This window comes from Mus musculus, chromosome Y (genome assembly GCF_000001635.26).
Source record: "Mus musculus strain C57BL/6J chromosome Y, GRCm38.p6 C57BL/6J".
Classification (NCBI taxonomy): domain Eukaryota; kingdom Metazoa; phylum Chordata; class Mammalia; order Rodentia; family Muridae; genus Mus; species Mus musculus.
This window is the reverse complement of record NC_000087.7, coordinates 27,108,131-27,180,219: the sequence shown is the minus strand read 5'-3', so window position 1 is coordinate 27,180,219 and position 72,089 is coordinate 27,108,131.

Here is a 72,089-nt window from a genome sequence, read left to right as displayed (position 1 = left end):
GCACTGTTCACAGCCTGCGTTGCAACTTTCATCTTCCTTTGATGTTCTTTCTACCATAGTCCATCTCTTCCAACAAAGTGTTCACTAAAAGCATGTCATGTCACACGTATTAATTTTTAGAACAAAACAAATTTTATTGACAAAGATACTGAGGTTGTCAAAGACCCATAGGTACCCAACACAGGAAAACAAACATTTTTTTTCAATCCTATAAGTTTACATTTCTGTACTTTGTGATTTTTTTCAATTTAAGTGATATTAAACACCAGAGTATAGACATAGATATGGAGGTCACCGAGAAATTTGATAAAGTACACAGTAGGATTGGCTAGAACTTTGTAAACAACCTTTCCGAACTTTTTGGATCCATCATCTCTGGTGTACTGCACCCAGGAACCTATTAAGAAGTCATTGTCATCACCTGATCTCGCCTCAGCCAGAGGGGTCTCTGGAATGATGTGGAGGTTACCTTCCTTGTAGTCATCCAGGAGCTGATAGACGTAGAGGACCGGATCCTTCTTGTAGGAAATGTAAAAATAGTCCTGTAAGAATGGCACCTGGGCTAGCACCATCCCACTCCAGTTGTCCTCAGAGCCATCTTTCCCCTCAAATTTGTGTTGTACCTCTCTGCCAACCAGTGCGCCTGCGAGGTGGACATCCCTCACCTGAGGAAAAACTACTTTGTGAGGCAAGACCTTAAGATTTAAAATCCTCTCATCGCTGTGGAGCTCCTGTCCGTAGACACTGTCAATTCCGTCATACTTCACCAAATAAAGAGAAGGGTTTGTTGGCAGTTGACCTAGAATGATGGCCTTCCAATGGGTGACAGGCTCATTACCTTCCTTCCACCCGTGAGAAATTCTGCAGCCAACAATATTCCCCAGGGCCTGGGAAGAAGGCTTCCTCCTACTCTTCTTCTTGAGTGATGTCATGCTCAGACTCTTCAGAGGTATTGTCTTCTACCTGGCTGTAGACCTGTTGTGCTAGATCACACTGTCTAAGTGGCTTCCATTCTCTTCAAATATCATACTTGCCCATTGCCTGGGACTGAAGATCTTGCCCGTTTACGCCAGACACAATGCTGTTGCCTCTGTCATATATATGAATTCCTGATGGGCAATGGTTATGGGTTGGGAGTGAATGCTGGACCAAGACTCTTCTCTACGAGAACTTCTGAGCATGTGAAGAAGACTATGCTAAACAGATTTGAGCTCCTAAAATTAATTTTATAAAAATAAGAAGTTAATAAGTCAGCCATGGTGGTACACGCATTTAATCCCAGAACTCAGAAGGCAAGGACAGGCAGATTTCTAAATTAGAGACCAGCCTGGTCTACAAAGTGAGTTCCAGGGCAGTCAGTGCTATAGAGAGGAACCCTGTCTCAACAACAAACAACAACAACAACATCAAGTAAAAGAAAACAAACGAAAATCAAACGAAAAACAAACAAAACAGAAATACAAACAAAAAATAACAAAACAAACAATCAAATGGAGAAGTTAATAGGAAGTGGTAGTGACCCATAACTTTAATCATAGTACTCAAGAGGCAGAGTGAGGCAGACCTTAGTGAGAGAAAGACAAGTCTGGTCTACACAGTGAGTTTCCTGACAGCCAAATCTAAACATACAGAAACTCAAATAAAATTAACCAAGCAAGCAAACAAACAAACAAAGAAACAAGGGAAACAAGGAAATAAAAATAGTGTAATTAACAAGTAATTCTCTAGAGCTCAGAATAACATACTCAGATCAACATTTATTTCTTCAGACCTGAGTAAATTTGTCTCTGATGAGGATCCTCTCCTTGAATTTCTATGTCAATTTAGGTGGTGCTATGACAATTACCCCCAATGATCAAGAAGAAGAGAAAAAAAAAAAAGGCCAGAGGGGTCACCATGATTCTCTTGTACGCGTAAGCTCTGAGCTAAGTTCTTGCATTCACAAATATCTTCCCAGGGACACAGCACACCACTGTCCTTCTTTATTGTTTCTCCTGACCCAGCTTCAGAATTATTCGATGAAGCCATTGCATCACTGAACTCAAGAACAACTCAAAAAGTCGAGGCAATATCAGCCTTTTAGAACTAATAACTTCTAACATGCACATGGACAAACAGGAGCTTTGGCATTTTAGTGGAATTGTGATCTAGATATGGTTAGCAAGGATAATAAATTCAGGAGATAAACTAACCTAGACCATTCATCTCCCTTGCTAATAAACATGGGGAAAGTAGAATGTACAGTAACTCACTGTAGGAGAGAAAATTTTTAGCTTTCTGTAGCTATGAGGGTCCCAATTATTTCATAAATGTACTTACCCATAGAAAAATATCCTAGTCGTCAAGATCTCCTGATAGAGACCAGGCACCAAAAGCCTGTGGGAAAAAATGACCTGGCTTTGACACACCACTGTGAAGATAGTGAACTCACCTTGAATGGATTCTAGCGCCTCCAAGTGGAATAGATGCGCAACCTCCAGCCAGTGCTCTGTGACATCACCCTAGTTCAGCTTACATCATAGAACCCCTCTCAGGCTGGTTCCTTCCCTAGTTACACTCAGAAACATTCAGCATCTCGAATTTACCTTTTCATATGGCCTCCTAGAAATAATAAATGAAATCCCAACTGAAAGGCCTGATGATCTGAGTAATATTCTGCCAAAGAATTACACCCTTGCATGGTTTTTATTGTTTGGTTGTTGAATTTTTATTTATTTGTTTGGTTTGTGTTTTGTTTTGTTTCATTTTTGTTTTTATTTTCGTTCTGAGAAAGTCTTCGGTTTCTGCCTTGACAACATCCATGGTGGTTATTTTTCATGTTCCAACCTTTCCCTTGGTTATCTTTAAGCTGTGCTTCTTATCATAAATATTGCCAGATTCTTTGAGGCAGCACACTGGATAGCACACCAATTTTCACTTTATGAAAACCCACAGTTAGAGGAGGACTATTTTTATGCAAACAAACCTGGAATTTGACAGGGATAAATGACATGTATTGAAACCAATGGCAATCATGAATTATGGATTCTTTGGAAAGTAAGAGGACAACATAGATCTTGGGCATGCTTACAAAGTTGTGATAAAATTAAAAAAAAAACCTGATATCTCCCAGTCATATTTTAAAGGTTTTTAAAATTTACCAGCACTTCTGATTATAAGTAATTTCATAGATTAAATGCAGTAAAACAGGATGAAATAGATGAGGTAATTTTAGTTTTGAAATATGTGTAGACAGAATACTGGACACAGGTATGTATAAAATTTACTTACAAATTAGAGGACACTTTAATTTTTCATGGCACATAGATCTTCAGTTCTTCAAAAAAAATCCTTTTCAGTACCTTCCACGGTCCCCACCGTACCCTGTACATCATCTTCATAGGATATGACACTATCCATAGAGAGCTAGATCCTTCAACAACAGTCATCAAAAAAAAATCATTCCTTAAGGTGTGGCCACAGGCCAATGTGATGGAGGATCTTTATCTGAGATTCTATCTTCCCAGGTTGATTTAAGTTCACAAAAAAAAAAAAAATCTAAGAAGGACCACTACATATCCATATCATCAATATTGATTGCCTCACTGTATGAAACATACGTGCTATGGAGTGATTTAAGATGTCAACTACTGGATGAATGCCTTAAAAATGAGAGACAGAAGGAGAGAGAGAGAGAGAGAGAGAGAGAGAGAGAGAGAAATATATTTCTCATCTATGTGTATTAGTGCAGCGCTTTGTTTTCAAAAAATGGATGGAATGGTTAAATACTATATATTAGGTTAGACAAGTAAAACTCAAAATGACTATTGTAAAAATATAAATTTAATAAGGGACATTAAAAAATAGGAGGTATTTTGGAAGAGTAAGCGCAGCAGGAGGGGGGAGATCTGATAGCAATGGAGGATAGTGGGGAGGATGAAGATGGTAAAAGGACACTGTAAACCTGTGCAAAGGGTCACAGAAAAGGCCTGCGACTTGTACACTTAAAAAAAAACACTGGTATAAAGTAACAGAGTCCAAATAATATTTTGATTAATTTGGGGATTATAGCTTCAAGACACTAAAAAATATATTTGTATTTTTCAACTCACTTGTGGTTCTTGCTATGTTGAACATGATATGGGTGACAGGATATGGTAAGGTGCTTCAAAGTTTGTGTATCATTTATCATCAAATGCACATGTCACTCAGTGAGCTGCAAGGCTATCACAGGGAAGGAGGTATCTAAAGATCTTAAGTGTACATGACGTAGGGAGAATAATGCCCCCACACTACTATAGATGTTGAAATAATCACATGTTTTTCCCAAAAATAATTTTCTGAAGATTAATCCCCAGGTGTGAATTTTAAATAACTGCCCTAAAGTCTGGATTTAAGATTCCTTGAGAATCTTCCAAAACAAAAGGAAATGAAGAATCTTGGTGCTGTAATTGGAGAAACAAGAGAAAAGCAAACAAGAATTCATCACATAAAAACAGACAGAAGAAGTAGGAATAAAGACATATTTAGGCAAGATGAATAGTGAAGTAGAGATTAGAGCAAGCAGAAAGGACTGAGGAGATAGCTCACTGCTTAGGCCCACTGATTGCTTTTGCACAGGACCAGGGTTCAATTTCTAACACCCACATGGTTGTTCACAACCACCTGCAATTCTAGTTCTAGACGATCTGATGACCTCTTTGGACAACACACACACACGCACACACACATATACTCACCCACAGAGAAAAAAAAATATTTTAGAAAACAATTATACAAACAAAAAGGAGTCAAGTATAGTTTTATTCCCCTTTAATACCAGCACTCAGAATCAGGCTAAACTCTGTAAGTTGAATGACTGCCTAGCTAATAGGTGTGTTTTCAGAATTTTATTTTTCTCTTCTTTTTCTTTTTTTTCTTTTTCTTTTTTTTTTTTTTTTTTGTATTTTAGGACTATTTCAGTATTTGTTTAAAGATTCTAGATTTTTTTTTCTTTTGATTTACTTTTTCTAATGTTTTAGGCTTTTTTCGGGCTTTTTAGTATTTTACAGTTTTCAGGTTTTTTTTTTTTTAGAGGGGGGGGTGTGCGGGAGGGTAAAGCCCTTTGTGTTATTTAGAGTTTTAGGGTTTTAATGGTTTTAAATTTGGTAGGTTTTTTGTCCTTATAAGTTTTTTGTTTGCTTGTTTGTTTGTTTGTTTTGGGTAGGGTTGAGGTTTATTTTTATTTTATTTATTTATTTATTTATTCATTTATTTATTTATTTATTTAAGGTATTTCAGGGTTTTAGGGCTTTTTAGTGTTTATAAATAATTTTAGGAGAATTGTAGTTTTTTGTGTGATTTTGTTCTTCTTGTTGTTGTGTTTTGTTTTGTTTTTGTTTCTTTTTATACTTTTAGTGTTTTATAGGGTTTTAGGATTTTGTAAGGGTTTTTTGTTTTCTTGTGTGTGTGTTTGCTTTTTTTTATAGGCTTAGGATTATTTTTTTATCTTAGGATTTTAGTTAATGTTTCAGGGTTTTGTAGGTATTTTGGGGGAGGGTAGGATTGATTTTATAGTCTCAGGATTTTACTTAGGGTTTCAGGGTATTGTAGGTTTTTTGTTGTTGTTGTTTGTTTGTTTGTATGTTTGTTTTTTTGTTTTGCTTTTTAAAGCGGGTTTTCAAGGATTTTATTTTGAGTTTCAGAGTTTTGATGTGTTTTTAGAACTTTTTAAAGGAACTTTTTTTTAGGGTTTTACAGTTCTTGTGGGTCTTTTTACTGTTGTTGAGTGAGTTGCCAGGTCACTGCATTGCAATGTAAGCCTGGTCCCAGCAACTTTTCTCATAACACTTGTACAGTACTGCTTTTCAACTTGGCTTTGTTACAAGGTTTAATGAGTGTCTTGGTCTGAATAAGACAACCTCACGTAGGCTTATATGCTTGACTGCTTGATTCCCTGGTTAATGGAAGTGTTTGGGAAGGATTAGGAGGTGTGGCCTTGTTGGAACAGGTGTGATCACTCCTAGTAAGGAGTGATCTTTAAGGTTTCAAAGTCCATACCAGGACTTTGAAACTATGTCTCTGTCTCTGTCTCTGTCTCTGTTTCTCTCTGTCTCTCTCTCTCTCTGTCTCTCTCTCTCTCTCTCTGTCTGTCTCTCTCTCTCTCTGTCTCTCTCTGTCTCTCCCCCTCACTCTCTCTCCTGGCTGCTTTCAGATCAGGATTCGAAGCTCTCAGCTACCTCTCCTCCACCATGCCTGTCTGCTTCCCACCATGATGATAATGGACTAACCCTTTCAAACTGTGAGCAAGCCCCCAAATAAATGTTTTCTTTTATAAAAAAAAAAGAATTTTAGGGTATTTCTTTATTTTTTAGTTTTGTTTTGTTTTTTAATTTATTTAAGGAATTTTTAAAAATTGTTTTAAGCATTTTTTTTAATAAGGTTTGGAAAATGATTTTCTTTTCCAGTGTTTTTGGCGATTTTTTAAGGCAGAAGAATTTGTAGTTGTTGGGGTGGTGGTTTTGTATCTTTTCATTTTCTTTTTTTTTTTAATTGCTTTTTTATTGTCTCATTAGGGATCTAGACTTGTAGAGTTTTTGGATTTTTTTTTTTAGGGTTTTATAATTTTTTAGGGTCTTTTTAGAGTTCTTGTGTTTTCTTATTTATAGAATTTTAGGGTTTTAAAAATGTTAATTAAGAATTTAAAAAATAGCTTTTTTGGGTCATTTAGTGTTTGTTTAATAATTTTAGGGTTTTTTAGGGTTTTAGGTTTTGCTTTATTGTTTTAGGGTTTTTTTTTACGGTTTTTAAATGATTTTAGGGTTGTTCTCAGTGTATTTGGCAAGATTTTTTTTAAGGCTTAGTGTGGCTATTGTTCTTTCCTTGTTTGTTTGTTTGTGGTAATTATTTTATGGTTTTTTGGGTCTTTGTAGAGATCTAGAATTTTTTTGTTGATTTTTTTTGTTTGTTTGTTTTTCTTTAGGGTTTTAGGTTCTTTTAGTTTTATTTTTTCAAAAATTTTATGTTTTTTTTTGTTTGTTTGTTTGTTTTAGGGTTTTTATTGTTTATTTAAAGCTTCAAGTTTATTTTCTTTTCTCTTCTTTTTTCTTTTTTCTTTTTTAGAGTTTTTAGGGTCTTTAAGGTTCTGTCTCTAAGAACATAGAAACTGAACCTATTGCTTTTAGATTATTTATAAAATGTATTCCATTCTGAAAACAAGAAACACTATAAAGTCATGTTTGTTCATTTGCGTGTATGTCCCCAGGAGCTATAGATTATGTGTGCCTAATACAGAGCTCTAAATATGTCCTGATCATGCAGATTTAATTGTCACATCATGAAAGTTCAAGAACTATACTATAAAGCTATATCTATGTATCCTAGTTTATTCATCTTTCAAACAAATATAGTAGATATGTCACAGAGAGCAGAATTTATTGATCATGATTTCGAAAAAGGACCTCAAAAGTCATTAAATCAAGTATCTTATACTAGCCAAACTCTACCCATCTATCCAGTTCACTCCTGTAAGAATAATTGCACCTGGGTTTTGGTTAATTCTTATTAAATTCTCCAGTTAAAAAGGGTCTTTATTAGCCCCCTTCCAGCTTAGTGAAAAACTCCATTCACTCTCCTTCTGAAAGCAAAAGCATTTTTCTTTCACAGACTATGTTAATTTTACAACATTTGCCCCTGGATGGTTTCCATTTCCACAGTTGTGTTTGCCATGACTCAATATTTCATCTCTCTTCAGACAACTCCTCTCATATACCACAGGATAATACACAAAGGCTCATTTGTGAGTCATGCCAAGAAAGCGGAATGAACTTGGGGGATACAGAAGAGGGAAAGACACAAGAGCAACAGAAGTATCATTAAGCTGGATACTACTCTAGAATACTGCATGCTATTCATGTATCCTGGGGATCCAGAAATTCATCTAGACTGGACCCTATTTATCCATTGGTAGGATGTAGTCTGAAGCTTAGCCTATTAACTGGCAGCTCCCAAAGCTTTGAACTGATCCAATGATTGTTATCTTCCACACAATACCCAGTAGTATCCAAGCTACATTCCCTGTCACAGGCAAAAGCCCGGAAAAAGAAAAGAAAGCACTGTACTGTGTGCTAGGGTAGTGCTCATAGTGTCAATCTGCACTGAATCTATTACCACAACTGCAAAGGTATATGGCACAGGCAATCCAAGGATCACCATGCTTCCCATTTTATCTCTCCAGTCTATATATCCTCTCCCAACTCTACACACTATGCTCCTATTCCTAGGGATCATTTAGAGGTCTCATAAATACCACCATGTATAACCCCGGAAGATGAGAGATGTTTGAAGCACATCAATAGATTTTAAGTCTGACAATTGTTGATGTCATCAAAACAATTTTCTGAGGTGTGCTGTGCTTTTGTCAAACGATGGGGCTAGAATGGCCCTGCCAAGATCTAAAGCAGAAATACTAGTTTTTTGTTTGTTTGTTTGTTTTTCTATTATTATATTGGAACATGTCATCATCAATTGCACTTCCTCAGTCTAAAATAACAGGTGATACTTATAGTTATTTGCTGCCATCTCTAAAGTCTGGGCAAGGCAACTCCTGTGATTCTCCAAGCCTTGCTTCTTACCAGTTCTGGGCTATATGCTGTCAGGATAATGTTCTAAACAGGGAACTCTATGGATATCCAGATTTCAATAGTTTTCCCTTCAAAATTATAGTAAAAAAATTCCAATTGTACATTTATTTTAGTATTTCTGGTCAACAATTTCCTACTGAAGTGACAGCAATATTTACTATTTTTATATCTTTATACTAACATTATATTTCTGTTTGATTTGTAGGGGACAGGTTTATTTGAGACAGTCCTACATTACTCATGCTGACCTCAAACTTGCTATATAGCTATGGACAGTCAAAGGCCTTGATCCTCTTGCATTCAACTGCCAAGTGCTGGGATTACAGATTACAGTATCATAGCTATTAAAAGATTTTCTATGACTGATAAAAGAGGTGAGGATTTGACTTTAGGATTTCAGTTTTTTTCTAATTGTAGTCATAGTTTACATTGAATAGAGTCATTATGTGAAAGGCAACAGAGATTCTGGTCTTTCAGATTTCTACTCATTAGTAGATCAGTTAATACATTTAAATATCTGCTAAAAATGTCATGGCCTACAGGAGAACAGTAGTTTAAGATCTTGCCTAGCGAGGTTTCTGATTTTAAGAGATTCAGAAAATAGGAGTAGATTTATGAGTTTAACATGAATGAGCATGTCTTATCTAATTTGCCAATGTTATACATAATAATACAAAACATGCATTTTAAGTTTTTAGAATTATTTTCCTAAAAACATATATATTTATGACCAAATGAGCTAGAATTACTCATAACAAATATTTAATATTATAAAAAGCCTAAATTTTTTTGAAATAAAATGAAACTGATTCTCTTGAATTTATTGTAGTCTGTTATTTTGATAAGTTTTTCTGAGGTTTTTAGAGATCTAAAGACAAAATATTCAGTGTATGTTTTTATGATAATTTTCAAGTAAGTTAGTATACTGAGACTAGGATGGTAAGCCCAATGCCAACACTACAAAGAGGTTCTAGCTTTTGGTATGTAAATGACTACAGTGTTTTTTGCCATGCTATGAAAGGTTTAAAAATTGCCTTCATTTGGAGTATTTATTTATTTTTTATCTTTAGTCCCTATCTGTTTCCTGAACTGACTCAAAATGGCAGCTCCCTCCACGTTGTTCTCATGCAGGAAATGATCTCCTGTTTATTTCAAATTGAATACCCCCCAAACAATTAACCAACCAAAAAAAAATGGTTAATATGGTAATTGCCTCAGATCTTACTTGGAAACCATTTGATGACTACAATGATTGTTACATTAACGGGGAGACGATCTAAAATAGTTTGGTGATATTATTACACAGGATTATTTTGCCATGGTTGTTAGGAAAGTTGTTTCCATACACTTTTTTTTTTTTTTTTTTTTTTTTTTTTTTTTTTTACTAAATAGGGACTAAGTTTAGGATTTTAAAACTACTTTGCTAGTTTGATTTGGTTTTCTAAAATTAACGACAGAGTCCAGATGACAACAGTAAGTAATCTTTCTCTATCTTTCAACTATACCTGAGGCTGACATATTGTAAAAACTGGTAATCCTCTCTTCATCTCTCAGAAAATGTCTGTCTCTTGGAAATTTATGATCTCGTCTCCATTAAAATTCTTAGTGGTTTTCATTGGTATAGTATGTGACCATACCTCTCTGATTTACAATTCAGTAGGTCTTGAACAGAACCAAGGATAGTTAGATAATGAGACTTAATTTAGTTTCAAGTGTCGAACACAAGGTTAGTTTCTCCATTCCTAATTGATACATAGGTATACGAGGTTAATTATAAAGTTACTTACTATACCAACCACTTGTTTTTCTTGTTCTTTATCGAATTTCTCTACACCCACATACAACTTCTGAAACATATTTTTATACTGCTCATATAATTTGTTGTTGATCATGACCCTGTAAAGCAAAGTAATGAAAGCAGTCAAATTTATACAAATAGGAAAAGAACGCTCAAAAAAATTAAATTGTTCTTTTCATACTATAAAAAGAAAAATAGCAGTAAAAAATCATCTAATGGGAAGTAATTGCAGATTTTTTTTCTAAGAGATTATCAGAGAAGTTTTATTTTATGTTTTAGATTTTCAAAATTAAAGTTTACAGACAGACAGATAGATAGATAGATAGATGATAGATAGATAGAAAATAGAGAGGTAGATAGATGATAGATAGATAGATAGATAGATAGATAGATAGATAGATAGATAGATAGATAGATAGGTAATCTTTTTTAGTAAATTAATTGTATTTCAAAGTAGGGTTTTATTCTGTTCTACCAAATAGAAAGTCTAATTTTTTTTCCTATATTGACTCAGTTAAGACTTAGTGTAAAACATAATTCAATTAAAATATACAAATTGCCTGATTATGTAACTGATTTTTTCTATGCTGTTAAACATAATAAACCATAAAGTACATTTCTAAAACTTTGTGCAATACTTCCGTATTTCCACAACAAATGTAAATCAAAATTTAAAGTCTCATTAACATTTACTTAAAGTAGAAAATACTTTTCTGTTACTCGCACCAAGCAAGTGAAAGATCTGTGTGACAAGAACTTCAAGTCTCTGAAGAAAGAAATTGAAAATCTCAGAAAATGGAAAGACCTACCATGCTCATAGATTGGCACGATTAATTCAGTAAAAATGGTGATCTTACCAAAAGCAATCTATAAATTCAGTGAAATCACAATCAAAATTCAAGCTCAATTATTCATAAAGATAGAAAGAACAATTTACAAAATCATCTGAAATAAAAAAAAATCCAGGATATTGAAAAACTATTCTCAACAATAAAAGAAGTACAGGGGGAAACATCCTCGACCTCAAGCTGTAGAATAGAGCAATAGAGATAAAAATATATGCAAATGATACAAAGACAATGACTTTATTAAATACACAGGCAAATGGAAGGATATAAAATATATCATCCTGTGTGAGGTAACCCAATCCCAAAATTACAAACATGGTACACACTCACTGATAAAGGGATACTATTCTAAAAATTCAGAATATCCAAAATGTAATTCACAGACCACATGAAGCTCAAGCAGAAGGAAGATGAGAGTGTGGGTGTTTCAATCCCTCTTAGAATGGGGAACAAAATACTCCTTGGAAAAAAATATGGAGACAAAGTGCAGAGCAGAGACTGAAGGAATAACTATCCATTGTTTGCCCAACCTGTGGATCCATCCCATATACAGACACCAAACCCAGTCACTATTGTGGATACCAACACTTGCTTGCTGACAGGAGCCAAATATGGCTATCTCCTGAGAAGCTCAGCCATTTCTTGGCAAGAAAAGAGGCTGATGCTCACAGACAATTATCAGACTGATCATGGGGTTCCCAGTAGACAAGATACAGGAAGAACTGAAGGAGCTGAATGGGTTTGCAACCTTATAGGAATAACAACAATATGAACCAACCAGACTGTCCAGAGCACCCAGGGACTAAGCACCAACCCATGGTTCCAGCTGCATATATAGCAGAGTATGACCTTGTCAGACATCTGTGGGAGGAGAGGTTCTTGGTCCTGTGAAGGCTTGATTCCCCAGTGTAGGCATGTACCAGGGTGGGGAGGGTAAAATTGAAAGATGGAGGAGACCCTCATAAAAACACAGAGAGGGTAAATGGAATAGGGATTATCTGGGGTGAAACAAAGAAATGACTAATATTTGAAATGTAAAGAAACATAATATCTAGTAAAAATAAATAAATAGATAGATAGATAAATAAATAAAAATAAAAATATTTACAAAATACTACATATAAAAAGAATAATTCACTATGATGTCATACAGTATATTAACTAATATTTCCTAATATAGAAATTATGCTAATACTATATAGTTTAAAAAATTATATATCCAAAAATGTACCTTCAAATTTTCCCTGAAGATTTTGTACTGGAAATCTATAAAGAAATTAATGTTTTAAAAAGTACAGATGCAGATCTTAGAGTTTGATGGCTCAGCTTTTGACATACAGGCATGACAATGAGAGTTTGACCCACAACACTATACCCTCCAAGAAAACCATTAAAATTAAAGATTAATCATACAGAATTATTGTTTGGAATATACATCATATACAAAATGTTAACATAGATTACTTGCTATACAATCAATTATACTTTCATTGAAATACTTACACTAAGAAGGAAATAATAAGTTTGAACATAATACACTGTATCTCCAATTACTTCTTCAGAATTTGCATTTTAATTATCATTAGTTACTGAAGATTCTGTTCTTGTTTGGTAATACAACAAGATATATAAACAATTATTATTATTATTATTTTTTTGCAAATATTAATGAAATACTTTTCGCCTGACTGGACTTATATTTTAATGCTACACAAAGAAGCTCTGGATTCAATCTTCAACAATGAAAAAATAAATAAATAAAAAATAAAATTTAAGTATAAAAAATATAGAAGACATGTTTCCTTAGGCCCCAGTAAATTTGTAAGGCTGAGTACTTCATTTTCAAGGCCAGTCCAAACTGCACATGTGCTAAGATAATACTGAGATACAGAGTTAGAGCTTACCTTCCTATACCAAAACAACACATACATAAACACAGCCTTCCCTGAATCATGTCTGAAGTACCAGCTCTTCTGAGGTTGAGAGGAGCCTCTGGATTTGGAAGCACTTTGGCGCCTATATACGCAAATTTTGGAAATCTGGCCTTTCAAAACCAGGTAAAGGAAAATGAAGACTGGTCTTCAGTTTGTTTTTTGAATTCCTGGTGGGCAGCAGCAGTACAGAAAAGGATCTAGTCTGTTTCCACCAGTAACTGACCGCCAGTTTACTCACAACTCACATCCCCAGGCCCCAAGAATACTTTTAGGGTCTCCAATTCCCTAGCCTTCCTGGTTTCAGCTAGGTGATAATTTGTTCAATCTCCTGCCCATAGCGAAAAAGTTCTCTGTTTTTCTTGGGTAAAGTGGATTGTGAACCCAGAAGCATTAACCACAGGAGTCCAGTGAGGGTCACCTGCTCTCCTTTCTCCTTTAGTAACACCTCCATCCCTCCACCATCATCCCACTGGGACCCCCAGCTGAACCAGGATTAACCATCTTTCAACAGTTCACTGACTCCCTCCACAGAGACTTCTGCCTACCATGCTTCCTCCAGAACTTTACTTCCTCAGGAACTCAGCTTCCTGGCCACCACAAAGCATACTGAGTAACAGGGTTTGGACAGCAGGAAAACAATCTTAGCCAAACCCATTGCTGATTGTTCCTTTTTACACATTCCTACAAAGAGTGAGAGAGGATTTATCAGTCATCTGTCATCACAGTAGCAAAAAGGTGGTTGTATTTTAGCTTCCACTTCTACTCTGAGTTTTTCCATTTTTCAAGTTTGCAATAAAGTTACTATTATTCTGAGATGAATGCTTTTGAAAAAAACATCACATCCAATGAAACTGAATTCTATCATCAACTAACGTCTGTGACTCTCTCGAAGCAGAACAATTCTTCATTGAAACTGTTGATCAATGACATCATGGATAGACCATCTTAATAAACACCCATTCCTTAAGTGAATGTACCCTGTTACCTGTGGCCTGAGAATGACAACAATCACTCAAATCAAATAGCTTTGTACATAGCAGGAAATTAGTATCCAAAAATAATGCCTACAGTTCATTCCTTGCTGCAGCAGATATGTCAACTCTTCCCTTAGCTACTATGGAGGTAAAATACTTTGGTGATGTGAGGGACATTCAAGTACAGCCTTATTACAATGAAATCCAGTGTCCATAAACTGTTCTTCTTTTTTTCTTTTTTTTTTGTATCACAGTAAGCCAAGATTTTATATTAATTTTATATTTATTAGATACTTTCTTCATTTACATTCCAAAAGTCCCCTCCCGCCTCCCCTCTCCCCCCTCCTTGATCCCCAAAATACCTATTCCCACCTCCAGGCCCTAGTAGTACCTTGAGCTGAGGCATATAACCTTCACAAAACCATAGGCCTCTCCCCCCACACATGGCCTACCAGGCCATCCCCTGCTACACATTCAACTAGAGACATGAGCTCTGGAGGTACTGGTTAGTTAATATTGTTGTTCTTATTTAGGGTTTCAAACAACCTCAGTTCCTAGGGTACTTTCTCTAGCTCCTCCATTGGGGGTCCTGTGTTCCATCCAATAGATGATTGTGAGCATCCACTTCTGTATTTGCCAGTCACTGGACTATCCTCACACAAGACAACTTCAGGGTCCTGTTAGCATAATCTGTAAGTCAAGAATTTTAAGATCTCCTAAAAACAAAACAAACAAACAACAAACAAACCAAAAGACTATTTATGTTCACCAAAAAAACTAATAGTGATATATTATTTTAATATATCATACAGTTAATATATTTGGAGTTATTTAAAATTTATGAGAGAAATGTATTTTCAGTATTGCTGCAGACAAACATATCAATAAGACTATTCAATTGATTGTTTTATATCAAACAACTTTTTTAATATTCATTTTTATTGTTAAATATTTTATAAATATTAAGGAACATGATAAAAATGAAAGGTTTGATAGGTTTTGAGTGGGCATCAGCTGGAGGAGTTGGGGTACAAAATAAAAAGAAGAATGTGATGTAAGTCTGTTTACTCAAAATATGTTTTTAGTTGTTAACAAATTCAGATAAATTGAAATTATGTATATTTTCTTATCATAATGCAATAAAAATTAAATCAAAACATATTTCTAGAACTGGTGGGATTGCTTAGCAGTTATGAGAAGGGGCTGTTATTTTACAGTTGCTGATTTCAATTCCCAGCAATAACATGGTGGCTTACTACCATATATAAAGTGATCTGATGTCCCCTTCTTTCATGAAGGTGAACCCATAAACAGAGCACTCATACATTTTAAAAATGATAGACTTAAACACATTAAAATGTTTCTATTATTATTATTATTATTATTATTATTATTATTATTATTATTATTATTATTATTATTATTAAAGTGCCTAACTACTTCCTTTCATTTCTTTTCACCAAACCAGCCTTGAAAATCTAATGCACAAGTAGGAAAACACTGCAAGTAAATGGGTGGAATGCTCTAGGATACATGAAATACACACTAGACTAGTTGAAAAAATGGAAAAACTAGCTGTTAAGAGCAACTGTTGGTTGGGCAGTGGTGGTTCATGCCTTCAATCACAGCACTTGGGAAGCAGAGGACAAGGATTTTTGAGTTCAAAGCCAGCCTGGTGTAAGTTCCAGGAAAGACAGTGCTACACTGAGAATCCCTGTCTTGAAATTTAATAATAATAATAACAACAACAACAATAATAATAATAATAATAATAATAATAATAATAATAATAAAAACAAAAAAGAAAAGAAAAGCACCTGTTCTATGTAGAGGACCAGGCACAAAGCACTCACATTGTGGCTCATAACATATGCACAGTCACAGTTTCAGAGAATCAGTGCTCTCTTGCGGCATAAGTGAGAGAGAGGGGCTTCTCAGCCTAGCACATAAGTGAGAGAGGTGACCTGGGCAGCTAGCACATAAGTGAGAGAGAGGCCCTGCCCAGCCTAGCACATAAGTGAGAAAGAGGGCCTGCAAGGACTAACATCTAAGTGAGAGAGAGGTCCTGGGAAGCCTAGCATATAAGAGAGAGAGGGGCCCTGGGCAGTCTAGCACATAAGAGAGAGAGAGAGGACATGTGCAGCCTAGCACTTAAGTGAGAGAGAGTGAGAGAGAGAGAGAGAGAGAGAGAGAGAGAGAGAGAGAGAGAGACAGAGACAGAGACAGAGACAGAGACAGAGACAGAGAGACAAAGAGACAAAGAGACAAAGAGAGAGACAGAGAGAGAGACAGAGAGAGACAGAGAGAGAAAGAGAGAGACAGAGAGTGCCTGCCCAGCCTAATGCCTAAGTGAGAGAGTGGGCCTGAGTGGCCAAGCACATAAGTGAGAGAGAGAGGGCCTGCACTGCATAGCACACTCTTCTAATCAAGCTGAGGACTAGGAAAGTAGAGACAGGAGAGTACCAGGGGTTGAAGGAAATGTGTATGCTCCCTTCTGAACTCTTAGGGCAGCATAGACTCTTCTGGTGTGCGTGTGTACATGCAGAAGTCCACATTATTAAATGTTTATGCACATAAATAAATAAAAAACCAAAAATGCGTACAAGAGCCTCTACAGCTGAAATTAAGTAGAGCCATTTGCTGTATTTCATATGTTTCATATTTGTTCTGGATTTTCAAGTTTGTAAGCAATTATCAACCAACAAACTGGAAATCATTTGCCTTAAAGCCAGTGGCTTATTCCCACCTTCTAAAATCTCCCTTTAAAGTGTTGGTACTTGGTATTCCATGAACGCATGTGCAGGGGGTATTTAGCCAATCAGCACAGTCCTTTGGTGAGACCTGTTTGCTCCAGCTGGCATCACAAAGGATCCTCTTAGGCTTCTGTCCGGGTCTGGCTCCTGACAACTTTTTTTTTTTTTTTTTGCCATTGAGGAGCTAAGCACAGAAGGGTGCAGTTGTGAAGGTGTTCTCCTCATACATGACCTGTAAGTGATAATCTGCCCTGATCAGGGTTGTTGTACAGTTAATCGAGGTGAGACAGGGTGGGGAATCTCAGGCCCAGGAGGCCACTAAGTGAGGAAAAGCCTCCTGATCGCCATTTCCTGTGGAATCTGAGGGTGAATGGAAGGTGGAGGACCGTATTCATGGAAGAGGATTGAACAGGTCAGGGCCATAGAGAATTCGGAACCCTTGGAAGAGAAAAGCTTTGGGCCTGGAGATAGGATCAGAGAACCAGCTGCAGGACTGTGGGTCAGGGAACAGGGAGCCATGGATGAGATGCCTTGGCGCTTGTCCTGTGTGCTGTACAGGATCCCTTAGAAACACACTGAGGATTCGTCCCTCCTCATTGTCTTCTCTATGGTGTGTTCCTTTGGTATAGCCTGTATGAACATTGCAGACAGTAGAATGGCATAGGAAGATGAATGAAAAGAAGAAGAGGAGATATTGTAAGAGATTGATAAGTCATTGGGGATGGATTCTGACCACAGATCCTTCTGTCCCAATCTCCCATGTATTGGGATTAAAGACTTGCACCACCAAGTTCAGCTTTTTCTCTCAGTTTAGGTTCTGTAGGATGGGATCTATCTTTGTAGTTTCAGCTGGCCCAGCTTGGTCTGGCCTTTAACTTACAATCTTCAGATGTTTGAAATCCTCGGCTTCCCCAAATCCCTAATTTCTCCAATATAAGGTCTTTCTGTGTGGGTGGTGGTGGTAGTTCATGTTTTTTTGTAGACTTAGTGGTGGATCTTTTTGATATGAATATACAGTTACCATGTTCTTTATCTTTCTGGATAGAACTGTGAGTATACCTTAGACTGAGATAAACTGTTAAACAGAATTGCTGATGTTTTGTTTAAAAAGAATCTGTGGGAGATAGGACCAAAATTCAGATGCCTCAAAGGTTAAAGGATGTTGCTCATTGTTTATTGGGAGGAGGGGAGGACTCACATGTTGAAGGTTGGCCAGTTTTTGTTTTGTTTTTTTTTTTTAAACTGAGAAATGGCAGATTGATAACTTTGGTTCTAAAGGAGGTTTTTAAAGAAGTGAGTTAAAGAAGTTTTTAAAACAAGTTGTGAGGGAGAGGGACATGATAAATGGGATACATGGAGAAAATGGTACGGGTAAGTATATACATATGCATCACCATATTGAATATGTATACAGAACTCTCTGATAAAGGCAATTGATTAAAAATATACATGTTAAGTAACAAAAGAAATTATCTTTCATTGAGCTAAAATAATTATTTGATGTTTTGTTATTTTTAATTATTTAAATGATAATTTTTAGTCAGGTAACTAAGTTCTTTTTTTTCCTTTTTATTTTAATTGTTTGTTTTTTAACTAAGACTACTGAGTTCTTAAGAGAAGAATGGCACTTAAGAAATTGATGGTGATACCAAAGGAAGGTTACTTATTACACTTGGACTTTGATGATGAGCACGATGACATAAAAGTTTCAGAGGAGGCTCTTTTGGAAGGTATAGCATTTCCAGTGTCAGGTATTAATTGTGTCCTGCAGTTCATTAGATTTTACCTAGTCACCTGAAATGGAGGAAGTCTTGTTAAGTTTACATATACTTCATTTCTAATTTTACCTATATTTATCTATTCTTATATACAAGGTTTAGCAGCACATATACCTACTCTTGGAACTATATCACCATATTTTGAGAAAGAAGAACTTTTTTGATTTTGCCTCAACAAAAGACCTGAACATTGTTCGTATAATATGTTTGCCAAACATGAATTTATCTCATAAAACCTTCAAATAAATTATTTCCTTTCTTTTTCTATTGTATATTTTCCTTATTTACATTTCAAATATTATCCCCGTTTCTAGTTTACACTCCAAAAATCTCCTGTCCTCTCCCTTCTCCCCCATCTCCCCAACACACCATCTAACAATTCCAGCCCAGGTATTCCCCCATACTGGGGCATAGGATCTTTACAGGAAAAAGTGTCTCTCCTCTCATTGATGCCTGACTAGTCCATCCTCTGCTACATAGAAAGCTGGAATCATATGTCCCATTGTTTGTTTTCATTGATTGGTGGTTTAGTCCCAGGGAATTGTGGGGTACTTATACACACTTTGGTCTATCTTCTTCAGTTTCATGGGTTTTGCATATTTTACCTTGGTTATTCTGAGCTTCAGGGATAATATCCACTCACCAATGAGTGAATATCATGTGTGATTTTTGTGATTGGGTTATCTCACTTAGAAAGATATCATACAGATCCATCCATTTGTATAAAAATTTCATGAATTCATTGTTTTTAATAGCTGTGTAGTAATTCATTAAATAAATGTACCATATTTTCTATATACATTCCTCTAAAGAGAGTCATCAGGGTTCATTTCAGCTTCTTGTTATTATACATAAGGACATAGTGAAGCATGTATCCTTATTACAAGTTTGAACTTCTGGGTATAATCTTATCAATTTTATGAGGTCCCATTTGTCCATTTTTAATCTTATAGCACAAGATATTGCTGGTATTTTTTTTCAAGAATATTCCCCCTTTGCCCATGTATTCCAGGCTATTCCCCACTTTCTCTTCTATAAGTTTCAGTGTCTCTGGTTTTATGTGCAGTTCCTTGATCGACTTAGACTTGAGCATTGTACAGGGGATGAGAATAGATCAATTTACATTCTACTACATGCTAACTGCCAATTAAGCCAGCACCATTTGTTGAAAATGCTGTCTTCTTTCCACTAGATGGTTTTAGCTCCTTTGTCAAAGATCAAGTGACTATAGGTGTGTGGGTTTATTTTTCTGACTTCAGTTCTATTTCATTTATATACCTGCCTACCACTAAACCTGTACCATGTAGTTTTTATCACAATTGCTTTGTAGTGCAGCTTGAGTTCAGGCATGGTGATTCCACAAGAGGTTCTTTTATTGTTGGGAATAGTTTTCTTATACTAGGTTTTTTTTGTTGTTGTTGTTGTTGGGTTTTTTTTTAAATTCCAGTTGAATTTGTAAATTGCCTTTTCTAACTCAGTAAAGAATTGAGTTGGAATTTTGATGGGGATTGCATTGAATCTTTAAACTACTTTTGGCAGAACACACATTTTTACTATATTAATCCTTGCAATCCATGATCATGGGAGATCTTTCCATGTTCTGAGATCTTGTTTCATTTCTTTCTTCAGAGACTTGAAGTTTTTATCATATGTATCTTTCACTTTCTAAGTTAGAATCACACAAAGCTTTTTTATATTATTTGTGAGTATTGTGAAGGGTGTTTTTTCCCTAATTTCTTTCTCATCCTCCTTTTCCTTTGTGTAGGGAAAGCCCACTGATATGTTTGAGTTAATTTTATATTCACCTACTGCACTGAAGTCGTATATAAGGTTTATGATTTCTCTTTTTTGCATTTTTGGGTCACTGATACATACTATCATATATTCTGGAAATAGTGATATTTTGACTTCTTCCTTTCCAATTTGTATTCATTTGTTTTCCTTTTGTTGTCTAATTGCTCTGGTTAGGACTTCAACTACTATATTCAATAGGTATGAAGAAAGTGGGCAGTCTTGTCTCGTCCCTGATTTTAATGCGATTGTTTCTTTTAGTTTAATGTTTCCTACTGGTTTGCTGACTTTTTTTTTTTATATATTAGGTATGGGCCTTGAATTCCTGACCTTTCCTGGACTTTTATTATGAATGGGTGTTGTATTTTGTCAAATACTTTCTCAGCATCTAATGAGGTGATCATGTTGTTTTCGTCTTTGAGTTTGTTTCTATAGTGGATTAAGTTGACAAATTTCCATATATTAAACCATCCCTGCATCACAGGGATGAAGCCTACTTGACCATGATGGATGATCGTTTTGATGTATTCTTTTATTTGGTTTGCAGTGATTTTATTGAGTATTATTGCTTCGATATTCATAAGGGAAAATGATCTGAAGTTTCCTTTCTTCATTGAGTTTTTGTATGGTTTGAATATAATTGTAATCTGGCTTCATAGAACAAATTCAATAGTGTTCCTTCTCTTTTGATTTTGCATAATAGTTTGAAGAATTTTGGTCTTAGGTCTCCATGTGTAAGACCCTGAAGATGGACCTCCTCTCAAGTCCATTAAAGTCCTCAGATGAGATGGCCAGCACCCAAATGACTTGAGAGAAATCCACACCTGATGCAAACTGTAAGAGGTTTTATTATCAGCTAGCTAAGGACAAACTCCTTCCACTGTGCAGGGCAGGGGCGTATGACTCTGAGATGTGACAGAAGAGGGTTTTTATTAGCTACCTGAGGAATTGAGATGAGTTGGGAGGAGAGTTTGGAGAGTTGGGAAGAGTCGGGAGGAGTGTTCTTCTCTGCCCACATGTCCTTGGCAAAACTCCAATTTTCGAATCTCTAGCTGTAAGGCTCAGAAACCAAAATGCTTTTTGGTGGCTGTAGAGAACATAGAGCTTCTTTCTGGCTGTATTTTTAGAGCTCAGGGAATAAAAGCTTGGAGAATGTCCAGGGGCTTCACCTTCCAGGGAGAAATGCTCTAAGTTGGGTTCTCACATTTCCCACTCCTTCTAGTACATAGTTCTAATTTTATAAGTTAGAAAATTAAACCTCTGGCCCAGCTGCCAAATAAAGCCAACCTGAGGTCACAGCTTTAGGATTTGTAAGATTGAGAACCTCAGAAGCCCCTTGAATGAGACGAAAGAGACTCTTGCCAGTGGGAGGAGGGAAGAAGGGGGGATCCTGTGCAGTGCCAGGCCAGTGGGCCATGGCAGGCCAGAAGCGGTTACATGCTGGAGGTGCGGCAGCAGGGCTTGTCAGAAGCACCAGGGAGCATCCTTTTGATCTGAGTTCAAGTTTCCCAGAATGGTGGCACCGGACCCGGACAGGATCTTCTGTTTGAAATTTATGTGGCACGAAGATGGTTCCTGGTTAGTATGTTTTTTTGTTTTTTTTGTTTTTGTTTTTGTTTTTTATTGTGTTTCAGCATTTCCAAGGCATCTTTTCTGACCAATTGTAGGGCCTTCAAGTGAGCTAGAGGGGGTTCTGAAAAAGAAATATCAAGTTCAAACATTGCACCTGCTTCTGTTAAAGGGAGGGGCGTCCCAAGTTGAGGAGTTTGAATGGTGTAAGTTTAAATTTCCCTGTGGTGTTCCATACTCAGAACAAGGCAAAGGGAAAAAGAGCTGCATAATCTTTTCTGTAGGTCTCTAAAACCCATTTAGTCAAGGTTTCTTTTAATGCTCTATTCATCCACTCTACCTGTCCTGAAGTCTGGAATCTGTAAGAACAATGTATCTTCCAATGAATCCCCCATTGTCTGGCTAACCCTTGGCTTACCTGGACAATGAAGGAGGGGCCATTGTCTGATGAAAGTACCTTAGAGATGCCAAATCTTGGGAAATTTTCCTCTAATATCTTCTTTCCCATGGCATGGGTGTTCTTGTTATTAGTGGGGAAGGCTTCGACCAAGCCTGAAAAGGTGTTTACAAAAAAACAAATAGATATTTATTACTGTACTTGGCTGGTTTAACTTCAGTAAATTCTACTTTTCAGTATGCTCATAGCCAGTCAACTCTTATCCACCTTCTGGGGGGGGGTGTTCTTGTGGTGCCCAGCAATGGTGAGGGCACATGCTTGGCATTCATTAACAATCCCCTGGGCAACATCTGGCAATCTTATAACATTGCAGTTTTAGCTCTCAACATTTTCTTTGACCTTCTCAATTTCCAAGTGCATGAGGTGGTTTAGATTGGAGACATATTGTTACCTTTCTATTGTGGGCAGGACAGAGCAACCATCTTGGTCCTAGAGACTCCCTAAGTAGTACACCCACATATATCAGGTATTTTGCCTGTTAATTTCTGATCTTCTGGAGTATAGTCAAAGCCTGCATCTTTGAGTTTATAATGGTCTTCACGTTCTTTATTTTATTCATTTATTTTTTTTAGGCCAGTCAGTTCAGGCATCAGATTTCCCTTCACTATGGCCTCATGGACTTTGTGGTGACAATGGCAATGTATGATGTCCAGTTTTTTGCAAAGTGTATGGCTTCTAATAGTCTCAAGGTTTCCTTTTTATTTTTAATATCTTCCCCAGTAGAAGTGAGTAGCATCCTTTTTCTACAGATACTACCATGCGTGTGGCAAAGGCATACATGCTGTCTGTTTAGATATTGATGTTCTTTTCTATGGCCAGCTGCAAGGCTTGGGTATGTGTGATTAGCTCTTCTCTCTGGACTGTCATTTCTTCAGTAAAGCTGCTTACACGGATGGTTTCTTTTCCGTTGACCACTGCTGGCACCACTTTTCTTTTACCTTCAATCAAAAAGCTGATACCATCTGTGTACCAATTGGGGCAACCTGACCATGGCTGGTCAATGACTTCTTTCTTAGTTTTGGTTTCTTCTGCCAGGATGTCTATACACCTTCACTGGTAGGGAGTTGTCAGCTTCAGGCAGCAAGGTGGAAGGATTCAGGATAGCAGGGGTGCAAATTACACTCTCTCTACACTCTCTCAGTCAGAAAGAGGCTCTGATAATGGGTCCTGTGAGCATTAGTCATCCAGCAATCTGGCAGCTGCCTAACAATGCTTTCTAAGGCATGGGGGCAGAGGGGGGCTACTACTATAGTTCCTTGACCTAGAGTCAGTTTGTCAGCATCTTTGAGAAGTATTGATATCTTTTAAGAAAGACGGCCATCCACTGGGCATTGGGTCTATTTTTTTTTTTACAAGTAGGCCACAAGTCTTTTCTATGTCCCCAGAGCTTAGTTCAGGACCTATCTCACTATTTCTGCTCTTTTATCTAAATAGAGAGTGAATGGCTCGGTCACATCTGTCAGGACTAGGGCTGAGGCACTAAGCACGATTTTTTAATCTTTTTAAAGGCCTCCCCATATATTGGGTCCATGAGAAAGTCCCATTCTCTTTAGTAAGGGGGGATTATTAGGGAGTGCCAGGTGGCAAAGCCTTGCTTTTTAACTGGTAGCAACAGAGTATTCCAGGAAGACTGACAAAGGACCAAACACGCCTAGTTCTAAGAGCCCTTGAAGGTGAGGTCTGATGCCCTCACTGGCCTCTTTGCTCATGGTGTATTGTTGTACCCCGAAAGGAATCTCACCAGATTTCAATGTCACAATGATGGGGGGGACACCATTTTTGTCTCAATTATACCACCAGTCTCTGCCCAGGCTGTTGGATATCTCTCTAAATAGGTCCATTCTAGTACTTTTCTTGACGGGGCTTGAGACTCATGTAATCTATATTCTTCTTCTAATTTTAAAGTTAAATTTATAGGGACAGGCTTGCCAAGGGATTGAAGTTCCTTCCAAAGAGCAGCTTATTTGGGATTTTAAATATGCTAGTATGTCTCTCCACAACAATGTGGTGGGGCTTGAGGAATGATGAGGGAGGAATGAGTTACTTGGCTTATTCATAGATTAACTTTCTTATCAGTGGTCTAAGAGTATGGTTTCTGACCAGTAGCCCCGAATACTAAGGATTTCTGGGTCCTCAATTTCTCCAGTGGCTCTGTCAGGACTAAAAACTCTGCTCTGATATCATGAAGGGAAGCCATAAGGGTCTCTTCCACAGCTGGGGTTACCCTAGTGTCACGTAGGGTGTCTGTTCCCCATATCATGTAGTCATCATCCTCTGAGAAAAGGACTTAGGTGGTCTGGTATCTGTCTCTTTCTTGGGGCAGTCTCTTGCTCAGTGTCTCTTTTCTTTACAGTACCCACATTGCAAATAAGTCCTACCCTCCCCAACTTGTGCTTGGGTTATAGTTTTTGATGACAGCAATAGAAACATTAAGACATTCAACATTACATATGTGATGGCCTGTCTACAATCTGTAGATCCAGTGAAGTTAGGTATAGAGGAAGGACTTGGGTGCATACATGGATGCCCATGGTATGGAGAAATAGAATGGATTTATTAGTGTACAAAGGTGGACAAGAAGGAGAAGATCAGGTGGCATGGTGGAGGGAGATGGGGTTGAATAAGGAAATGCAGGAAGAGATATTTGAAAGAGAAGTATTTGATGAATGATGACCGAAAGGGGGAGGAACTGGAGAGGATGGGAGGTAGTAAAAGAACCGTGGGGAGTAAAATTTGGGGGGACTGTAAGCAGGGTCTATTAAATGAGAAATTAATATTATTTTTAATTTTATTAGAATATTAAGCATGGCAGAGGGGCTCCCCAGAATGTACATTTTACCTCCAAAATACAGGGCTTTGATGGATTCTTGGTGAGGTGAACCACTTAAAACTCTTACCACTCTTAAACACTTAAAAGCTGGTACCACTCTGTTACCACTCATGCTGTTGTAGAGTTTCTCCCTACTTGCTGCCCTCACATCACATTCCTCATAATCTATGGATTGTATGAAAATTTAAGGGGGGTTCCAGCCCCTCACTGGGCAATATCATTGCCACCCACAGTGTTATTTAGATCGAACTTTCTCAAGGATTGCAGCTGATGCGATTAATACTTCAACCACAATCTTGGAAAGAATTACTACAAAAAACATGCCTTTTTTTTTTTCAAAGTCAGGCTGGTGTTCAGATGATTATTATTTCCTTGTACCTATTTCCTCATTCTGATTCCTGATATGATTTAAGAAAAACATGGTTAATGAACAGATGTGCACCCTGAGGATTCAAAGTAGAAAGGGATGATAGGTTTTTATATAAAAGTTTAGTTTTGTGATTCTTTTAAGATTTTTGAAGGATTATTTTTTGAGATAGATAAAAACTAATCCTTTCTGTATAATGGCAAATTTCAGTCTACCAGTAAGAGAAACTGGCTGAAATAAAAATTACCCTACTTGCTTACAACTTGTTAATCTATAACAAGTTTTTTAGTTAGAAATGCGTGTTGGTTCTTGGGAATAATATTGGATATTTATAAACATAATTTATAAATAGCTCATCATAAAAGTATAGTGAGAAGATGCTTCTCCTTATACATACTCATAATTATTCACTAGAAGAAAATAGAAAGTAACCAGTATAAATTTTATACTAATTGAAAGATTGTGCAGTGATATATAAGCAGTGTGAGAAAAATAAAGTTGGTGCTTTGTTCCATCCACCAAATGTGAGTATATATTTAAAGTGGTTGAAGCTTTGCACTGTCCAACAAATGTGTGTGTGTGTGTGTGTGTGTGTGTGTGTGTGTGTGTGTGTGTGTGATTGTTTGTGCTTCTTAAAGCTTGCTTCTTCTACCATGTATGTAAATGTGTCTTGCCTGCTTTATATGCCATCTAACCAACATCCCCTCCTTGAATCACTGAACACTCTATCACAGCTACTCTTGGAAAGACAGAGAGACAGCAAACACACAGAGCCCTACTGTGCATAACTAACTTGAACATGTGTGAGACCACCCACCTCCTCCAGTGACACCCTTCCTCCAACAAGGAAACACCTAGTCCAACAAGGTTAATCATCCTAATACAGCCTATGGGCCGATGGGAACCAATTACATTAAAAATACCACACCTACCTAGCTACATGCATGCATATATTCATGCATAAGAGATAAACAGAGAAAGAGGGTGAGAGAAATAGAAAGAGAGAGAGATAGGTAGATGATAGAGAAATAGTTGCATACATATCTATATAAATACATTCAATCATTACTTCATACATACATACATACATACATACATACATACATACATAGATGACAGATAGACAGATAATTATATGTGAAATTAATCTAAACACTAAAGACATGGTGCCCTTTAATTCACATGCACACACTCTGAGCACTGTTTACAATCATCAATTAAGACATAAAGGTTGGACATTCGAACTACAAAGACATATACAAACAAACCCACAAAACCCACAATGTTCATTTGGTGTGCATAGATTTGATTAATATCTAGGATTTCCTTTTTTTCTGTATATTATGAGAGATTTCACCCTAAAATCTTTCTCAAATTGTCCATTATTTTAGTTACTACTGTGTACAACCTGATACTTATAATCCACTAGATAGTAATGTTATAGAAGGTGTTTATTGTGCTGAAGATATTCAGCCATACCCCTCAGCTCCAAAATATATCTTTTAAAGACACATAGTAAGGAACGATCTTTCAAATGACCTCAAATGAAACTGTCATCTGGTGAAAAATAACACAGCACAGGAAGAATTTTACACATAAAATTTATATTCATGTGAATATTGGTCAAAATGTTTACAATTGTAAAGTTGAATTACATAGTGGTATGTCTTTGAAACAATAGGAAAAAATGATGCGCATACGTTGTGTTTTCCAAAAAGAGTAGGAAATGTAAAACATTTAAACAGTGGGATGTTGGTTTCTAATGCCAGGAGATGACTAACATAGCAACAGACTAATAAAGTATCCTCTTCAAAAGTTAAAAGAAAACAGCAACAACAAGAAGAGAACAACAATCACAAGGAACCATGTCATCTGTGGCATCTTCAGGAGGATGTGCAGCAATCTGAACATGGTTCCAAGGACGTTAGTAGATGTCTAGTTCTTTATCAGCCTGACAGGTTTGTGTTCAACCATCCATGTCTGTATACTAAGGTTGCAAACAACCCATCGATGCTGAGTGACCTAAAGATGATGAGTTCTACTCCCCACTCTCTTTGCTGCTCTGGAGACTTCAAAAATGAGGGGAGGAATGTTATATTAATGAGTATGAGAATGCTCAATGCATCTTTGTCTACATTGTGTAAATTTGGCATCACTTTAAGTGAAGTATAAGACCTGCTTAGGCCAGAAGGTACAACTAGAGGCCTGATGAACAAAGATGCTACTGTAGAGACCCCATGTAATGAGAAAAGTCTTTCAGAAGTACACTTGGACAATGGTGGAATTTAAGATCCAATTATTCAGAAATGGCATGTAGGCACTATTGTTGGCCTTAGTGTCATACCGAGAACACCCCCAACACTAATCAGAGATGTATGGCTAGTGGTCAGAAGTGAGCCAGTAATGGACATTGGGAAGAAATGAGACCCTATGAGCCATGAAAAATAGATAGGAACTCAATGGTAAGAGGGGTATCTTTGTGAGAAATTGGAAATGTAAATCCCCTTTGTACAGGTAAACTAGTATGTTTGGTTGGGTAGAGTTCAAATTTGCATGTTCTTTCCTTGACGTGAGATCAAAGACACAGCCTACCTCATGCAGTGGAGCCCATTCCAGGTTTTTCCTAACAGCTAGCAACTCCTCATCAGAGACTAGAGCATCTGTCCACTATAGTAAATGTGGTGCCGGATCAGGAAGCAGTCTGAGCACTCATCAAAAACCTGGCTGACAGTTCCACACTAGTTCTTCTTCTCAGGCATATGTTCATCTCCTGGGTCTAGGTATGAATGGTGAGGAGAACATCATTTTAGTTTCTGCCTTGAGGAAATGAGCTTTTGTTCTGGGCTGTACTTCTTAATGTTCGGCTCAGGTACTTTAAGCTTGGGTGGTCTGGAGGTCCATTTGGGAGTTAAAATTGGAGGGGGGGTGTCTAAGTGTCTGCATCAGAGGAGAACATTGCAAGGTCATTATTGGTCAGAAAGGGATATCTGATGACCACTTGGGGAAAATGAGATCTGAGGCCCCTGGTAACTCAGAGTCAGTAGATTGAAATCCTTTTGGTCAAAGCAGAAGGATCTGAGGCCCAATTAAATAGACTTAGTAAGTTTACTCCCACAGGGGCATATTTAGAATGTCTGAGAACCCTTTGGATATTGGTGGACTGTAGCTCTCTATTAGAACAGGGAGGGCTGGTAGATCCTTTGGTGAAAAGTGGAATATTTCAGGTATAGTCTAAAAGCCAATTCAGTAAAAGACAGTAAGTTGAATACTTTGGGTAAGGGGAGACATATGCAGTACCCCTATGTGCAGGAGAAGAATTGTTTCTGCCTGTCTCAGGATTAGTGATAGATCTAAGATTCTCTAAAATAGGAGGATGGTGATAGGAGCTTCATAGGATTGTATAGAATAGTTTTATCCTGTTATTCCTATGTCTGCAGCACTATTGATCAGAAATTGAACACTGATTGATACCTTGAGAATTCTAGGACATTCCAGGTACTTTCTCCTTCATCAGCTAGAAAAATGAAATCACAATCAAGAATACACATCATCTGAATGTCTGTGGTAGGCATGACAACAATCTTAGAAGTCTTTTAAGAGGGTGTAATGTGGTATTTTCTGGTTCAGTGTCTTCCTTAAATATATGTCCATCCACACATTCCTCTGCATGGAGGCCATGATGTCTCTGTCTAAGGTAACAAAACAAAGATAGTAATCTGATTTACCCTTACCTTGATACTCTTCTGTTTGGGATTTCAGTCCAGAGTGTTCAGAAATATCTTAGGTCAGAACAGTGCTTCCCAGACCACGGAAATTAGAAGTTATAGGTAGGACATACACTGGGAAGATGGTGAATCTGGGGGATTTCCTCAAACACACTGTGCTCAACACAGGTTGGAGTACTCTCTGTTGTGAATGTCTAAATCTTCCTAAAGTAAGATAGGGGAGGAGCTTGGGCAATTTTGCACAGAAGTAGGATGGTTGTGCCCTTCATCAAGGAGGTAATGTGACAAACTTCATGAGAATAAGGAAGTTTAAGCACTCTGGTCATAAGCAGCATTTCTGTGACACTTTGCAAATGTGAAATTGAATGTGAAGGATTGGCTAGAATTTGGTAAACAACCTTTCTGAACTATTTGGAACCACCTTTTCTGGTGTACTGCACCCAGTTACCTATCAACACATCACTGTCATCTCCTGATCTCTCCTCAGCCAGAGGAGTGTCTGGAATGATGTGGAGGTTCCCTTTCTTGTAGTCATCCAGGAGCTGATAGAAGTAGAGAGCTGGATCCTTCTTGTAGGTACTGTAAAACAAATCCTTCATGATTGGCACCTGGGCTAGCACAACCTTCCTCCAGTTGTCCTCAGAGCCAACTTCACCCTTAAATTTGTGTTTTACCGCTCTGCCAACCAGGGCTCTGGCGAGGTGGGCATCCCTTACCTGAGGAAATCTTACTTTGGGAGGCAAAACCTTAAGGTTTAAAATCCTGTCATCATTGTAGAGCTCCTGTCCATAGACGCTGTCATTTCCATCATACTTCACCAAATAAAGAGAAGGGTTTGTTGGCAGTTGACCTAGAACTATGGTCTTCCATTGAGTGACAGGCTCATTACCTTCCTTCCAACCTTGAGAAATTCTGCAGCCAACAATATTCCTCAAGACGTTGGAAGAAGACATCCTCCTCTTTTTCTTCATGAGGGATGTCATGCTAAGACTCTTCAGAGGTATTGTCTTCTACATGGCTGTAGCCCTGGTGTGGTAGACCACACCAACCCTGGGCAGATGTCTTGTGGTTATCATTCTGTGTTCAAATATCATACTTGCCCATTGCCTTGGATTGAAGGTATTGCCTGTTTACACCAGACACAATGCTGTTGCTACTGTCATATATATGAGTTACTGAAAGGCAATGAGTGTAGGATGGGAGAGAATGCTGGAGAAATGCTCTTCTCTAATGGAATTTTTGAGTAGGTCAAGAAGGCTATGCTAAACATGTTTGGGCTTCTAAACTTAATTTGATCCAAATAAGAAGTTCATAATCCAGCTATGGTGGCACAAGCATTTAAACTCAGCATTCAGAAGGCAGGATATTGCAGATTTCTGACTTAGAGACCAGCCTGGTCTACAAAGTGAGTTCCAGGGCAGCCAGTGGTAGACAAAGGAACCATGTCTCCAAATCAGCAACAACATTAACAACTTAAACAAAACAACAACAACAACAACAAACAAACAAACAAACAAACAAAACAAAAAAAATGAAAAACAAACAAAAAACAAAACAAACAATCAAATCAGAAGTTAATAGGAGGTGTTAGTGACCCAAGTCTTAAATCCTAGTACTCAAGAGGCAGAGGGAGGCAAACCTTAGTGAGATAAAGGCTAGTCTATTCTACAGAGTGATTTTCCTAACAGCCAAAGCTACACAAAAACACACTCAAATTAAAATTAATCACCCATCCAAAGAAAAAATGAACAAACAAAACAAAAATAAATAAATAAATAAATAAATAAATAAATAAATAAATAAATAAATAAATAAGGGAAACAAGGAAATTATCGAAGGGAAATTAACAAGTAATTCTCGAGAGCTCAGAATAACATACTCAGATGAATATGTCTTCAGCCCTGAGCTAATTTGCCTCTGCTGAGGAACATCTCCTTGCATGTCTATGTCAATGTGGAAGTTGGTATGCCTTTTACAAAATGATCAAGGATTAAAGAATAAAGAAAATGAGTCAGAGTTGTCACCTACACTCTCTTGTACCTGCAAGCTCTGAATTAGGTGGCAATATTCACAAATATCCCAGGGACACAGCACACCACTGCCCTTCTGTATTATGTCACCTGACCCAGCCTCAGGATTATTTGGTGATTATTTGCCACTGCAACTCTGGCCTAAACAAGTCCAGGCAATATCAGCCATTTAGAACTAACATTTTCTAAAATACATACGGACAAAGAAGAGCTTTGACATTTTAATGGAATTGTGAAGGAGATATTGTTAGCAAGGATAATAAATTCAGGAGATCAACTAAACTGTATCAACCATGCCCCTGGCCCCAAACATGGGAGAATTTAGAATGTACAGTTACTCAGTGTGGGAGGGAAAACTTTCAGCTTTCTATAGCTATGAGGGTCCCATTCACTTCATAAATGTACTTACCCAAAGAAAATGTCTTAGTCATCAAGATTCTGTCTTTTGATACAGACCAGGCAAAAAAAACTTGAGGAACAACGTTGGGGTTCAGGAGCTGGCCTGCCTTTCATACACCACTGGGAAAATAGTGGACACACCTTCTAGGGATTCTAGTGCCTCCAAGTGGAATAGATGTGCAATCTATGGCCAGTGCTCTGTGACATCACCTAGTTCAGCTTGCATGATAGAACACCACTCATGCTGGTTCCTTCCCTAATTACACCAGAGACATTAACCATCTAGGCTTTACCTTTTCATATGGCCTTCTCGAAATACAAAATATAATCCCTACTGAAATGTCCTGATGACTTGAGTCACATTCTGCCCAAGTAATTCACTCCTGTATTGTTTTTATCATTTTGGTGGTTGGGTTTCTGTTTATTCATTTGTTGATTGTTTGTTTTGTTTTTGTTTTTATTTTCCTCCTGTGAAAGCCTTCAGTTTCTGACTCACCAACATCCTTGGTGGTTATTTTCCCTGTTCCAACCTTTCCCTGGTTATCTTTAAACTGTTCTTAGTGTCAGAAATTGTGCCAGACTCTTTGAGGCAGCACATTGGATAGCACATCAAAATTCTGTTTATGAAAACCCAAAGTTAGAGCAATAAATATTTTATTCAAACAAAGCAGGAATTTTACAGGGTTAAGTACCTTGTATTGAAGCTATTTGCAACCGTGAATCATGGATTCTTTGGAAAATGAGAAGGCAATCTAGCTCTTGTTCCTGCTTACAAAGTTGTGATGAAGTTAAACACAATATCAACCAGTCATGTTTTAAAGGCCTTTAAAAATTATTAGTATTTCTGGTTACAAGTAATTTAATAGATTAAATGCAGTAAAACAGGGTGAAATAGATTTGATAATTTTACTTTTGAAATATGGGTAGACAAAATATTGAATGCTGGTAAGTATGGAATTTACTTACAAATTATCAGGCACTTTAATTTTTCATGCCATATAGATCTTTAGTTCTTCCAGAAAAATTAATTTCAGGCCCTTACACGATAACCACCACACCTTGTATATTTTTTTCATAGATGTTGACACTACCCATAGTGGGCTAGACCCTTCAACATCAGCCATCCAAAAAAGATCATTCCTTACAGGTGTGGCAACTGACCAATGTGATGGAGGCAGTTCTTTATCTGCGGTTCTATATTCCCAGGTTGAGTTAACTAAAAAAAAAAAAAAATGCAAGAAGGACCATTTCACATCCATATCATAAATGTTGATTGCCTTACTGTGTGCAATAAACATGCGATGGATTAGTACTAGATGTCAACCACTGGATGGATGGCTTAAAACATGAGAGAGAGAGAGAGAGTGACAGAGAGAGAGAGAGAGAGAAAGAAAGAATGAGAGAGAGTTTTTGATATGCCAAAGGGTGTTTGATATTTCAAGCCCAATGCCAAATCACTTTTAATGAAAACACAAATCCTAATTCTTTCTAAACATCCCACCACCTAGAAAACTAACTCCTTTGAATATTTGATCTTCTGTGAGCCACAATTATTCAAACTAATAAAGTATGTAAAAGAAATTGAAATCAAGTAATAATTGTCCATGCCACTTCTTGGAATATTCTATATCATTACTTTTCTTTTCTTAGAGGTTAGGGTTATTTGCATAACAAGAGACTAATCAGTCATCATTGTCACATCAGCCAAAGGCATCCTAACCCTGCCACATTTCTACTTGATTAATCACATTGGCATTACTTATTTGTATGGAAACATATCCCTTCATCCTGATTTAGTTAAAACCGTGGGAATTGTCAATGTGCAATTAATTTTGTTCATAATGGGACAAAACAGAAGCCTACAGGATTGTTCCTGGGAGCTGAAGATTTCCCTTCCATTTAGTAAAATGTTATAAATATTATTTTAACACAAGCCTAAATTCGTGAAAAAGCTTTGTTTTCATATTTTAATTATTTACAGGTCGTTCTGTGCCATATAAAGAAAGGTAGAGAAGAAAAGCTGTTTTGGAGTCACTGACATACATTTAACTGAGGTCTCTTTGCATAGTACAAGATATACCCATCGCTATATCTGGGGAGTTTGCTTCAGGAACTCTAATGATATAAAGTCCTCAGGATTCTAGGCTAAGATAACAGAACACTGCTTATAAGCTATGAAAGATAAGCTCTTGTATATTTTATTTATATTCATGTGTGTCTGCACACAGATCTGTACAGGTAAGTTCAAAGGTAGCGAAGGGTATAGTGTGATTTGCTCCTTCACTCCCTAATTTATCCCCTTTCTACAGGGTTTCTTGCTGAGCTAATATTGAGGCTGGCTTTCAGGAAGCTACAGTCATCTTCCTGTCTCTGCCGCTCCCAAAATCCTAAGCACTGGTGTTGTAAGTAAATAAACACAGGCATGAATTTGCCCCTGGGCCATAACCTCTGATCCTTCTTTATTTTAAATAATCTCTGGATTACTTTTGCCCTTAATGTAATGAAACTGCTACACAAGGGTTTGTTATTTAGGAAATGGAAATATAAGTCGTCTGTATATGTTCAGTACAGACATTATATATTAAGAACTACATTCATTAATTCCTTGAGAAATTCATACAATGTATTTTGATGGAATTTATTTTCCAGTTCTCTTAATAACTCCTCCCGGACCAAAACCAGATCCATTCCCACCTTAATCCTCCTTCCAACTTCATGTCTCCTTTTCTCCCTTTTGATAAAACCCATTCAAATCAATTGTGTTGCCCATAAACTCTTGGACATGGAGCTACCAGTAGTGCCTGGCCAACCTATAACCTTCAAAGGGCATACCTTTGATGAAAACTGACTCTCCATCTTTCATTAACTGTCCATACATTCTCAGATGGGGATGATTGATAGTGAGAACCTACCACTTATTGATGGAAGGCAGACTGGCCTGATTTTGTGCAGATAGAGACATACAGTTTCTCAATGACCTCTCTACCTTACAAGATTTCCACTATCTCTTCATTGAGGGATCCTAAGACTCAGCTCCTCTACTTCTTGCCTCTTTCTGTGAGTATGTGTGTGTGTACAAGTGTGTCTATATTATAGATGTCTCATTTTACATCCAAGTCAACGCATAGTGGGGTTTGCAATCAACTGCTGGCACTATTTCACACTAGGCAATATGCTGTGATGCAGATGGTGGGACTAAATACCACACTGAAACTGGAGATGGCTAGAAATCATCACAGTTGGTTGTAGTATAGGTGAAATTTACACTTTTGACCTAAACTTCTGGGTCCACCCTATGGCTTTAAAATAGAGGGATGTGGGATCAAGAACCTTAACTTTCATTGCACTTTCCTTCTTCTTGAACTCATATTTTAAAATACCTCATGGAGGTGATGATTCTGTTGGCCTGGACGTTTTGCTTTTGTAACTGCTATACAGAGATATCCTCAAAGAGACAGATAGATCCTATCACTTTTTGTAACATAAAGAATTGTGTGGTGAAATGGGTTTGCAATGTCAGTCGTGGTTCTTTGATGAAGGTTTTGGCCCCAAGTACAATGTTCAAAGATAGAACACTATACACAATCTGAAAAGTGATTGGACCCTGAGGGCTTTAATCAATGAGTTAATTGATTGATGGGTGTGCATTGAAGGGGTGAGACACTTGTAAAGGAACTTGGATATTGGGAACATGTCTTGGAAGTTATTTATTGTCTTTGGTCACTTCCTGTGTTGATGCTTACTGGGTAATAATAAGTTGGACAACTGTTCTGCTTCATGCCCCTTTCATACTCTTGTGACTATGGACCTGTTTTCCTTGTTGCTAGGCATATCGGAACAGTGATGAAAATTATTTACATGAGTGTGTCTCACTAGTGATACTGACTTTTCTGGTCCATTGTAACCATGCCTTAATTCTTTAAGCTTTTTTCTAGAAGAATCATGCTAACATTAGACCGAAAGTTACCAAATAGTTGTACCTGGAAGATTCTGCCAGTGTATCTGTTGTCTTTGTAATAAAGAACTTTGATTCTTCCCACACTGTTTTTTCCACTGTATTCATTACTGTATTTTAATAGATTGCAATATCATATGAAGTAGCAGAAAATGAGGGGAAATGGAAGGAGATGAAAATGTGTTAGAATCATTAAATTACACACTTAAAAATAAAGAAATCAATGTATTTTTTATTATAGAAAGGATACTACAAAAAAAGCTGCTGAAAAGGTTTGGCCAACTCATGGGAGATGGTATTTGTCATACCTCCTGTGATGTAGCTGTAAATAGTAGTGGGTTTATTACAGATGAATCAAACACCAATATAAGCATGAAGGGATAATACTCAGTTGCCTCAGGAGAAAGAAATCAGGTAAAATTCATTAGATTTCTTGATGAGGAGTCTTTTTGTCATAGCTTTGGTGGCATAAAATTGGACAGATTGGCAAGTCCCCCAGTAAGTGTAATACACAGTAGAATTTCGGGGTTGTGAGGCTATAGGAATTATTCAGCTCATGTCACCTATTATTGAGTATCCTTGCTGATGGAGGTAGTCACCCTTCACTTATGCCATACATGGAAGTGTGTCTATGCAGGGGCAGAATGCAATAGATGGTGTTGAGTAATGTTTTTGTAGGTTATGGTGTAAGTTAAACATTACTGTGATGGGATATTATTTTTTTTTCCAATTTTGACAATCCACAGTTACCTAAGAAGAGAGAACAATTGAAGATCAGTCTCTATTCACTTACTTGTTCATTAGGTAAGTCTATGGGATATTCTCTTCGCTAATGATTGATGTGGGAGGGCCCATCACTGTGGCTAAGCTCATCAGTAGTCCTTAGTAAATGGGAGCCTTTTAGGCTGTATTTTAAAAAAAAAATAGCTGAACGAGCCATGGGAAAAGTGGTGGTTTGAATAATAAAGTCACGTATAGACACATATATATGAATATTTAGTCACCAGGAAGTGGCAGTGAGTTTAAATTTAGAAGGAATAAGAGAAGGTGTGGCTTCATTGGAGAAAGTGGGCGTATCAACAAGGATGGGTTTGAGTTTTCAAGAAGCCAATGCAATGGCAGAATCTATCTCTTTGCCTAAGGATCAATAGTTCTCTATTGCTCCAGTGATGGGGTCCCTCTCGTGATGATTGTACAATCTTCTGAAAATGTAAGCAAGCCTCCAGTTAAATGCCGTGTTTTCTTCTTTTTCTTTTTTTTTCCCATTTTTTTATTAGGTATTTAGCTCATTTACATTTCAAATGCTATACCAAAAGTCCCCCATACCCACCCACCCCTACTCCCCTAACCACCCACTCCCCCTTTTTGGCTCTGGCATTCCCCTGTACTGGGGCATATAAAGTTTGCTTGTCCAATGGGCCTCTCTTTCCAGTGATGGCTGACTAGGCCATCTTTTGATACATATGCAGCTAGAGTCAAGAGCTCCGGGGTACTGGTTAGTTCATAATGTTGTTCCACCTATAGGGTTGCAGATCCCTTTAGCTCCCTGGGTACTTTATCTAACTCCTCCATTGGGAGCTCTGTGATCCATCCATTAGCTGACTGTGAGCATCCACATCTGTGTTTGCTAGGCCCCGCATAGTCTCACAAGAGACAGCTACATCTGGGTCCTTTCGATAAAATCTTGCTAGTGTATGCAATGGTGTCAGCTTTTGGATGCTGATTATGGGGTGAATCCCTGGATATGGCAGTCTCTACATGGTCCATCCTTTCATCTCAGCTCCAAACTTTGTAACTCCTTCCATGGGAGTTTTGTTCCCACTTCTAAGGAGAAGAATAGTGTCCACACTTCAGTCTTCATTTTTCTTGAGTTTCATGTGTTTAGGAAATTCTATCTTATATCTTGGGTATCCTAGGTTTTGGGCTAATATCCACTTATCAGTGAGTACATATTGTGTGAGTTCCTTTGTGAATGTGTTACCTCACTCAGGATGATGCCCTCCAGGTCCATCCATTTGGCTAGGAATTTCATAAATTCATTCTTTTTAATAGCTGAGTAGTACTCCATTGTGTAGATGTACCACATTTTCTGTATCCATTCCTCTGTTGAGGGGTATCTGAGTTCTTTCCAGCTTCTGACTATTATAAATAAGGTGGCGATGAACATAGTGGAGCATGTGTCCTTCTTACCAGTTGGGGCATCTTCTGGATATATGCCCTGGAGAGGTATTGCTGGATCCTCTGGTAGTACTATGACCAATTTTCTGAGGAACCGCCAGACTGATTTCCAGAGTGGTTGTACAAGCCTGCAATCCCACCAACAATGGAGGAGTGTTCCTCTTTCTCCACATCCACGCCAGCATCTGCTGTCACCTGAATTTTTGATCTTAGCCATTCTGACTGGTGTAAGTTGGAATCTCAGGGTTGTTTTGATTTGCATTTCCCTGATGATTAAGGATGTTGAACATTTTTTCAGGTGCTTCTCTGCCATTCGGTATTCCTCAGGTGAGAAATCTTTGTTCAGTTCTGAGCCCCATTTTTTAATGGGGTTATTTGATTTTCTGAAGTCCACCTTCTTGAGTTCTTTATATATGTTGGATATTAGTCCCCTATCTGATTTAGGATAGGTAAAGATCCTTTCCCAATCTGTTGGTGGTCTTTTTGTCTTATTGACGGTGCCTTTTGCCTTGCAGAAAATTTAGAGTTTCATTAGGTCCCGTTTGTCAATTTTCGATCTTACAGCACAAGCCATTGCTGTTCCGTTTCCCATTGCTGTTCCATTTTTCCCCTGTGCCCATATCTTCAAGGCTTTTCCCCACTTTCTCCTCTATAAGTTTCAGTGTCTCTGGTTTTATGTGAAGTTCCTTGATCCACTTAGATTTGACCTTACTACAAGGAGATATGTATGGATCGATTCGCATTCTTCTACATGATAACAACCAGTTGTGCCAGCACCAATTGTTGAAAATGCTGTCTTTCTTCCACTGGATGGTTTTAGCTCTCTTGTCGAAGATCAAGTGACCATAGGTGTGTGGGTTCATTTCTGGATCTTCAATTCTGTTCCATTGGTGTACTTGTCTGTCTCTATACCAGTATCATGCAGTTTTTATCACAATTGCTCTGTAGTAAAGCTTTAGATCAGGCATGGTGATTCCACCAGAGGTTCTTTTATCCTTGAGATGAGTTTTTGCTATCCTAGGTTTTTTGTTATTCCAGATGAATTTGCAAATTGCTCCTTCTAATTCGTTGAAGAATTGAGTTGGAATTTTGATGGGGATTGCATTGAAACTGTAGATTGCTTTTGGCATGATAGCCATTTTTACAATGTTGATCCTGCCAATCCATGAGCATGGGAGATCTTTCCATTTTCTGAGATCTTCTTTAATTTCTTTCTTCAGAGACTTGAAGATTATATCACACAGATCTTTCACTTCTTTAGTTAGAGTCACGCCGAGATATTTTTTATTATTTGTGAGTATTGAGAAGGGTGTTGTTTCCCTAATTTCTTTCTCATCCTGTTTATTATATAGTACTTGAAGAATGAGCCAGAGCAATTTGACAACAAAAGGAGATCAAGTGGATATAAATTGGAAAAGAGGAAGTAAAAATATCACTTTTTGCAGATGATATGATAGTATATATAAGTGACCCTAAAAATTCCACCAGAGAACACCAAAACCTGATAAACAGTTTCGGTGAAGTAGCTGGATATAAAATTAACTCAAACAAGTCAATGGCCTTTCTCTACACAAAGAATGCCTTGTTTTCTAATAGTTGCCGTCACCAAATGTGTCTCTTCATAGCAATAGAACAGTGGCTAAGACAGTGGCAAGCCAATAAGCAGTGTTTGCTTTTACTGACTCAACTTTCTGTTTTGTCTTCCTCAGTGACAATCTGTATCATTTTTATTTCCAAGTTATTTTTTATTGTAGTATTCTACATGGTGAGAAAGAAGAAAACTAGAACAATTACATCTCAGGTAGGTACATGAGTATAGCTTATCTCTAAGTAAAAATAAAATGTCTACACATTATTATTTGTGGTTATAAGACAAGTGACATTGGCACTGTTAGACATTTTTTCCCTAAGAATACCTTACTGTTTTTTATTGTTGTAAGGATTCACCATGTCCAAAGAGCAAATTCCATAGCAAAGGTTTTATTCAGCTTATACTTCCACATTGCTGTTTATCACCAAATAAGTTGGGACAGAAACTGAAACAACACAGGATCCTGGAATCAGAGGCTCATTCATAGGCTATGGATTGGTGATGCTTATTGTCTTGCTCCTCTAATCTTGCTTAGCTTGCTTTCTTAAAGAACCCAGGACTACCACCACAAGGATGTCAACACCCACAATGGAGTGGGTGCTCTCCCATCAATTAAGAAAATTCCTAACAGCTGGATCTTATGGAGGCATCTTCTCAACTGAGTCTCCTTCTCTTTGAAGACTCTAGATCTTGTCAAGTTGCTATGAAACCAGTGTGGCATTCTAAATATAGTTGGCCTATGAGGATGTGTGGCTTTGTAGGAGTAGGTCTGGCCTTGCTGGAGGAAGCATATCACTCTGGGGCTTTAAAGCTCTACCAGTGTGGAAGAGACCCTCCCTGTTTGCAAAATACATAGTTTTTCCTCGAAGCATTTGGATGAAGGTGCATAATCGAAACTTCCTCTCCACCACCATGTCTGCCTAGACAGTGCCATATTTTTTGCCTTGATGATCATGGAGTGAACCTCTGAACGTGTAATGAAATGTAGAAAAGCCCTAATGAAATGAGTCTCTTATGAGTGGCCTTGGTCATGGTGTCTTTTCACAGCAACTAATCACTAACTAATAGAATCAGTTACTGCAGAAACTCACAGATATTAAAATAAATCAACAATCGAGATTATTATCAAGTGCTAAAGCATGCAAACTTATTCTAGAGAGAAAAACTGTTATGAATGAGGCCATGGCATGCCTGTCTCAAAAAAGCAAAAGAAAAAAAAAGTAAGAAGGACCATTTCACAGTCATATCATCAATATTGATTGCCTCACTGTGTGAAATAGACAAGAAATGGATTAACATTAGATGCCAACCACTGGATGAATGGCTTAAAACGAGAGAGAGAGAGAGAGAGAGAGAGAGAGAGAGAGAGAGAGAGAGAGAGAGAGAGAGAGAGAGAGAGAGAGAAAGAGAGAGAAAGAGAGAGAAAGAGAGAGAAAGAGAGAGAAAGAGAGAGAAAGAGAGAGAGAAAGAGAGAGAGAATGAGGAGAGAGAAAAAATGAGAGAGAGTGAAAGAATGAGAAAGAGAGAGAAAGAATGAGAGAGAGATAGCCTGATGGGTTTTTGATACTTCAAGCCTCAGTGGCCAATATCCTCAGAAAATTACAAGCTGATAAGGAATTAGTTGAAGAACAATACCTTTTGGGTCATTTTCAACCTTCTGTATCTCCATGGAATACCCCATTTTTTTTTATCAGAAAGATGCATTTTCAATTAAAAGTACCTTCCTTGAAATTTTGATCTCATTTTTGGTACAAAGGACTCATAATCTAATTTTTTAAAAGAATCATATTTCCAAGTGGTGGTGGCAAACAACTTTAACCCCAGCACTCGAAAAGCAGAGACAGGTGAATTTCTAAGTTCGAGGCCAACCTGGTCTACAGGGTGATTTCCAGAACAACATGGCTACACAGAGAAACACTGTCTTGAAAACTCAAAGAGAGAGAGAGAGAGAGAGAGAGAGAGAGAGAGAGAGAGAGAGAGAGAGAGAGAGAGAGAGAGAGAGAGAGTTTCTATACAGAGAACAAATATGAAAGGTTTTCAAACTGACTTTCATTTTCCAAGTATGGGAAGAACCCTAGAGTTAGTAACAAAGAACACAGAACACAACACATAGCAGACAAAAGTACAAAGCACACTCAAATAGAAAGAAAGGCATCAAAATAGTGAATGTGAGTACCTTTTTAATGGAGCACAAACACTCTCCCATTCTCCATGAGAACCCAATAAAATCCCTGTTGTCTCCAAAGACTTTGAGTAGGAATTCATCCAGTATCCTTTCTCTTCTATTTCGTTAGAACTGACTCAAACCTGCAAGGTCCAGGACAGAAAAAATAGACTCCCTCATCCAATTTGGTATGTGTGTTTCCAGGTAGTGTTACAGATCCTAACATGCTTAGACCACTAAAATAGAGCACATCTATTCTACCACAGTTACGGAAGGCAACATTGTAAAAATCAAGGGGCTGGCTAGTTTTCCTAGTTGCTGGCACTGTGGTTGGCAACCTGTAGGTTGCTAGTCCTTGTGACAAATTTCACAGGAGTTGTCTAAGACTATCTGTATGTCAGAAATGTATGTTACAATTCATATCAGTAGGACATTTCAGTTATGAAGCAGCAAAAAATATTTTTACGGTTGGGGCACCACACAGCATAAGGAAGTATATATATGAAGGAACCGCAGTATTAAAAAGGTGGAGCACCACTCTATTGAACTTTGAAAACCGAAGCATGGTGTGCCTCCCAGACTGTCTTTGACATGAGTGTGAGATATACTTCTGACTCTGATCTTCTTGTTACCTTTTGTTTCTTGTGATCATATGGGGTTAACCTAGAAAGTATATTCAAATGCACTATGTGAGAGCATGTTCAGAATTCATTTTGTGAAGCAATGTGCTCTAGTATATTTAGGACAGAGCTGTCTTTGGGACCAGTCCTCTTCTGTATGCCTGTGTGTCATTCATTTTCTCTTTATTTGTTTATTGTTTTTTGTTTTTTCGAGGCAGGGATTCTCTGTTTAGCCCTGGTTGTCATGGAATTCAATCTGGAGTTCAGGCTGGCCTTGAACTCATAAATTTGCCTGCCCCTGCCTCTGCCTACCAAGAGCAGGGATAAAAGGTATGCACCACTACACTGTCTTATTTATTATTCTGCTATTAACTTATTGTGTCTAGGTGGTTGTTTTCAATCTATTTTGTTTTATTTTATTTTATTTTATTTTATGAGGCATTTTCTTTATTTTCATTTCAAATCTTATCCCCTTCCCTGGTTTCCCCTCTGAAAACCCACTATGCCATCCCTCCTCTCAGTAATCAACAAAATACCCACTCCTACTTCCTAGTCCTGATATTCCCTTACACTGGGGTATAGAGCCTTCTCTTGAACAGGAGCTTCACCTCTCACTGGTGTCCAAATAGGCCATTCTCTGCTACATATGAAGCTGCAGCCATGGGCCCCGCCCTATGTACTCTTTGGTTGGTCTTTTTTTAATTGTATATTTTCTTTATATACATTTCAAATGATGTCCGTTTTCAGTTTCCCACCCTTCCAGAAACCCTCTATCCCATCCCCTCCCCACTGTTTCATGAGGGTCTTCCTCCATCTGGATACCCATTCCCACATCGCATTGTGGTGGCTAGCAAGGTTACCTCTCTGTCTCCTCATCATTCTACAGCATATTGGTGATCCTGTGGATGATGGGGAAAAGAACACTGGATTCTGACCATTGCAGAGTACCATCCAGTACATCAATCTCAAGCCACACGTGGGTACATCTTCCTCAAAAGTATCTTGTCCTGTTCATAGCAGCTAGTTGGCTATTTGTGTACCTGGGCCAAGATTGAGGTGTCTGCTACCTGCACAAGCACTTCCCAATACACTTTGGGGATCATCTGTGCCAGGAAGTCAGGGTTGAACTCCACAGGGTTTTTGAGGATTTAAGTGGCCTGCAGGCTCAGACAGAACACTTGCATGCCCACACCCCGCACATGTGAGTTTAGCAGGTTGTAGATAAGCAGTTTCACACTGTCACATTGGAGTTCTTGACAGGACTTATTTTTTTCATCATTAATTTAGTTATCTATTTACAATTTAAATGATAACTTCCTTCACAGTTTCCCATCAACAAATCCCCATTCCAATCCCCCTCTCCTCCCTTCTCTTTTGAAAAAGATTAGTTTGTGTTATTCTTCCACATCACACTCCATCACTGAGTGAAATCAGGGCAGGAACCCATGTAGGATTATAGGCAGGGTACATGGAGCAAGGCTGCTTATTGGCTTGTTTCTCAACACAGTTTTCTCAGCTTTTCTACTTACAAAATTTAAAAATGCCTTTTAACTTTTATTTTAATATCATATATGTATATATAAAAATGTTTTGTTTGCGTGAATGTCTGTGGGCCTTTTTTGTCCAGGGTTCACAGAGTCCATAAGAGGGAGCTTGGTCCCTTGATATTGGAGCTTCATGAGGCTGTGAGCTGCCACCTGAGTTCTGTGATTCTAATCCTGTCCTTCTAAGAGAGCAGCCAGTTCTCTTAAACACTGACTCATTTTTCAAACACTACCCTCAGGTTGCTTTCTTATATATTTTATCACCATCTTTGCAGAGATAGCACCACTCACTGAGTACTGGATCCTCTCCCATCAACTGTTAATCAGCTGTCTCATGTGAGACTATGCCAGGGCCTAGCAAACACAGACGTGGATACTCACAGTCAGCTATTATATGGATCACAGGGCTCCCAATGGAGGACTAGAGAAAGTACACAAGAAGCTAAAGGAATCTGCAACCCTACAGATGGAACCACATTATTAACTTATCAGTACCACGGAGCTCTGGACTCTAGCTACATTTGTATCAAAAGGTGACCTAGTCAGCCATCACTGAAAGAGAGGCCCATTGGACAACCAAACTTTATATGCCCCAGTACAGGGCAACGCCAGAGCCAAAAAATAAATGGGAATTGGTGGGTAGGGAACTGGGGAGGAGGGTATTGGGAACTTTTGGTGTAGCATTGGAAATGTAATTGAGGAAAATACGTAATAAAAATATTTTTTTAAAAAAGAAGGATTGAAGTATCAAAAAAAAAACAAAAACAAAAAAAAAACCAAAAAAACAAAAAAAGGGAAAATATCCAACAGTCAAATCAGACCCAGAACGACACAAATGGAATGTTTTCACCTATGTATGGAGTTAGCTTGTAAGGTTTATATATGTTTGTTTTTCATTTAGGGTAACAGAGATGAGCTATCTAGTAAGGAACCATAAAGAAGGAGGAGCTCTTCCAAGGAAGGGGAAGTAGAATATAGTGGTATAAAGGAATGAAGAAGACACTAAAATAGGAGGGTTAAATGTGGAGGGAAATATCAGGCCAAGATCTGAGACTAGAAAGGTCATAAAACACTAAGTGAAAATCTGCCATCATAAATTTTGTTAAATAACCACAGCAGTAAAATGACTTCTCATGAATCCTAATGGCTCCACCCATATGTTAGTATATATGCCTCAGCCTTCATCAGAGGTGAGTTTCCTACAAAACTGGTAATAATCACAGAAAGACACAACTGGACAATGCACAGAGAGTGAGAGACTCAGAGAATTAAAGATTAAAGAGGATGCCTTTATCGAGCTCTCTCCTTCAAGAATCAGGAATCTATACAAAGAAAAATCAGAAAAATAATCCTGACCATAGGTAGAGATAATGGATAGTATCAATGAATTGTATCATGGGTATTCCATGTTTTTTTTTTTTTTGCCTAATATACACTTAAGAATGAGTGCATATTATGTGTGTTCTTGTTTTTGGGTGATGTTCTATAGGTATCTGTTAAATTCATTTGGCCCATAACTTCTGTTAGTTTCACTGTGTCTCTGAGTTCGATGGTAGGAGGATAAACAGGGAGATGGATACTTTCAGGTCACATAAGATGGAAAATTTAAAGAAAAATTTCTAAGAAAACAAATAAACATGGCTATAGCCTCATCTAATGTAGACAGATCCAATTTGAGGTTCCCTCTTCCCAGGTGACTTTAGCTTCATGTTAAGAAGGCAAACACTTACTAGCACACACAGGTTAACATAAAAGCATTTACAGCCATGTATAAAAACATCACACAAATGAACTAAGATATTATGTGGACGTTCCATGGCATAAATTTCAGAAAGACATAATTTTTTTACAGTTTATCTCAGCTTTAAAGTGTAAATCCTCAAAGGAGGGCCATGGTCCAGTGCTGTTCTCAATAGACAGCTCCTGATTTTCTAGACTCACCTCTTATATTAATCTGTGAAGTCACCTCACAATCTCACATTTCTTCTGCACAGCATTAGAGATGCCAATTAAAACTAGACTTTGGAAGTATATTAATAAGTTGGCCTTATCTTCATATTCCCTGCCCTTAATCATGGGAAACTCGCCCAGACTAGATGTCTCAGCCATTCTCACTGACAGTTTTCCTGATAAATAGGTGTTTGAGAGAAAGAAATTATTTTAAGACCCAACCAGTTTAGTTTATCAGGATATTTGAAATGAAGCTGGCATCATTTGGCACAAAAAATAAAGAGAGTCTCCTGTTTTGTGGAGAACTGAGAGAGAATTAGGGACTGGGGCCAGGAGGGTAAGTGACTATCCTTAAGGAGAGTCAGTCCAGACCTGGAGGCTGGGTCTGACAGCATGCAGAGGAGTGCAGTTCAATTCCCAGCAGCTTCCTGGAAGGAGCACTGTTTCTCTTCAAAATGTGACAGGGATGGCACCCACAAGGGGGCAGAATGCAGTGGTGTTCTAGACTTCTTTTGGGCCATCATGGTACTGATTACCACTCTTTCACTTGCTATTACAGATGAGCAAACTCAATAGGGTGACAAGTAAGATCTGCTGACACCAGAATCTCTAATTGCAAAACCCTTACAGGGAATGCCAGCTTCCCTCCATGCTTGGAATAAAAAGAAAGGATTGGGCTCACAGGACTAAGCATCCTCTGACTAGCTTTTAGAGAAGAGGCTGCACTGAAGTCCAAAATTGAGACTTTGGTGTTTACTGAGAGTTTAAAAGCTAAGAACCTGTAACATTTGCTCTGTGGTACTGAAAAATATTGTTATGAAAAGTGTAGGAGAAAATAAAGATGAACATGTAGCTTAAGGAGCACCATTACCCTGATAGAACATCAGGCACCTGACATTCATTTAATACACTGAAGTACCCTCCAAATCCCAAAAAAACCCTCCTCAAGTGTACATTACAAGTTTCTGCTCCGGCTCATAAGATACAAGTCTTCAAGAAAACACAATATGGCACTAGTCAGAAAAAAAATGTCATTTATTGATCAACTTGCCTTATTGACAAAAAATATCAGCAATGGGTTGACGTTGCTTAGCACCTACATAAATTTGGAGTAAATAGAAATAAAATTTCAGTAACAGATCAGGAGTACAATAAAAACATTATAATGTTACAGTAATATGGAGAGAAATAACTAGTGTTAAAGAATTCAAAACCCTGTCTAAGCTAGAGATGTGACTCGATGGTAGTGTTTGATTTACATACATGCTAAACCCACCACCAGAAAAGAAAAACAAAACAGACACCAAAAAAAAAAGATACTCACAATTCACTTTATCTGTTTGTTGTGAGTAAATCCACAGCAAATATGAATGGTTAACAACACAGGAAGGTATTAATCACAGGAAGTCACACGCACTCACCCTCATGCACACACACACACACACACACACACACACACACACACACACACACACACACACACACACACACACACAAGGAAAAAGAACACAGAAGAAAAAAGAACAGTCCAGTCAGGAAGCTATTGAAGAGAGTCCTTTAAAACTTATGATAAAGAAGATAAAGTGTATTTCTTCACAATTGGTGGTTTCTGGTGGACAGTAATTAAGGATTCATTTTTATAGTTGGTGTTTGATATTTTCTAGGATCTTCTTTTTATAACCCCTAAAGCTAGATAGAACAGAAATAAGGGTATATTAGAGAGAGGAATTAGAAAATCTCTGAATTTAATTTTTTTCCTTGTTCTTCTCCTTTAATTATGGCTACTAACAAACCACAACCAACTTGTGTAACCAACCACCAACCACCAGACTAAAAGTACAAGTTTTGACAATAAATCTTGTGCAAAGTTAATGCAGCAGGAGTTCTTCACTAATGGATGTTGTGAGTATGTAAATATAGTATTCCACCAAAGTCTTACTAACTCTGATTTCTATACTTCTTGCAGTCAGCTGTTTACTATTTTAATATTAGTCATACCTGTTCTATGCAGTGCCATGTGTGTTGATGAAAATAATTTTCATCTCGGGAACACAAATGAAATGCAAATATTGTGTGTAAATCTCTGTTAGTGTTACTTCATGAACATGATTTATCCATGGAGTTACAGTACTAATGCTTTGTGCATTCAGTATACTGTGTTTGTGATGATAAAGAGTCTCACCGTCGATAACACACACACACAGGACACACTCAGATCTTTCTGCAGCATAGCTTTAATCCATCTCAAGAGAAAGATGATTAGCTTTTGGGCGAGGAGGCTTAGAACACAGGAAACTCGGTCCTTAAATAGACCACAAGAAGTGTTAGAGACATATTTCACCCTAAGGGCTGCTCACTATCAGCCCATATGACGCCACAGAACAGGAAGGGCACAAAGAATGGAAAAATACCCCAGCACATACACAGACTATTTCTTTACCAGTTAGAACAACGGATGTCAGCGCCATCTTGTAATGGAGATTGAAAGGGCAGCTCCTCACAGTATACATTCAGTGTACATAGCTAGATATTCCTATTTAGTATTTTATGATATACTATACATAACATACAGTGTATACTTAGAAGATGAATCCAGTAGAGGATTTTTAAAAAGTTGTGTGAGAGCTTTGTGATAATATATATATCTTAATAGACTTGGCTGAGTTTCTGGAGCCATTTATGTGTTCTTTTCCAATGAATCATAATTTCCTTTTATTCTGTGACTGGGAGAAGCAGACTTATTATAAGAAAGAAAACCATTAGCCTGGGATCTCTCCTATTATAAGTATTCCTTGGGTCTGGGTGGCCAATTAGACAGAAACCATGTCTTGGTATACTGGTTGTAATCTGAGAAATTTGTTGCAACCAATCACTCCATCTCTCAGGACACTTGAGTTAATGTAACTTCCTAAAAGGTCTAAAAATTAGAAAGACACACACTAGGTACATGCACACCACACATTCTGACTCTGTCTCTGATTCTGAATCTCCCTTTGACTGTCCCTGTGACTCTGCCTGCCCTTCCTTTTCTCCTTCTTCATTCTCTATCTCAGCCTGTTTCTCAACCTCTGCATCTGTGTCTGCCTGTGTTTCTTCCTTTTCCTCTTCTTTTGCTTGTGCAGCTGCCTATTCATTAGTGCTGAGATATCATGCAGAATAATGTAGTTTTAGAACTGATCTACTGTGGAATTTGTTTTACCTCAACACTAGGTGCCTGTCTACCTACTACTAAAACCATTTAATTGAATTTGAACTTCAATATAATCAGAGATGTATCCAAATTCATAGGGCAACAATTGCTATGTAACTGTCTGATGCTCATCAGTCACTGCACTGTTTTGAACAAAGAGTTTTTTAGTCAGACGTTTAAGCACAGGCAGATAACATTATTGCAAGCATACAGTCCTGTCTTGATTTCAATGAGGTAAAAATTGGGACCCAAATCTACCAAATGATGTAATGGATTCTTTCTGTTTTCAACTTTCAGGTTTTAAACTGTGTTATCTAGGGAAGTCTGGACAACACCTTAATCAGAGCTGGTAAGTGGAGACAGGAACTGAAGCAAAGACTATGGAAGAACTCTGGCTTACTCTCCTCCAGGTCATTGGGATGTGGGGTCCTAGGTGGTGTAAAACAGAAAAGAAAGAAAAAATAAGTATCAAATATATCAAAATTTTGACCTACATCCACATTTTGAGGTCCTCTCCTAATAGTATGTGTGATCATTTGGAAATCAAGTTTTATATGGCAATTGTTAAACTGTAGAATTTTCATTATTTCTATTTTATGAATGTTTTACCTGAAGGGGTGTGTCTGCTGCCTGTGCACTAAACTGGACCGTGTAGAGATCAGAAGTTAGATAGTATTAGATCCCCTGCAACAGCACTTACCTGTGGCTGTGACAAACAAGATGGGCCCTGGTAATTGAATCCTGTAACCTGTGCACAGGGGCCAATGATCTTATACTCTAAGCCATGTACCACCTCCCCATTTTCTCATGAGCGAAAAATGGTGTAGGAATACAATCTTTCTCAAAATGTCCAAATTCATCTAAGAGTAAATTAATTCTTATAAGGCTCTCTTAAAAAATCACCACCACTACAGCAAGAAAAAATTGATAAAGAGAGAGAAATCTGAATAGGATGTTTGTGATCTATGGTGAATTCTGACCAAGAGTAAGCTAATACACTATATAAAGCTGTACTGAGAAGCATTAAGAAGGCAGGTATCTCACTCTGAACAGGGCTAAGGTTGTTTCGACTGTATTGGCTTTATTCTTCTGGAGATTCTTGTCAGGAATTGCGAGCATTTACCAGACCACAACAGGAAACCTTCCATATGTCTCCTTTGGTGTCTGGGCATAGGATATGTGAGATGCATCAAGACTGATTAAAGGTCATGTTCCCTAGATGTGAAACTGTTTCCAGGAATACGATGATATACAAAAGGTCAGCTCCAGAATACATAGCATCAGGTCTTTCTTGGCCAATTAAAATTGGAGCCAAAATCTCAAGAGACAATGTATGTATTGGACAGACTTGCTGCTATCACACAGGTCGTGGCTTCAATTTCCAGCAATTACATTGTGACTGTTTCTCTGTCTCTCTATCTGTCTCTCTGTCTCTCTGTCTCTCTGCCTCTCTCTCTTTCCTTCTAACTTTCCCACTCTCTGTATTGCTATCTCCATGTATCTCAGTCTCAGTCTGTGTTTCTCTCTTTCCCTCTCACTCCCTGCCCCCCCTTTCTTTCTCATCCTCCCTGTAATTCCAGCAGCATATGCTGCTGTATCCTCTTCTGTCCTCTGATGTATTACATATATGAAGTGTCCATGCAAACTGTAATGTTAGCAAACAACCATATCTGCCTTCGCAGATTGAAAAAAATAAATAAATAAATAATGTCTAGATTAGGAGTCTCAATCATCTGTGAAAGATAGGAGAGAGTGATCACTGTGTGTCACCTCATTTAGAAACAGAGTACCCAAGGAATAGAGCCTACTCCCCACACCCATGGAATGAACACCACATGCAAGAGGAGGGATTTTGGAAGAGGAACTCATTCCTGGTCTTTCCAAGAGGAGTGTTTTGGTGGGTGAGCACATCAACAGAACAGAGTTCTCACAGCATGTAATTGCCCCCTCCCACCAGAAACCAAAGTCACCTTGGTGGGACCAGGAGCATTTCACCTGCCTCTTCAGGTTGCTTTTGTTTAACTGCCTTTGGAGACAACAGTTGGAGCTGCTGCTACCTGCTGGAAAGTTGGCTTCTAATGGGACAATTCATTGGTCTGTAGAATTCAAACAATTTTGGACCCTATGAAAGTAATGGATTGTCCAAATGCTTCCGGACTGAGAATCTTAGGGAAGCTCCATGTTTTTTCTTAATCTGCAATGTCATTTAGACATTAGAGCAAGCAGAGATGATTTGCTCCTTCTCTTAGGCAATCAGATTTTATTCTGGAAGACAACCGTTGTGAGCCTTGAGAGGGTTTGCTGGAGGAGAAGGGATATTGACAGTGCTCTACCCAACCTGCAAGGCACACAGCTAGACCTTGTTCCCTCTGATGCATAGAAGTATCTGATGGTATTAGATGGGATTCTTGATGAGGACAGAATCTGAGGAAAGGTTCCTGTAGAGAAATGAAGTGCAGTTATACAACCTAGAAAGTATATACCATTGATCATTGTGAGCCTGAAACAGAAAGCACCCAAGCATTGGACCTAATGTATGATTGGTGAGACAGATTGAAGAGATTTTGTTTATTTTGAATTCTCTGTATAGGAATGGATACATTGTCTCATGGGAAGGGGGAGTGTGGATTCCCTGTGGTTACTAAAATAGAAGAAGTTGTAAACAGCCAATGGAAATGTGGCAAGTCCAAGTGTATGCTGTGCATGAGCTGCCAGTGTTCAGAAATGCTGAGCCATCACTTCAGATTCAATAAGATATTTGAAGAAGAAAACCAGAAGAAAAAACTTAAGGGGACTGTTGTGAATTTTAATGAGACATTTTTAATTATTTTTACTGATTTATATAACATATGCCAAATGGTGTGTCCAGTCTTTTAAACATGGCTTGATTGTTCCTTTCAAAGTATCTTGATTATTACTCCCAGAGACAGGATTTACAATCTGTACATTCAAATTCTTATTTGTACTTTCCAATTCCTCCCTGTTTCTTCCCTGAATTCATCTCTACCTGGTTTTGATTCCCATATCCTGAGATTAAAGTCCTTTCTAAGCAGATCTCAACACCTTTTTTTTAAAATTTTCTGTCTCACAGTTCTTGAAGAATAGATGGGGGAGCAGAGAAAATTTCACCCCAAAAAATTGGCAATTAGTGGCTGCAGGTGTGAGGGCCAGTTTTCTTCATAGATTTGGCTCCTCAGAGGCTGCCCATGTTCCAGTGGATGTGTTTCCCTAACCCCACATATGTAGTCAGCACTAAATTCACTCAGTGGTCTTTATTAAAATGTGCATGGAATTAAAGCTAAAAGTGATACAGGAGAAATGGAGAGCAATTCAAGGAGGAGAAGATGGGGATGGATTTACTCAAACTCATTATGTTTATGTACAAAGTTCTTCAGCAAAACATTTAAAACTAAGTAAGTAAGTAAATAAGTAAATAAGTAAGTAATAAGCAAGCAAGCAAGTAAGTAAAAAATAAATATATGAGTAAATAAACAAATATATTTTTATGCAATATCACGTGCAATAGGCATGAAAGTGTGTGTGTGTGTTTGTGTGTGTGTGTCTTTGTGTGTGTGTGCATACATGCATACAGGAGTGTTTGCAGGTATGTAGCAGTTTGATGATTAGAATATCCTTGGCCCATGGGAAGTGGCACTATTAGCAGATGTGGCCTTGATCATTGTGTAGGCTGGCTTTTATCTAGTGCTCAAACTCTGCCCAGTGATGAAGAGAGATTCTTTTCCTTGCTGCTTTGGCCACAAGCTTCCTCCTGTATGCTTTCAGATTAAGATATAGAAAACTTCTTTCCTTCTACATCACCCCTTCTACCTGGATGTTGCCATGCTTCCCACCATGATAATAATGTACTGACCTGACCCTCTAAAACTGTAAGACAACCTCTATTAAATTTTCCTTTATAAGAGTTGCCTGAGTCATGGTGTCTCTTCACAGCAATGAAACCCTATCAAACATAGGCAGAATCTTAGCCTGATTTTTAATGTTTTCAAGATGATTACAGCCAACATGCAAGCACAAAGTAAAGATGATGAAGGAGTCTTATTTTCACATTGTTTCTTTATGTTTGAATGAAAGCTGGTGATTGGAAGAATTGGAGAGTGATGGAAAGGAGAAAGTAAGAATGCAAAGACCTGTTGGGCTCCTGCCACTTGCTTTTGCATTCAATATTTCAAATTTTAAAACAACAACCAACAACAATAACAAACAATGACAGGACGCCCATATAACAGACTCAGAGAGAAGAAACCAAAGGACATGACCTACTTGTACCTCACTTTCCAGCTAATGTCTGGTGTATTGAGCCGATGGATTTTGCTGTCAAACCCTGATGATTAATTCCTAGATTGGGTCCACTAATACAATGATGAATGAAACTGTGGCCAATACGGACAGACTATTGTTTTTTTTATCCTGTACAATCAAACCAGTAGGAAAATAACAAGCACAACTCACATATATGTATATTTGTTTTTTCACACTTACAATTGGAATTGTTACTATATATCCCGGTTCTTTGCATTTTATCTCCATTAGTGTGTTGTTTTCACTCTTTACTTGCTGCATAGAAAACTGCTTCGTTTACACTATGTTTCATTTAGGGTGCACAATGGAAGCTAAAGACTAACTCCATCCATTACAAAGCAGGGCTCTCTGTCCTTTTTCCTGAATTGAAATGAAACTATTTTCAAAAAGTATTTTACACATGCCTGGTTCAGTTTCATTAAGATTGGGTGTGAAATTTTCCCACAGTCTCAGGTGTCTCAAACTAGTGGAACAGTCTAGCAAGTTTGTGGAACATTTGGGACTGTTCCCTAGCAGAAATAGGTTACTTTGGCATAATTGAGGGCGCTGGCTATTTCTGACCTAACTCTTGGCTGCTTATTCCACAAAAGTGTAAGAAGGCCCCATGCTGGCCCTCAATGAAACAGATCAACATTTTGTTTCCTGCCATGCTGTCCCAGTCATGACAGTTTGTCCCCGGTGAGTGTGTGCTCTAAATATCTCTTCTTGGACATTGATTGTATCAGGAGTTTTGACCCCTTGATATAAAAATAATTACTGTAATTGTAATCTCTGCTTGTGTGTTTTGTGACATATAGAAGGCTGTCAATTTTGCCTACATGAATTTTTAATGTGTGTTTTTTTCTTTCATATTTAAAATTGTTCTCAATTTTCATAAGAGTTTCAGCACAACCTTCACATTTAGGGACACAATCTTCCAAATGGCTACTCCTCTGGATCTCAGTAAATGGGAATATTCCATAGCTTCATGGCCTGAGTGAGAATTGTCAATTGTTTCTATTTCCATTTTTAGATTATGGATGGTTTTGTTCTGCTCCTTCACCTGTTTGATTGTGTTTTCCTGAATCTATTTAACAGATTTTTGTGTATCCTCTTTAAGGACTTCTACATGTTTATCTGTGTTCTCCTGCATTTCGTTAAGAGAGTTACTAATGTCCTTCTTAAAGTCCTTCATCATCACTATGAGAAGTGACTTTAGATCCATGTCTTACTTTTAGGGTGTGTTGGGGTATCCACTTGATATGGTGCAAGTGTTGGGTGCTGATTATTCCAAATAACTTTGGTTTCTCTTGCTTATTAACTTATCCTTGCCTCTCACCATCTGGATATCTCAAGTGCTACATGCCCTGGCTACATCAGACTGTCCTTCCTGTGATATTGGTTGTGTCATAACTCTTCAAAGTCTAGCTGTCTCTGAGATCCTGTTATTACGGTATACTGTAATTATGAGATGCTGGGTGGGTCTGACATCCTGGGAGTCAAGCTGCCCTTGGAACCTTGAGATCCTGGTGTGACTAAGCTCCTAGGATCCTGGGATCCTCTGACCCTGGCCATATTAGATCTTCAGGTAGTGGAGCTTCCTCTGGGTGTTATGGGGCTGGCTGCTGAGTTTGCATCCAAGGACTGCTCAGGGCGCTGTCCCAGACAGAATGGATGCAATCCATACCACTGGTCTGGTGGAGTTCCTGCATGCCTGTGTCTTTCTGGTACCCTCTACTCCAGGTGTTGGGGAATGATGTTGTGTCTTCCTCTTGTCTGATCATCGGATCCTATGAATGTTAGATGATTGGCAGTGGAGTTGCCTCCGGGTGTTATAAGGCTAGCTACAGAGTTTGCATGCAAGGTCTACTCAAGGTTTTGGCTCCAGAAATAAAATATTTTTTAAATGATGTTTCTTGTAAACTTACCTGTCTCCAAAAGTACCTGAAATATTTTTACAGGATTGATTTAATCTCATAAATTGATAAAGGAAAAATGACATCTTGATGATTTTGATATATCCGAACAGGAAAAAAATAATGGACATCTCCCACTAAGTAAAAAATATTTCGGAAGCCAGGTGGTGGTGGCACACACCTTTTATCTCAGTTTTTGGAAGGTAGAGGTAGGCAAATCTCAGTTTGAGGACATTCTAGTCTACAAAGTAAGTTTCAGAATTGCCATATATAATAATAATAATAATAAAATAAATGAAAAACAGAGTATTGAAAAGGAATGATAATTTTAAATTATGTACATATGTGCCACATGTCCCTGTGTACATATGTGAATACACTTAAGTTTGTTTTTTCAATTAGATGTTTTCTTCATTTAGATTTCAAATGCTATCCCAAAATTCCCCTGTATGTTCCCCCAACCCTTCCCCTTACCCACTCACTCTCATGTCGTAGGCCTGGCATTCCCCTGTTCGAGAGCATCAATAATAATGGGAACAGAGAGAAGCGGCTGAGCCTGGAAACCAGAGAGGGGGCTAATCATGGCACTCAGTTTGCAGTTTAGTTTGTTTCAAGAAACAAATATACTTTCTATCAATGAGGTTTGTAAATGAAGAGGAAATATTTTCATCTCTCAGACTGGAAGGTGTTTATTTTATAGTGTTTATAGATATTTTGGGACTATTTTATTATAAGCAATTAAAGCCAGGTAAGTTTTTACATACCTGTAATGGTACTAGCATGGAATGCTGAACCTCAACACTCTAGACCTTCCTGGAGAATACAAAACATACTAACTGCCTATCTCAAAAATCAAATGAAATGAAATAAAATTAAACCAATGTACCTTTGGTATTTGTATATCATCCCTTTGGAAACTAATAAGATAATGAATCAAAAAAATAAACTTCAATTATTTTATTAGTCATAAACATAATTAGAAATGATAAGAAGGTTAAAAAATCAATACAGATAGGGGAAGGGAGAGACCTGGGTGGGAAATGGGACAAGAAGGAGAATAGAGGAATTTTATCAGGTACTGTGGTTGTGGGAAACAGGACTGAATTGATGAAGACCAGCGAAAAGAATGGAAACAGGCAACTTTGTGAAGGAGGAAATGAGAAAACGGTCTAGAGTATACCAGAGACCTGGGATGTGAGAGACTCTCAGGAATTAAAAAAAAAAAAAAAAAAAAAAAACATTAGATGAAATGCCCTCCAGTGGGGAGAGTGGAATTGTAGAGTTCTCCTCCCAGCAATCCTCTCCTGTATGTGTGTTGGAGGCCTCATATCAGCAGGTGCATTCTGTCTCTTTGTTGGGCCACAATTTCAGACATCTTGGGGGAACACTTCAATTGAGACAGGTATCCTACCACAGGGATGCCCTCTTCTTTAATATCTTTGACCTCATTAATTCAACAACAGGGGTCAGATGCTTCAATCCATTGATTGGGTGAAAATATCTGCATCTGAATCATAAAGCTGCTATTTGGGTCACTAGGAATATTTCTTAAACTTGTTGCAGTGGGTATAATAGCTAATAAATAAAAAAAATCTCTAAAAATATATATTGTATATTGTAACAGAAATAAAATGTTGGTTCTAAGGCCCCTGTTTGCATTCAGTTCAAGATACAGGCATTAATCTGTGTTTCTCTGTGTTTCTTATAATGATTGTGGGTAACTGAAATAAGCAAAGCTAAACCAAACCAAACCAAAAGAAACAACCGTGTCTATACATTGTCTTTTCTTCTACTGATTCACAAGTTGTTAAAGTCCATGCTCTTGGATGTAACTACAGTTTGGAATTGTCCTCCCCCTACTCTGACTCAGAATAACAGTTTGCATGAGCTCAGATACCTTACTTTGTAATCTGAGTGCATGTGTGATTTAGATATTAGTTGATTGCTAAGAGAAAGCACAAACTGTGTAGGAAAGTGAATGAATGTTGCAGATGACATGCCAATATCATCCCCTTTGTAGGAGAGAATATAAGAGAATCTTTATTCATACTAAGTGTTAGAGGAATATATATATTGAGAGAGAGAGAGAAAGAGAGAGAGAGATATTTCATCACATAGAATAGAATATTGTAGAGCACTGATATCAATTTTAGTACTTATATTATATATTGCTTTTGCAGAAGACCTGCTTGCAGTACACAGCCTCTGTATGTTTCTGAATTCAGATACTTGTAATATTAATGCTAGGATGACTGTACTTATGAAGAAATAATGAGCAGGTGAAACAGTGAGATGCAGATGTATGCAAACAACCAATGGACAGAATCTGCAGAACCATTGGTTTAATTTGAGAAAGACTGAAGGAGGCTGACAGGACCAGTTGTCTCAAATACTATGGACCTAGAATTCTCCCAAATGCTAGACAACCAAACAGGCAGCATATATGAACTATCAGAAGGTCTCTAAAACATACACAGAAAAAAAATCTGCTTGATCTCTATTCAATCAGAAATGATGTACCAAATTCTCAACAAACTAGAGACATCAAGGTGTTTAGAGATCCGGTAGGATGGGGACTTGCCCTTGGAGACAGGGGATGGGCAGTAGATATGGGATGTGGAACAGTAGGAAGGTGGACAATGAATGAACTAATTAATAAAAAATAATAGTGCCACATAATCAGGTCCCCTATACTCTAATTCTGCAATCGGAATCCAAGAAAACTCACATGTTCCCATAATAACATACTCAAAATAATTAAATATATATAACTGAAATGGCATGATTTTCAACGTTATTTTACAAAGAAATTCACTGGAACAAAGATTTTCTTTGGTTGAACTCATTTACATGCATTTGCTCTCCTAGTGTACTGAAAATATAGGTTATTCTCCATATAAATGGCCAAAAATATACTAACATAGCTTTCATCTGGATACACTCCAATTTTATCTTTCATTAGAATGTAATCTGATTCATTTGGACATAAATTAAATTTATATTTAAAATTCATTTAGTTGGTGTAAGGTGGAGGTAAGATAAAATATCAGGGTCATGTTGGTTTTCATTTCTCTACTGATATGATCATTGATTTCAATAAACAATACCCTGCTGGGGGCTGAGAAGATGGCTCAGTGGAGTTCATGTATTCTCAGCACCTCTGTAAAATTCCAGGCATGTCTATTCATATCTGCAACACTGTGGGGTGGAGACAGGTAGATATCCCAATAGTGTATTGGACAGTCAAACTAGTCAAAATGGTGAGAGGGTTTCACTCTAAGAGAGCAAGTGTTGAAGATATTCTACTCATTACTGAACATATGTGTATGTGTGACATCAGACTTGGGAACAGACACTGCACTCATATACAGACACTAATCACTCTACCATACCACCCATAAAACCTTGAGTTCCGCAGATCTATAACCCATGTGTCTCTAAGTATGAAATACGAAGTTTTATATTCTCATTGTCTTGTTAATTCTGTTTTCTGTCAAATGCTAGAAGCTAAACCAATGTATTCTCAGACTCTGGATGGTACGTCATAACTTTTGGTCTTTCTGGAATAGCAACCAACTATCAGCAGAGACACTTTTCAATTTACCCTGGCTTACAGGTTCAGAAATTCAGTCCATTATCATCAAGGTAGGAATATGGCAGGATCCTGGCAGGCACGTGCATTTGGAGCTGAGAGTTCTACATCTTCATCTGAAGGGTGCTAGGAAATGATTAGCTTTCAGGCAGCTAGGCAGAGGGCATTAAAGTCCATGTTCACAAAGATAAATTTCTTTCAACAAGGCCAAACTTACTTCAACAAGGTTATTAGCTCCCAGTAGTGCCACTCCCTAGGCCAAGAATAGTCAAAATATCAAATGTGTTTTTGAATGTTTGTGTTTGTGTTAGTTTGGGTTTTATTGCCATGAAGAGTCTCCAGGATCACAGTAACTCTTGAACACTTTGTAACTTGTTTTCAGAGGTTTACTCCATTATTATCATGACTGGAAATATGGAAGCATTCTGACAGACACAATGCTAGAGAAGGAGCTGAGAGTTTTACATCTTGATACACAGGTAGAAGATGGAGACTGTGTGTCACACTGGGGACAGCTTAAGCATAACGGACCTCAAAGTCCACAAGCACAGTATTACATTTCCTCCAACAAGGCCACATCTACTCCAACAGGGTCACACATACTTCAACAAGGCCACACCTCCTAACAGTGCCACTCCTACTGGCACTATTTGTTCAGGATCTTTAAAAGTATTCTTAAAACTTTTCAATGGACAAAAGGTAACTTTAATGAAATAAATACAGAACGATTGAAAAAATTAACTGGAATATGGATGTCTTGGTTACTGTTCTAATGATGTGAGACATCATGACCACACCAAATTATAAGATGAAATATTTAATTGTGGTCTTACAGTTTCAGAAGGCGACTCCAGGACATCATGGTAAACACCATGGCAACACGCAGGCACTCATGTGTAGAGCAGTAGCTGAGAGCTCACAAGCAATACTACAGACAACAAACAGAGACAGAGAAAGACAGAGAATGAAAGAGAGAGAGAGTGACAGAGATAGAGACAGAGACAGAGACAAAGAGACAGAGACAGAGAGAATGAGGAGAGAGTAAGAATGAGAGAGAGAGAGCCTGATGGATTTTTGATATTTCAAAGAATAGTGACAAATCTCCTTTAATAAAAATACAAATCCTAATTCTTTCTTAACATCTCACCACCTGGAAAACTAACACCTTTGAATATTTGAGCTTCTGTGGGCCACAATTTTTCAAACAACTAAAGTATGTAAAGGAAAATGAAATCTAGTAATAAGTGTCCATGTCACTTTGTAGTATATCTTATATCATTACTTGTCTTTTCTCAGAGGTAAGGGTTATTTGAATAACAAGAGACTAATCAGTCATCACTATCACATAAGCCAAACGCATCCTAACCCTGCCAGATTTCTACTTGAATAATCACATTGACATTACTTATTTGTACGGAAACATAGCCCTTCTCCCTGATTTAGTTAAAAGTGTGGGACCTGTTGATGTGCAATTAATTTTGTTCACAATGGGACAAAACAGAAGCCTACAGCATTGACTGTATTGTTCCTGAGAGCTGAAGATTTCACTTCCATTTAATACAATGTTATAAATATGATTTTAACACAAGCCTAAAATCTCAAAAAAGCTTTGTTTTCATATTTTCATTATTTACAGATCATTCTATGCTATATAAAGTAACATAGAGGAGGAAAGCTGTTTGGAGTCACTGACACACACACTTAACTGAGGTTTCCTTTGCACAGTAAGAAGATATACCCATCATCTATATCTTGGGAGTTTGCTCCAGGAACTATAATGATATAAAGTCCTCAGGTTTCTAGTCTAAAACAACATTGCTTTTGAATATAAGCTATGCAAAATAACCTCTTGCATATTTTAATCATATTTATGTGAGTCTGCATAGAGAACTGTACAGGTAAGTTCAGAGGCTAGGGAAGGGTATAGTGTGATCTACTCTTTTCCTACATAACTTATCCCCTTGTGACTGGGTTTCTTGCTGAGCTGGCTTTCAGGAAGCCACAGTCATCTTCCTATCTCTGCCCCTCCCAAAATCATAAGCACTGGTGTTGTAGGTGAATGTTTGAACACACACATGGCATTGTCTCTGGGCCATATCCCCTGATCCTTCTTTATTTTAAATAATCTCTGGATTACTTTTGCACTTAATGTAATGTAAGTGCTACAAAATGAGTTGCTATTTAGGAGATTGAAATATAAGTGGTCTGTATATGTTCAGTAAAGACATTGTATATTAAGAACTACATTAATTAATTCCTTGAGAACTTCATACAATTTTTTTGATGGAATTCACTTTCCAATTCTCTTGATAACTCCTCCCAGACTAAAACCAGACCCATTCCCACCTTAATCCTCCTCCCAAGTTCAAGTCTACTTTTCTCCCCTTTGATACAACCCAATTCAAATCAATTGTGTTGCCCCTAAACTCTTGGACATGCGGAAACCAGTAGAGCATGGCAAACCTATCACATACAAAAGCCTTACCTTTGATGAAAACTGATTCTCCATCCTTCATCAATAGTCCATATATTCGCAGATGGGGATGATGGATAGTGATACCATACCACTTAGGGATGCAAGGCAGACTGGCCTGATTTTGTGCAGATAGAGACATACAGTGTCTCAGTGACCTCTCTGCCTTACAAGATTTCTACCATCTCTTCCGTGAGAGTTCCTAAGACAAAGCTCCTCTACTGCTTGCCTCTTTCTGTGAGTATGTGTGTATGTACAAATATGTCTATATTATACATGTCTCATTTTACATGCAAGTCAACACATAGTGTTGTTTGCAATCAACTGCTGGCACTATTTAACACTAGGCAATATGCCTTGAGGCAGACATGGTGGACTCCGTAACAGACAGAACGTAGAGATGGCTAGAAATCATCCAAATTAGTTGTAGTATAGGTGCAATTTACACTTTTGACCTACATTTCTGTGTTCACCCTATGGTTTTAAGATGCAGAGATGGGGGACAAAGACCCTTAAATTGCATTGCAATTTCGCTCTTCTTGAACTCACATTTATAAAAGCTCCTGGAGGTGCTGATGCTGTTTACCTGGACATTTTCCTTTTGGAACTGCTTGATAGAGATACCCTTAAAGAGACAGATAGATCCTATCACTTTGTGTAGCATAAAGAATGCTGTGGTGAAATGGGTTTGAAATGAATGTCCTGGGTCTTTGATGAAGGTTTTGTTCCGAAGTACAATGTTCAAAGGTAGAACAATATATACAATCTGAAAAGTGATTGGACCCTGAGGCCTTTAATCTATGCGTTGATTAATGGGTGTGAATGGAAGGGGTGAGAAACTTGTAAAGGAACTTGGTTATTGGGAACATGTCTTGGAAGGTGTTTATTGTATTTGGTTGCTTCCTGTGTTGATGTTTACTGTCTGCCAATAATTTGGACAATTGTGCTCATTCATGCCCCTTTCATACTCTTGTGACCATGGACCTGTTTTCCTTGTTGCTAGGCATCTTGTAACAGTGATGAAAATGATTGACATGAATATGACTCATTAGTGATACTAAACTCTCTGGTCCAGAGGAACCATGGCTTAATTCTTTAAGTTTTTTTTTTTCTAGAAATTTCATGCTAACAGTAGACCCAAAGTTACCAAAAAGTTGTATCTGGAATATTCAGACAGTGTATCTGTTGTTTTAGAATTAAAGAACTTTGCAGCTTCCCACACTGATCCTCCCTCTGCCTTCAGTACTGTATTTTAATAGATTGCAATATCATATGAAGAAGCAGAAAATGAGGGGAAATGGAATGGAGGTGAAAATGTGTTAGAATCATTAAATTATACACTTAAAGAAATCAATTGATTTTTTAGTATACAAAGGAAACTTCAAAAAAGCACTGAAAAGGCTTGGCCAACTGTGCAGCTGCTCATGGGAGTTGGTATTTGTCATATCTCCTGTGATGTATCTATTAATAGTAGTGGTTTTAGTACAGATGAATAAGACACCAATATATGCATGAAGGGATAACACTGAGTTGCCCCAGGAGAAAGAAATCAGGTAAAATTCATTGGATCTATTGATGAGGAGATTTTTTTTTCTCATAGCTGAGTTGGCAGAAAATTGGACAGATTGGGTTGTACCCCAGTAAGTGTAACACACAGTAGAATGTGGGGGGTTGTGTGGCTATAGGACATATTCACATCATTTCACCTATTATTGAGTATCAATGCTGATGAAAGAAGTTATCCTTCACTTATGCCATGCATGGAAGTGGGTCTATGAAGGGGCAGAGAGGAGGAAATGCTGTTCAGTAATGTTTGGGTAGGTTGTGGAGTCAGTAAAATATTCCTGTGATGGGACTTTATTTTTTCCCAATCTTGACAATCAACGGATACCTTATCAGAGAGAGCAATTGAAGATCTGTCTCTATTCACTTGGTTATTAGGTAAGTCTATAGGATATTTTCTTGGGTAATGATTGATGTGGGAGGGCCCACCACTGTGGCTAAGCTCAACAGTAGTCATTTTAATTGGGAGCCTTTTAGACTGTACTAAAATAATAAAAGCTGATCAAGCCATAGAAAATTGGTAGTTTGAATAAGAAAGTTCTCTATAGACACATATATATGAATACTTAGTCACTGGGAAGTGGCAGTGAGTTTAAAGATTAGAAGGAATAAGAGAAGGTGTGGCTTTATTGGAGGAAGTGGGTGTGTCAACAAGGATGGGTTTGAGTTTTCAAGATGCCAAAGCAATGGCAGAATCTCTCTCTTTGCTTAAGGATCAATAGTTCTCTATTGCTCAAGTGTTGGGATCCCTCCCTTGGTGAATGACCAAACTTCTGAATATGTAAGCAAGCCTCTAGTTAAATGTTTTGTTTTCTAATAGTTGCCTTATCCATGGTATCTCTTCACATCAATAAAAGAGTGACTAAGACAGTGGCAAGCCAATAAGCAGTTTTTTGCTGTTACTGATACAACTTCCTGTTTTGTCTTCCTCGGTGATAGACTATAACCCTTCTATTTCCAAGTAATTTTTGATTGTAGTATTCTACATAGTGAGAAAGAAGCAAACTAGAACATTTACATCTCAGGTAGGTACACGAGTATATCTTACCTTTAAATAAAATAAAATGTCTACACATTATTATTTGTGGTTTTAAGATAAGTGGCATTGGCACTGTTAGACATTTTTCTGATGAATGTCTTACTATGTTTATTGTTGTAAGGATCCACCATGTCCAAAGAGCAAATTCCATAGCAAAGGTTTTATTCAGCTTATACTTCCACATTGTTGTTAATTATCAAAGAAGTTGGGACAGAAACTGAAACAACAAAGGATCCTGGAGCCAGGAGCTTATTCAGAGGCTATGGTGTGGTGATGCTTATTGTCTTGCTCCTCTAGTCTTGCTTAGCTTGCTTTCTTAAAGAACCCAGGACTACTAATACAAGGATGTCAACACCCACAATGGAGTGGGTGCTCTCCCACCAATTATGAAATTTCCTAACAGCTGGATCTTGTGGAGGCATCTTCTCAACTGAGGCTCCTCCTCTTTGATGAACCTAGATCTGGTCAATTGTTATGAAACCAGTGTGGCATTCTAAATGTATTATGTCTATGAGGAGGTGTGGCCTTGTAGGAATAGGTCGGGCCTTGCTGGAGGAAGCATATCATTTTGGGGCTTTAAAGCTCTACCAGTGTGGAAGAGACCCTCCCTGCATACAGAATACATAGTTTTTCCTGGAAGCATTTGGATGAAGATGCATAATTCTAAACTTCCTCTCCACCACCATGTCTGCCTAGACAGTGCCATATTTTCTGCCTTGATGATCGTGGAGTAAATCTCTGAACGTGTAATGAAATGTAGAAAAGCCCTAATGAAATGTTGTCTCTTATGAGTGGCCTTTGACATGGTGTCTTTTCACAGCAACTAATCCCTAAGAGAATCAGTTACTGCAGAAACTATCCCAGATATTAAAATTAATCAACAATAGAGATTATTATCAAATGCTGAAGCATACAAACTTATTCTAGAGAGGAAAATTGTAATGACTGAGTCCATGGCATTCCTGCCTCAAAAAAGAAAAAAAAAAAAACCCTCTCAGAGTATAGATGGAACCCAGGCAGACCTCCATGAAGTACACGGGCTCCTCAGGAAGTGACCCACAAAGTGGGCAAACTCATAACATTTGAAACCCATGTCAACTGGCGTATAAAAGAGGTAAGCATATATGCATTGGTTACACCTTCAGTGTTTTCTGAGAATGAGGTCACATATAAGTAAAAGACTAGAATTTCCAGGCTATAGACAGGCTGAAGTTATACATAGGTATGTAGGGGGTCATGTGTTTAGAGGAGAGCTAGGTGGAACAGGCCACTGTGGGGCTTTTTATGGTTATCTGGGGATCTCATTGGAGACCTGCAAAAGATCACAGGATTCATCACAGGGAAAGAGTGCTCACGGAAGGAACTCAGGATCCATTCCAACCCAAAATTATCTCACAGCATATTCATTTTCTGTTTTACTTTACTTTTGGAACTGATTACACAAAATCAAGGTTTCTGTGATGATTTAGGGAGTCTCATTAATATAAACATTCACTAGTCTAGATTGCCTGTGTAAAAATGGACACACACACTCACAAACACACACACACACACACACAAACACACCCATCTGTAATGACAGGCTGGCTATTTGTTAAGAAAACAAAGAAGCCAATGTGGATATGGCCCAAGTTTGACTATTTCCTTAAAATTTCTCTTCTTTCTGTGTCTCCAGCTTAACTTTTTGAGAACTCCAACTTAGAATTCATTTGTCTCTCAGTGTCCTCTACTCTTTGTGTGTCCCTTATTACTTTTAATGGTCACCATCAATTAGAACTTTCTTATCTTCAATCTGGTCTGTTTTATGAATGTGAATTTTGGATTTCTTAAAAAAGATATCTTTGTGGGATTAGAGAGATGAATCAATGGTAGCAAGCACTTTTGCACCACAAGAAAAATGGATTTGGTTTCTTGATTTCATATCCAATGGCAAATAATCACCTTTAATGGCAGCTCCAGAGTACCTGACAACGCATGTCTCTATGTTCACCTGTACTCAAAAGCACATGCCATATCCCCACCCACATAAGTAAAGATAATAAATCTTAAAATGTGAGACAGGTTTCTTTAAGTGTCATTATTCAAAGAAAACCTGATTTTCTCTGATTTCTGAGTCTATTTCAATCAGTTTTCTGGGTTTCACCTTGTGCAACAAGGCCACATTTCTTTTAAATGTCCCACTTTCCCAAAATTTTTGTTTCTCCTTCAGTCTTCACATCAGAGGTTCTACCTATGTCCTGTCCTTCTCCCCTACTTCCTAAACATCCATCTTTTTCTGCCATCCCTGCTCCTCCAAGTTCCAACTCCATTTCCTTATTCTTCATGCAGACCAGAGAAGCTGTTCATTTTAGCATGTATGATTTTAGGTGTATGTACTGTTCACCGCCTGAAATGAAACTTTCATCTTCATTTGACGTTCCTTTCACTGTAGGCCATCTCTTCCAGCAAATTGTTCACTCACAGCATGTCATGTCACACATTTACATTTTTAGAACAAAATACATTTTATTGGCAAAGATACTGGGATTGTCAAAGACCCTTATATAGCTAACACAGGAAAAAAAAACTTTTTTTTTCTTCCAGTCCTATATGTTTACATTTCTGTACTTTATGATTTTTCAACTTCAAGAATCTTTGGCACCATAGTATAGACATAGATATGGATGTCACCATGAAACTTGATAAAGTACACGGAAGGATTGTCTAGAACTTGGTAAACAACCTTTCCGAACTTTTTAGAACCATCTTTTCTGGTGTACTGCATCCAGTTACCTATCAACACATCACTGTCACCTCCTGATCTCTCCTCAACCGGAGGAGTGTCTGGAATCATGTGGAGGTTACCTTCCTTGTAGTCATCCAGAGCTGATAAGCATAGAGAGCTGGATCCTTCTTGTAGGTAATGTAAAACAAATCCTTCATGGTTGGCACCTGGGCTAGCACCACCCCCCTCCAGTTGACCTCAGAGCCATCTTTCTCCTCAAATTTTTGTTGTACCGCTCTGCCAACCAGGGCTCTGGCAAGGTGGGCATCCCTCACCTGAGGAAATACTACTATGGGAGGCAAAACCTTAAGGTTTAAAATCCTGTCATCACTGTAGAGCTCCTGTCCATAGATGCCGTCAATTCCATCATACTTCACCAAGTAAAGAGAAGGGTTTGTTGGCAGTTGACCTAGAACTATGGCCTTCCATTGGGTGACAGGCTCATTACCTTCCTTCCAACAATGAGAAATTCTGCAGCCGACAATATTCCTCAGGGTGTTGGAAGAAGACTTCCTCCTCCTCTTCTTCATGAGGGAGGACATGCTAAGCCTCTTCAAAGGTATTTTCTTCTACATGGCTGTAGCCTTGCTGTGGTATACCATACCAAACCCAGGCAGATGTCTTGTGGCTATCATTCTGTGTTCAAATATACTTGCCCATTGCCTTGGATTGAAGATATTGCCTGTTTAAACCAGACACAATGCTGTTGCTACTGTCATATATATGAGTTACTAAAAGGCAATGGGTGTAGGGTTGGAGAGAATGCTGGACCAAGGCTCTTCTCTAATGGAAATTTTGAGCAGGTCAAGAAGGCTATAATAAACATGTTTGGGCTTCTAAACTTAATTTGATCAAAATAAGTAGATCATAATCTAGCTATGGTGGCACACTCATTTAATCCCAGCTTTTAGAAGGCAGGGTCAGGCAGATTTCTGACTTAGAGACCAGCCTGGTCTACAAAGTGAGTTCCAGGGCAGCCAGTGGTAGACAAAGGAAAAATGTCTGCAAATCAGCTACAACATTAACAACTAAAACAAAAAACCAACAAAAACAAAACAAAACAAACAAAAAACAAAAAAGAAAAACAAACAAAACAAAACAAAACAAAAAATCAAATCAGAAGTTAATAGGAGATGGTAGTAACCCAAGTCTTTAATCCTAGTACTCAAGAGGCAGAGGGAGGCAAAACTTAGTGAGATAAAGGCTAGTCTATTCTACAAAGTGATTTTCCTAACAGTCAAAGCTACACACAAACACACTCAAAGTAAAATTAAACACCCATCCAAAGAAAAAACAAACAAACAAAACAACAACAACAACAACAAACAAATAAATAAGGGAAACAAGGAAATTATCAAAGGGAAAATAACAAGTAATTCTCCACAGCTCAGAATAACATACTCAGATGAATATGTCTTCAGCCCTGAGCTAATTTGCCTCTTCTGAGGAACATCTCCTTGCATGTCTATGTCAATGTGGAAGTTGGTATGCCTTTTACCCAAAATGATCAAGGAGAGAACAGAATAAAGAAAATGAGCCAGAGTTGTTACCTACCCTCTCTTGTACCTGCAAGATGTCAAATAGGTGGCAATATTCACAAATATCCCAGGGACACAGCACAACACTGGCCTTCTGTATTGTGTTACCTGACCCAGACTCAGGATTATTTGGTGATTATATGCCACTGCAACTCCGGCCTCAACAAGTCCAGGCAATATCAGCCATTTTTTTTAAGATTTCTTTTATTATTGTATCTAAATACACTGTAGCTGTCCTCAGACATTCCAGAAGAGGGTGTCAGATCTCATTAGTATGGTTGTGAGCCACCATGTGGTTGCTGGGATTTGAACTCATGACCTCTGGAAGAGCAGTCAGTGCTCCTAACTGCTGAGCCATCGCTCCAGGCCCAATATCAGCCATTTAGAAGTAACATTTTCTAAAATACATACGGACAAAGAAGAGCTTTGGCATTTTGATGGAATTTTGAAGGAGATATCGTTAGCAAGGATAATAAATTCAGGAGATCAACTAAACTGGATCAGCCATGCCCCTGGCCCCAAACATGGGAGAATTTAGAATGTACAGTTACTCAGTGTGGGAGGGAAAACTTTCAGCTTTCTATAGCTATGATGGTCCCAGTTACTTCATAAATGTTCTTACCCAAAGAAAATGTCTTAGTCGTCAAGATTCTGTCTTTTGATACAGACCAGGGCACAAAAGCTTGAGGAACAAGTTGGGGTTCAGGAGCTGGCCTGCCTTTCACACACCACTGGGAAAATAGTGGACACACCGTCTAGGGATTCTAGTGTCTCTAAGTGGAATAGATGTGCAATCTATGACCAGTGCTCTGTGACATCACCTAGTTCAGCTCGTATCATAGAACCCCAGTCATGCTGGTTCCTTCCCTAATTACACTCAGAAACATTAACCATCTAGGCTTTACCTTTTCATATGGCCTCTTTGAAATCCAAAATGAAATCCCTGCAGAAATGTCCTGATGACCTGAGTCACATTCTGCCCAAGTAAATCACTCTTGTATTGTTTTTATTTTTTTGGTGGTTGGGTTTCTGTTTATTTGTTTGTTGATTGCTTTGTTTTGCTTTTGTTATTATTTTCCTCCTGTGAAAGCCTTCAGTTTCTGATTCACCAACATCCTTGGTGGTTATTTTCCCTGTTCCAAACTTTCCCTGGTTATCTTTCAACTGTTCTTAGTGTCAGAAATGGTGCCAGACTCTTTGAGGCAGCACACTGGATAGCACATCAAAATTCTGTTTATGAAAACCAAAGTTAGAGCAATTACTATTTTATTCAAACAAAGCAGAAATTTTACAGTGTTAAGTACCTTGTATTGAAGCCAGTTGCAACCTTGAATCATGGATTCTTTGTAAAATGAGAAGACAATCTAGCTCTTGGTCCTGCCTTCAAAGTTGTGATAAAGTTAAACAAACCCAATATCAACCAGTCATGTTTTAAAGGCCTTTAAATTTTTTCAGTATTTCTGGTTACAAGTAATTTCATAGATTAAATGCAGTAAAACAGGGTGAAATATATTCGATAATTTTACTTTTGAATTATGGGTAGACAAAATATTGTACGCTGGTAAGTATGGAATTTACTTACAAATTAGCGGGCACTTTAATTTTTCATGCCATATAGTTCTTCCAGAAACATCAATTTCTGGCCCTTCCACGGTCACCACCACACTTTGTATATCCTTTTCATAGATGATGACACTACCCATAGTGGGCTAGACCCTTCAACAACAGCCATCCAAGAAAGATCCTTCCTTAAAGGTGTGGCAACTGGCCAATGTGATGGAGGCAGTTCTTTATCTGAGGTTCTATATTCCCAGGTTGAGTTAACTAAAAAAAAAAAAAAAAAAAGCAAGAAGGACCATTTCACATCCATATCATAAATGTTGATTGCCTTACTGTGTATAATTAACACGCAATGGATTAATACTAGATGTCAACCACTTGATGAATGGCTTAAAACATGAGAGAGAATGAGAGAGAGTGACAGAGAGAGAGAGAGAAAGAGAGAGAGAAATAGAGAGAGAGAGAGAGAGAGAGAGAGAGAGAGAGAGAGAGAATGAGAGAGAGTTTTTGATATTTCAATGGTTGTTTGATATTTCAAGCCCAGTGCCAAATCACTTTTAATGAAAACACAAATCCTAATTCTTTCTAAACGTCCCACCACCTGGAAAACTAACTCCTTTGAATATTTGATCTTCTGTGAGCCACAATTATTCAAACTAATAAAGTATGTAAAAGAAATTGTAATCAAGTAATAATTTTCCATACCACTTCTTGGAATATTTTATATCATTACTTTTCTTTTCTTAGAGGTTAGGGTTATTTGCATAACAAGAGACTAATCAGTCATCATTGTCACATCAGCCAAAGGCATCCTAACCCTGCCACATTTCTACTTGATTAATCACTTTGGCATTACTTATTTGTATGGAAACATATCCCTTCATCCTGATTTAGTTAAAAGTGTGGGAACTGTCGATTTGCAATTAATTTTTTTCATAATGGGACAAAACAGAAGCCTACAGGATTCACTGTATTTCTTCTGGGAGCTGAAGATTTCTGTTCCATTCAATAAAATGTTATAAATATTATTTTAACACAAGCCTAAATTCGTGAAAAAGCTTTGTTTTCATATTTTAATAATTTACAGGTCGTTCTGTGCCATATAAAGGAAGGTAGAGAAGGAAAGGTGTTTTGGAGTCACTGACACACACATTTAACTGAGGTCTCTTTGCATAGTAACAAGATATACCCATCCACTATATCTGGGGAGTTTGCTTCAGGAACTGTAATGATATAAAGTCCTCAGGACTCTAGGCTAAGATAACAAAACACTGCATATAAGCTATGCAAGATAAGCTCTTGTATATTTTAATTATATTCATGTGTTTCTGCACACAGATCTGTACAGGTAAGTTCAGAGGCTAGGGAAGGGCATAGTATGATTTGCTCCTTCACTCCCTAATTTATCTGCTTTTGATAGGGTTTCCTGCTGAGCTAATATTGAGACTGGCTTTCGGGAAGTCATATTCATCTTCCTGTCTCTGCCCCTCTAAAAATCCTAAGCACTGGTGTTGTAAGTAAATGAACACACACATGAATTTACCCCTGGGCCATCACCTCTGATCCTTCTTTATTTTAAATAATCTCTGGATTACTTTTGCCCTTAATGTAATGAAACTGCTATACAAGGGTTTGTTATTTAGGAGATGGAAATATAAGTCGTCTGTATAGGTTCAGTACAGATATTGTATATTAAGAACTACATTCATTAATAACTTGAGAAATTCATACAATATATTTTGATGGAATTTACTTTCCAGTTCTCTTAATAACTCCTCCCGAACCAAAACCAGATCCATTTCCACCTAAATCCTCCTTCCAAATTCATGTCTCCTTTTCTCCCTTTTGATAAAACCCATTCAAATCAATTGTGTTGCCCATAAAATCTTGGATATGGGGCTACCAGTAGTGCCTGGCCAACCTATAACCTTCAAAGGGCATACCTTTGATGAAAACTGACTCTCCATCTTTCATTAACTGTCCATACCTTCTCAAATGGGGATGATGGATAGTGAGAACCTACAACTCATTGATGGAAGGCAGACTGGCCTGATTTTGTGCAGATAGAGACATACAGTGTCTCAATGACCTCTCTGCCTTACAAGATTTCCACTATCTCTTCATTGAGGGATCCTAAGATTCAGCTCCTCTACTTCTTGCCTCTTTCTGTGAGTATGTGTACGTGTACAAGTGTATCTATATTATAGATGTCTCATTTTACATCCAAGTCAACACATAGTGGTTTTTGCAATAAACAGCTGGCATTATTTCACATTAGGCAATATGCCTTGATGTAGATG